Source organism: Chiloscyllium plagiosum, unplaced genomic scaffold (assembly GCF_037043375.1).
Source record: "Chiloscyllium plagiosum isolate Xiang-an unplaced genomic scaffold, Cpla_swu_hap1 HiC_scaffold_10, whole genome shotgun sequence".
NCBI lineage: Eukaryota > Metazoa > Chordata > Chondrichthyes > Orectolobiformes > Hemiscylliidae > Chiloscyllium > Chiloscyllium plagiosum.
Genome location: NW_028270148.1, coordinates 59,511,562 through 59,583,650, shown reverse-complemented (window position 1 = coordinate 59,583,650; position 72,089 = coordinate 59,511,562). Strand labels below are relative to the sequence as shown.

At 40.6% G+C, this 72,089-nt stretch overlaps 1 long non-coding RNA gene across 1 annotated transcript; it reads left to right on the top strand.

Moving 5' to 3' along the window:
- The first annotated feature begins 24,557 nt into the window (after positions 1–24,557).
- On the top strand, positions 24,558–61,912 carry LOC148148965 (uncharacterized). Its single transcript, XR_015758295.1, has 3 exons — positions 24,558–24,643; positions 31,465–31,504; positions 61,803–61,912. It is a non-coding gene; the product is annotated as an uncharacterized LOC148148965 (long non-coding RNA).
- The last annotated feature ends 10,177 nt before the right edge of the window (positions 61,913–72,089 follow it).

Genomic DNA, 72,089 nt, shown 5'->3' with positions numbered 1-72,089 from the left:
TCACAGCAGTGATTCTATGAAATGTTACTGGTGAATAACAGACTATATCAAAGGACATTTAAGTTACTGTTACACAGAGACCATAGAGTTCAAAATGATTTGTTCACATCCAGTATAAAATCAAGTATTTAAAGATTCATAGGATGGAGAACAGTATGTACTGTTTTCAGTATATAATAGATCTGATATAATGTTCAAGCTGCAACAAAGGCATAGAAAATAAATTTGTTTTAAGTTTTGTTGAGTCTAGATGTTTCCAAAGCTACAAATGCATAAAATGCAATTTTACAAGACACTCAGGGTATGATTCATCAGCTTTATATGTCAGAAAAAAATTCGTATCCGAGCTGTGACAAGAATATGTTCAAGAATAAATGTGTATTGTTGGGGGGGGGGGGGTGTGTGGAACTGTTCCATTCAAGTAGAGATGGATTTTTCAGATGTGTGAGGAACTAAATCCTTTTAAATTGACATTGGGACCATCCCATGACATCAGCCCCTCACCATCTGGTTTTCCCTAGGGTATGACCCTAAGGCCAGAGGAAATCTTGTGTTTGATGGGAAAGCATTGAACCAATTAAAATGGCATGGAAAAGCACTTTTTAACCTTGGATTCCACATAGCACATCAGTTCCACATTGTGTTTGCACCTCACCGAATTAGAGAAAGTATGTGCATAGTGAGAACTGATTGCTGAGTGAAATGATCTAAGATCAACAGTTTAAAGCCTGAAATCAGTAAATCTGGGACCAGTCTCAGCAATTTGATTTATTGTAGTCACATGTACATATGTACAGTGAGAAGCTTTGTTTTGTGAGCAATGCAAACAAGGACAGACAGATTATAGGGTACTTAAACAGAATGAGGCGCACAGGTTACAGCTACAAAGGAGATGCACAAAGCAAAGATCAACATGATTTGAAATTTGAGGGGTCTATTCAGCAGTCTATTAACAGCAGGGGAGACGCTGTCCTTGAACCTGCAGGTATGAGTGTTTCAGCTTCTGTACCTTTTGCCTGATGGAAGTTGGAAGGGAGCATTACTGGGGTGGGAGGGGTTCTTGATGATTCTGGTAGCCTTTCTGAGGCAATGAGAAGTTTAAATGGAGTCCATCGATTGGAGGTTCCCTTATGTAACAGTCTGGGCTGTAACCCCAACGGTCTGTGGTTTCTTACAGTCCTGGGCAGAGCAATTGCTGTACCAGGCCAGTATGTACCTGGATAGAATGCTTTCAGTAGTCCGTCTGTAAATGTTGGTGGGGATCCTTACGGACATGCTGAATTTCCTAAGTCACCTGAGGAAGAAGCATTGTTGTCCCTCCTTGATGGTTGCATCTACGTGGGTTGTCCAGGATAGATTGTCGGTTATCGTCACTCCTAGGAATTTGACGCGCTCGACCCTGTCCATCTCAGCTCCATTGATGTAGATAGGGACATGCCCTCTTCCTTTCTTCCTGAATTCAGGGATCGCTTCTCCTCTTTTGCTCACATTGAGAGTTGTTACCATTAAAAGGCTGGGGTTGACAGGAACATGTTTTCAGTCAAAATTCACTGGAATTGATTGATTTTATTGTTGTCACATGTAACGAGATACAGAGCAAAATGTTTTGTGTGCTTATACATGTAGATCATACCATATAAAGTACGGCAAGGTAACAGAACAGAGTACAGAATACAGTGTTACAGCCACAGAGTAGTTGCAGAGAGAGAGAGGATTAGAATGAACATTTGAGAGAGAAATTCCCAAGTCTGATAATCGTGGGGAAGAAACTGTTCTTGAATCTATTTGCACATACATCCAAACGTTTAGATCTTCTGCCTGATGAAAGAGGGTGGCAGAGAGTATAACCAGGGTAGGAAGGGTCTTTGATTGTGTTGGTTGTTTTCTCAAGGCAGTGGGAAGTATTGATGGAGTCAATAGATTGAGGCTGGTTTGCATGATGGACATGATCTGTGTCATCTACTTTCCAAATGCCTTGGATTCCATTGAGGTGAATCTGACCATTTTATTTGTACTTTCCCTGCACTGTGGAGGCTACAAAGCCCCAGAAGCAGCCATGACCCTCTCCACAGCCACCTTGATACAACAGAGGAGATAGACACATTTTTGTCACCATTTTTTTTGTTCACAGATGTGTATGGGAGTCATTGGTTAAACCAACATTGATTGCCTTTATGAAGGTGTTAGTGAGCTGCCATTTTGAACTGATGCAGTCCATGTGGTGTAGTTATGCTACCTAGCTGTAAGGAAGGTAGTTCGAGAATTTTGACCCAGAGGCAGTGGAGGTATGGTAATATCAGGATTGTGTGTGATTTGGAGAGAACCTGTGAATGGAGGTGTTTCCATGCTTCTGATCTCTTTATCCTTCAAGTTTGTAGAGGCCATGATATTAGCTAGTGTTTTGAGTATAGGAGTTAGGAGGTCTAGTTGTAGCTATACAGGACATTGGTTGGGTCACTTCTGGAATACTGCATTGAATTCTGGTCTCCGTTATAGGAAAGATATCATTAAACCTGAAAGCGTTCAGAAAATATTTACAAGAATGTTGCCAGAATTGGAGGATTTGAGCTATATGCAAGTTGAATAGACTGGGGCTCTCCTCTAGTTTTGGAGGCTGAGGGCGGACCTTTATAGTGGTTTATAAAATCATGAGGAGCATGGATTGGATGAATAGCAAAGGTCTTTTCTCTAGGGTAGGGGAATCCAAAACCTGAGGGCATAGGTTTAAGGTAACAACAGGGGAAAGATTTGAGAGGGACCTAAGGGGCAACATTTTCATACAAAGGGTGGTGTGTGTATTGAATGAGCTGCCAGAAGAAGTGATGAAGGCTGGTACAATTACAACATTTAAAAGGCATCTGGATGGGTACATGAATAGAAAGGGTTTAGAGGGATATGGGCTAAATGCTGGAAAATGGGACTAGATTAATTTTAGGATATTTAGTTGGTACGGATGAGTTAGACTGAAGTGTCTGTTTCTGTGCTATACATCTATATATAGAACATAGAACAATACGACACAGAACAGGCCCTTCAGTCCTCAATGTTGCGCTGGCCTGTGAACTATTCTCAGCTTGTCCCCTTACACTATCCCATCATCATCTATGTGTTTATCCAAGGGTTGTTTAAATCTCCCTAATGTGGCTGAGTTAACTACATTGGCAGGTAGAGCATTCCACACCCTTTCCACTCTGTGTAAAGAACCTGCTTCTGACATCTGTCTTAAATCTATCACCCCTCAATTTGTAGTTATGCCCCCTCGTACAAGCTGACATCATCATCCTAGGAAAAAGACTTTTACTGTCTACCCTGTCAAATCCTCTGATCACCTTGTATGTCTCTATCAAATCCCCTCTTAGCCGCCTTCTTTCCAATGAGAATAGATCCAAGTCTCTCAGCCTTTCCTCCTAAGACCTCCCCTCCAGACTCAGCAACATCCTGGTAAATCTTCTCTGCACCTTTTCCAATGCTTCTACATCCTTCCTGAAATATGCCGACCAGAACTGTACACAATATTCCAAGTGCAGTCGCACTAGCATTTTGTATAGCTGCAGTGTATTATTGTGGCTCTGGAACTCAATCTCTCTACCAATGAAACCTAACACACCCTTTGCCTTCTTAACAGCACTATCAACCTGGGTGGCAACTTTCAGGGATCTATGTACATGGACTCCAAGATCCCTCTGCACATCCATGCTACCAAGAATCTTTTCATTGACCCAGTGTTCTGCCTTCCTGTTATTCTTCCCAAAGTGCAACACCTCACATTTAGTTGCATTGAACTCCATTTGCACCTCTCTGCAGTTTATCCAAGTCCCCCTGCAACCTGTAACATTCTTCCAAACTGACCCCTACTCCTCTGACTTTAGTGTCATCGGCAGATTTACTAATCCACCCACCTATGCCTCTGGTGGTCCCAAAACAGATCCTTGTAGCACACCACTAGTAACGGAACTCCAGGCTGAATATTTTCCATCAGCCACCACTCGCTGCCTTCTTTCAGAAAGCCAGTTTCTAATCCAAACTGCTAAATCACCCTCCATCCCATACCTCTGCATTTTCTCCAACAGCCTACCATGTAGAACCTTATCAAAGGCTTTACTGAAGTCCATGTATACAACATCAACTGCCCTATACTCATCTACAAGCTTGGTCACCTTCTCAAAAAACTCAATGAGGTTTGTGAGACACGACCTGCCCTTGACAAATGTGGCCTCCAACACACAAACCTAGGCCTATCCAAGGAGTGAACGGTAGATTCATGAACAACTGCCATCCAAAGGCACAAAAGGGAAGAAACTAGCATAGTTTTGATGTTCATATAAATGAGAACAATAACATTTTACAGACTGTGTTTGGAATATAAATTCAATATGTTGTGCTAATGTGCCTCCTGGCTTGTCATAGTCGTGTGACTTTCCTGCCAGCATCTATCTTCCAATACATGTGAGCTCAATACATGTGAGAGCATTGTCCTGTGAGCTCATAATATGGCATTAGCATGTGGCTGAGATTAAATGTTGAAGAGCTGTGTAGAGTACAGCTACTAAATGAGAACACAGGAGTGTTCAGATCTTCTGAAAACTGCTAAAAGCCACAGGAAGGTGCAGGAAACCAGAGCTGTAAGCAGCAGCTAAGACACAGCAGCTGCAAATATTCCTCTCATAGCTCCCACTGAAATAAACAGTGATATGAAGCTAAACTAGTGGATTTTCTATTTCCATAGCAAAGTTACAAAACTGTGATAGAATTAATTAACAAGCCAGAGCTTCTACAAATAGCCACACTATTAACTCTGTCATGGAGAGACTGTTACAAAGTCTATTCCAATTTATGTCTCTCCAAAGAACAAAACACAATAGACAGAAGAAAATTTGAAAGCCTAGAAGGCACACTTTGAACTCCAAGTGGGCTCTATATCAAAAACAATTTATTGACCAACATGTGTCAACATCAACACCGGTTACAGAATTATTTGGATTTGTGAAATTAGGTGATCTAATTGATAAAAGGATTGTACTAGGCCTAAAGAGCCCACATTGTGAGCACTTCTACTCAGTGAGGAGAAGTCTACATTCAAATCAATATTCGCTGAGGTTGTGAGGTGGTGAATTGGCAGCTAGAACATATTCATGACAGAACAGACCAGAACTTGCATTATGTTGATAGACCACCAAGACTGAAATGACAGTAAGACATACATAAGAGATTGGAATGCAAGCTTAAAGTGCATGGAATTGGGCGTAGTGTACTCACATGTATAGAGAACTGGATGGCAAACAGGAAGCAATAACTAGAAATAAATTAATCATTTTCTGAGTGGCAGCCAGTGACTAGTGGATTCCAACTATTCAAATACATGAATGATTTAGATGAGGGAAGTGAATGTAATATCTCCATACTTGTAGAAAATAGAAAGCTGGGTGAAAGTAATTCACAAGGAGAGCGCAAAGATATTTCTGTGTGATTTGGACAATTCGAATGAGTGGGTAAATACATGGCAGGCAAAGGATAATGTGAATAAATGTGGAATTATCAACTTGGATTGGGAAAACCAGAAGACAGATCATTAATTGGACAGTGATCGTTTGGGAAAGGGAGAGGTGCAATAAGATCTTGGGTGTCTTTGTACACCAGTTGCTGAAAGTAAGCATTCAAATGAAGCAGGTATGACAAAGACAAACGGTGTGTTGACCTTCATAGTCAGAGGTTTGGAGTACAGCAGTACACTGTAATTATACAGTGCCTTGATCAGATCTCACCTGGAGCATTACATGTTATTTTGTTCTCCTTATCTGAGACTATGCAGAGAGTGCAACAAACTGAGATATGAAAACTGACTGGATCTGTTAGAACTATGTTCACTTGAGTATAGAAGAATGAGGGGGAATCTCATAGAAACTGATTAAATTTCAACAGGGCTAGATAGGATAAATGTACAAAGGATGATCCCAATAACTGTAAGTTCAGACCCAGAAATCAGACTCTTAGGATATGGGTAGACCATTTAGGACTGAGATGAGGAGAAATTTCTTTACCCAAACAGTCATAAACCTGCGAAATTCTCTGCCACAGAAAGCATTTGAGCCCAAAACACTGAATGCTTTCAAGATATAATTCTTGAAAACAGGAATAGGATACTGAGTAGGCGGATCAGCCATGGCAGAACACGTTAAAAGGGTCAAATGGCCTCATCTTGCTCCTATTTTCTATGTTTCTTTGAAAATTTCTGGACAAAGAACAGGATGTAAATACTCCAAATATAAAGAAAGAATGCAAGAAGCCAAATCATTTTGTATACATGAGTTTGACTAGAAGGAAGCACAACAAGCAGGTACAGAGATCTGTTGGAAAGATATCAACCAAAAATCACTTTGCACCATACAGCAATCTGGTTCAATTAGTTCAATGGGTGATTGATAACTTGTGGCTGTGGAATGATGACTGCAGAAGGAGAGTAGCAAGTCAACCTAGATTATCCGGTAGATATTGGTGCATGATACAACATCATGATTTTCAGACACCTATGCGAAGTGACTCGTCATGGGGCTCCATCAAAAGTAATGTTACTCAAGAACACATCTTTCAGCCTATCAAGCCTGTTCCAGCATCCAATACAATCATGGTGGATATTCCATGTCAATATCTTCTTTCCAAGGCTATCCTCATATCATTGGATCCTCACAGTGCATTTAGCTCCCTTCAAAGAGCATCCTACTCAGAACCAGCCCCATAATCCCCTGCATTTACCATAGCTGACCTACCAAGCCTGCATACCGCTGTACACTGGAGGGCAATTTAGCATAGCCAATCCAACTAACCTGCACATCTTCGCACCGTGTGAGGAAACCGTAGCACCCGGCAGAAAACAGCATAGCATAAATGTGTAAACTCCACACAGTTGCCCAAGGCTGGAATCAAACAAGGGTCCCTGGCACTGTGAGGCAGCAATGCTAACTATTGAGATACCTTGCCTTCATATCATTGACAATTTCAATGTTAACCATACTCCATGACACAACCTCATAGCCTTCTGGGGTGGAAAATCCCAAAGATACATGACTCTCTGGGTAAAGAAAATCTCCTCATCCCTGTCATCAGTGGATTCTTTGAAGTTGTGTCCCTTGGTTTTAGACTCACCACCCAGGGAAAAGATTTTATCTGCACTTACCCAGTCCATTCCTTAAAGTACTTTGTAGGTTTCAATGAGATCACCTCGCATTCTTTAAAACTCTAAAGATTACAAGGCCTGTTTGCTCAATCTCTTATTATAGGACAATTCCACCATCCTGGGAACAAAGGGCCTGAATACTGATCCTTGAGGCACCCCACTAGTTACAGCTTGCTAATATGAGAATGACCCCTTTATTCCTACTTTCTGCTTTCTGCCTGTTGGCCAATCCTTAACCTACATAAATACTTTACTTCTTATCCCATGTACTTAAACTTTTGATTCCAGCCTTCTGTTGGGAACTTTATAAAAAGTCTCTGAAAATTAAAGAATTCCACATCTGATGAATTCCCTTTATCAATCCTGTTAGTAACTTTCTCAAAACATTTCAGCAGGTTTGACAGACATGTTTTCTGATGCTCTGATCCTTGCTGATTGTGCAAAATCAGATCATTATTATCCAGGTGTCTATTTATCACATCCTTCATCATAGTTTTGAGCATTTTCCCCATTATTGATATGTCTAACAAGGCTTTAGTTCACTTTTTTTTTGCTCTCTCCCTCCATTCTTAAATAACAGGAGGGCATTTGCTAATTTCTAATCTGCAGGGACCATTCCAGAATCTATAGACTCTTGAAAGATAGCCACCATTTCAGTTATTATCTCCATTATCTAACTCTTTCAAGATTCTAGGATGTGAGATACCTGGTTTTGGGATTTATAACTTGCAGTCCTGATATTAGTTTCCTTCCTTTCTTCATTCTCCTTAGTCCCCTTGGATGTTTAATTGTGGGAGATCACCTGTACTTTCCTCAATGAAGACAGACTCAAAGTAATCACTTAGCTACTCTGCCATTTCTCTATTCTCCATTACAACTTCTCTTCATTCTGCCTGTACTGGATACACATTTGAGTTAAGCAATTATTTCCATCATATGTATCTGTGAAAAATTTACATTTTTAGAAAGTTGTTTGCTAGTTTATATTCATATTATATTGTTTCTTTATTGATTTCTCGGTCCACCACTGTATTCTAAAACTCCCCACAGTCAGGTTTATTACTATTTCTGGCAATTTTAAAAGTCTTTTCTTAATTCCCTCCAGTTGACTGACCTATTTTTAATTTTTATTCCTTAAAGTAATGACGCATTGTTTTAAAATGATGCACTAATTGTTTAAAGGTTATTTGTTATGTAAGTACTGTCATACCTTTTAATGCAACTCAGCCAACTTGCCCCAAACCTTCATAACTTCACTTGTTCAAATTAATACCAACTTCAAATTTAACACCTTCACTTTCAACTATAATGAACAAAATTATGTTATAATCCATCATCCCAAAAGGTTTTTTCACAGCAAGTTTATTAATTAGTCACTAATTGTTACATTATACTAGATCTAAAATAGCTTGCTCCTAGTCAGTTCCTCAACATGCTACTCTTGAAAACCATTGCTAATACAATCCCGAAAATGATCCTGCACACTATTAATGCTCATTAGGTTAACCAGTCTACATGCAGATTAAATTCTCTCATGATTACAGTATTACCCAAATTATAAACTTTCCTGATCTTCCAATTAATTACTTGCCCCACACTACCACTGCTGTGCAGTGACCTATAAACAACAACTATCAATGTTTGAAGCTCATTGTCACTTCTTAGTTCAATCCAAACAGATTCCACATTTTATTCTTCTGATCATGAATCCTTCTTTACTAAGGTACGGGTGCCATTTTGTATTATAAGTACTACAACTCCTCCTTCTCTTGTATTTCCCATCCTTGAATGTTCAGTTTCCAGTCTTGGTAACCTGACAGCCATACTTGTGGTGTGGAAATTAGGTAATATGTATTTACCTCTATTTCTGATTTGTTGCGAATGCTGCATGCATTCAGTTAGTGTCCTTAACTTTGTTTTTTGATATTATTCCATTATTGTAAGCTTAGTTGGTATTTGCTTTCATTTTGCCTGTCTTTTAAATTCACTTGTCACTTTGCTACTTTATGTTAGCAGCTTTACTTTCTTCCAATTTAAGTTACCTCTCAGATTGCATTCTGACTGAGAAGCTTGCTTAAACCCTTCCAACAGCACTAGCAACTCTCCCTGCAAGACTATCAGCACCACTCTTATTAAGTTGTAAACTGTTCAGCTTGTACAGCTCCCATCTGCATCAGAATTGGCCCCATTGCCTCAGAAATCTGATGCACTCCTTTTTACATTAATTCTTTAGGCATATCTTCAATTTATCAATCTTCCTTTTCCTTTGATCACCAGTAGGTGACACTTGGTGTAATCCATGAAAACTGCTCTTGAGATCCTGCTATTTAATTTCCTTTCTAACTCCCTTAAATATACTTTCAGGATCTTCCACCTTTTTTTATTGAACAATTTGGAGCATGACCTCTGGCTGGTCATTCTATCCCTGAAGGACAACTTGCAGCTGCTTTGTGACATTCCTGATATATACACCTAGGAGGTAACACACTATCCTAACATTTACCACTGCAGAAATGTCTGTCTAATCCTCTGACTATGGAATCCACTACCACTATTGCTTTTCCACTGCTCTTCTTCCTCTCCTGTGCAGCTGAGATCCCTGCAGTTATATAACCTTGGCTATTGTCACACTCCCCTCAGGAATCATCACTCTGACTAATATCCAAAATGGAAATCCACTTAGTGAGCAAGATAGACTCGGGGGACTCCTGCACTGCCTTTCTCGTTCTCTGTGACTATTTAGTAGTCACACATTCATTTTTTTCCTGTACACTTTTGACTTGCAATGTGACCACCTCCTTAAATGTGGTAACCATGTATTTCTCTGCTTTACAGATGCACAACAATGACTCCAGCCACTGCTTAAGTTCCTTTGCCTTGAAATTAATCTTGTGCAGGTTGAGGTTTTGATGTAGGTTTGCTGGCTGAGCTGAAAGGTTCATTTCCAGATGTTTTGTTATCTTGCTAGGTAACATCTTCAGTGGACCTCACGTGAAGCAATGCTGAAAATTCCTGCTTTCTATTTATAGAAACCCAAACATATAAATAGAAAGCAGGAATTTTCAGCATTGCTTCGCATGAGGTCCACTGAAGATGTTACCGAGTAAGGTAACAAAATGTCTGGATCTGAATCTTTCAGCTCAGCCAGCAAACCTACATCCAAAATCTTGTGCAGCTTGTGCTTATATGTTCACTTGGGACGCATGGGTCATATCCTTGATTTCCCATGTACCACAGAATGTATACTCCACATGGACAAGCTGACCTGCCATTCCAAAACTTTAAAACAATCAGAATAAGTAGAATAATTTACCAGTAACTTGCCAATCAGCTTCTTCTCCTGTACCAAATTAAAACTCAATTACTGAAGGCTGAAAAGATTACAGAAAGGAATACCTCTTTTCTCATATTGCACTTTATGTAGATAAGGCAACCCTAAACATTTAAAAAAAAGTTAACCTGAGCATGTGGCTGACAACTAGTTAACATTTGAATAACAGGTGATAAAATTCAACATTACACAGAATCCTATCCCTGATCATAAGATAAGGCTCAGGCAGCAATGAAATTTACAAAAAGAATCATAACCAAAATTAAACAATTGCAGCACAGATGTGTATAAGGCAATCCTTGAGTGGAGAAACACACTCACTGAAAGCACAAAAAGTAGTCCAATGCAAAATTAATTTGACACTGCATACAAGCTGCTGTTTTATTAGCACAAAAAGCTGCAGAATCTATAAGTAACAACAGATATGAATGACAAAATCAAGGTGAAATGGTCAAAGCCAAATTTCATTGTCATAACGTTGCCAAATCATTTCCAGAGTTGAGCATTGGAGTGCCAGGAGGAACAAATTTTAATGCTTTCAGCAACAGTCAGCCCAAGTGGCAGCTTAGTTGTACCAAGGGTGGCACGGTGGCTCAGTGGTTAGCATTGCTGCTTCACAGCGCCAGGGACCTGGGTGCGATTCCAGTCTTGGGTGATTGTCCAAGTGGAATATGCATATTCTTTCCTTGTCTGTGCGCGTTTCTGCTGGATGCTTGGGTTTCCTCTCCAGGTCTAAAGATTAGGTGGATCAGTCATGCTAAATGTAGAGTTCCACAGATAGGGTTGGAGGGGGGAAGTGGCAAGTCTGAATGATGCTCTTCAGAGGGTCAGTGCAGACTAGATGGACCACATGGCCTCTTTCCACACTGTTGGGGTTCCAAGATGTTGCATGGGTACAAATAATTGACCAGATATATTGTTGAGACCACAGGCACAAACACACACCTGGAGAAACTAATCTTTCACTTCAGGCAGCCAATCAGGAAGGTTTAAACTTTCCATCAGAGATCGACCATCAGTTCTGAGGTCCACAGTCCTCCAATGGAAATGGAACAACAAGAGATACCAGGGCAACTCTAAGTTACACAGGAATAACATTCCCCAGAGAAGGACCATCACCTTGGGGGAAAAAAAGCAATGACAAACATGTACATGTACCATTGTGATGCTGGTACAATTTAAAGGTGGAATATTTAAGGGTCCAAGGGTCTGTATGTGCTGCTCCAAGGGTCTGTATGTGCTGATTGATGTGCTAATGCCATTCCCAATATTTGGTTTCAGATGTCACTCTGGAGGTTCGCACAGAAGGATAAATAATTACAGGGAATATAGGGCACAAGAGGAAGTGGGCAGTACTCAAATAAAAAATGGAGCACAAGTTCAGAAAACCTGTAACTGCTTGCTTCAAAACAATTCACAGTACCAGGTAGAATGAGAAAATCAATGTGGTTGTTGTGATCTAAAGTTGTTAAACCTGATGTTGAGTCCACAATTTTGCAAGGTGCCTAATTGAAGGATGATATGCTATTCCTTGAGCATTTGATAAGCTGTACTTGTACTATAGCTGTTCTTTCCTAATTGCTCTCCCACTATGATATCAATTATTTGTCCCATTTCTTTTCCCAGAAAGAAATCAATGAATGTTTCTATCCAGGTTGTGCTTAGGTCTCCCTAACCTTGGAAATAATACTAAAAATCATTCTCCACTTTGACAACAGCCAATAGCTTCATTTCACTCTCTTGTGCTTTGTTGATCTCTTACTCTATCTCATCTCAACTGTTTGGTGGTTGGTAATGTAGAGCAAGTGTTGTTATTATTCCTTAATTTCATCCATGTGGCTGCTGTTTTGACACTGCTTCATGCACTGTTGGAATTTTCATAAGAATCCTTTACTCACATTGCCACTGCATTTCGTTTTGTTGTTTTCTGAAGCTCTCCTGGAAATATTGTAATCAGAAAGATTAAGTTTCAAATCCTGTCTAAACAGTGTCAGTTGTCTCAGTGGTTCTTTTCTCACTTCTGAGGTTGTGATGTTAGCCCTGCTGCAAGATGTAAGTGCAATATTTTGGGATATCCTTTAGCAAAGTAGAGAATTCTGCTTTGTTGTGATGTGATTTTTCAGCTGAAATGATAAATTAGCACATTGTCTGCTTACTCCAGTGTATTGTTTGACTAATAATGGGATATCTGATGCAATGGCCAACGTTTTTCTCTTTAAATCAATACCAGCAAAGCTGGCCATTTATCCCATGTTTGTTAATACCGTGTGAAATGCAAATTTATTGCTGCATTTGCCAAGTTATTAATAGCAACTATCCTCCAAAACTAAATTCAATAGGATTAAAAATCACACATGAATGACCTGAGATTATGAAAGTTGTGATGAAAAGGATTTTAATTTATACCATAAGAACTATTGTAAGTTATAACACAATAATATAACATATTATATCATTCTTTCATTATGAAATCTCCTAACACTGCAGTTTTATTTTAACACCGGATAAGTCAGATTCCTAGAGGCACTTGGCATATCTGTCCATAATTTTATTTTGACAATTTGATTACTGTAGTGGTCAGGAACTGAACATTTTAAAGCAAGACGTTCACTGCATTTTTAATAAATATACGCAATTTCATTACAAAAGAAAATTTAAAAAAGCTCTCTCTATACATGGAGGTTTGGGAGGGTATTAGCATAAACATCAAAAAGAAGGAATGAAACCTTTTTCCAGTAATATCCTTCACAGAGACTCAACCCCATACATAATTCCACTTCCAATTTTTTTGCTGAATCAATGAGATCATAAACATTTGGCATTTTTTTAAGTATTCATCAGATGTAATTTTTTACCATTATAATCTCTTCCCCTGGCTAACTCACTGACATTTCTCAATGAACTAAGAAGTAATCTCAAGGCTTTTAATACTTCAAAGCTGCTAAATAACACATCTGTTACCGAACTTTTCTTCCAAACCACCACTACTTCTGGCCCCTGACCTCTCCTTCTGTTGGCCATAGAAGCTCAAGTCCACAATACGTAGTAATTATCACACCAGGTACCAAGTTGCATCATTTAAGACATATGATTTCTTCGAAAGTTTGTTTTTAGCTCACTGTTTCAAATGAATTTCTAACCCTCAAACAAATGATAGATCTGTATTTGTGACGGCACTGATGACCAAAACAAAACATTTACCTCTACTTCAGAATATAATTTCCTAAATATTATTTATATATTATAAATCTTCATCACAATTCATAGACATATTATTGGAGTCCACGTTTTAGGACAGAGACATTAATTCTTTATATTGGTTTCCTGATTTAATTTGTTGATATCCCATATTCTAATCTCGATCAAAGTCAGAAGTCGCATCATGTCAGGTTTTAGTCCAACAGATTTATTTGAAATCACACATGCTTTTGGTTCACCTGGTGAATGGGCTATGCTCCGAAACCTTGTGATTTCAAATAAACCTGTTGTAATGTGACTTCTGTCCACCCCAGTCCAACACTTGCACCTCCATATTTAATCTAGATCACTGTTTTTATTTCTCGCTACCTCTGTGTTTCCTCCATATGTTTTCTCCTTTGAAATATTTATGAGAAAATGTTATTTCAAGCAAGAATTCCTGCAGCTTTAATAATCCCCCTTGCTCTGTCCCAAACATTGCTTTTTTTTGTTTTGTTTAAATTCTCACCATTGCTCTACTTTCTCTTCTCCACAATGGCATTGATTTTTTTTTTCAGTTAGCATGAAAGCCGTAGCTTCTGTATTTCTGTGGACAATTGTTAAGTGCTTAAGAATGGAAAAATGTTCAGTCCTCCACCTTTCTTGCAGCTACGCATTGACTCTCGTGAAACTGTCTAGCATATGACCCACAAAACATTACATACATCTTTTAAGTTTTGCTTTTGAATTTATTGCCTCTCTCCTTAAACACCATCTGCAGAAGTTTTTTCTCATTAGTTTTGAGATAAATTATGACTTTTGGCTACTCCTACTTTTCTCATTTTTTTTTTCACTTGTTTAATGATCTTTTTCTAGGCACTGGGAAGGCAATATACCATTAAACATTACTGGCCTCAATGCGAGAACAGGTTGTTTATAAATTATTTTATAGGCTGTCCCAGATTTACTAATTCAAGATGTGTTAAAATTCTTTTGCAGTAGTTCTGTTATTTTAATTATTCCAGACATTTATCTTGTGAATGGTGTTATTCAAATTAACCCAGGCAGATTGATTTTTTTTGTGTAGCATGTCAATATTTTTGGATTTAAGTTTAAAATTTCAATAAAGAGAACATGTTTTGGCTCCAACCTTTGCCAATGATGAATTACTTAAGCAAAGGAATTTTCAGGGTGGCAACTGCAGAAGATAATTTACAGTATGCCAAAGGAAGCAACTATGAGGTAACTGCAGAAAATTAGTCATCTAAGCAGTGTACAAGAAAACACTGCACTAGATTGTGAAGATTAAAGAGAAACAATGTTGCTGTCCATAAAACCTTATAGTTAGTATCCATTTGGGAATTGTAACTGTAAAGTAAATTGTGGCATGTAAAAAAGCATCCTTTATACTGGACAAAACCCTGACTCTTGTGACTAGATAGAGGTATGTGCCTACGTAGCAATTGTAGGGTCAAATTCAATATAGAAAATGCACTCATGTTGTTAGAAATCTTGTGTTTGAGAGCTAAAGTGAATTCCTCATTTTGCCCATGGAGTCTGCTCCACCATTCCATCATGACTGATATGTTTCTCAACCCCATTCTCCTGCCTTCTCCCCATAACCCTTGATCCCCTTATAATCAATAAGTCTCAGAGGCCTGAATCATATGTAATAGTTCTGAGTGATAACATCGTGATCAATACGTATTTCTTTTGACACTACTTTATCATGATCATATGACTGCTTATTAAAAACAAAGTTATGTTGCAATCTCCTAATTGGTGAGTAGTAACGTTCTTCTGAAACTGAATGCTGTATGTTGGAGATGACACTTGCTCCCATTTGGTCTTGCACTTCTGCTTGGATCTCTGCAGAATTAATTGTGAATAGAAGTTTAAGCCTTAGTTTTCATTCTTCCAACAGGATTTTAGCTGCCCATCCAATAAATGGTTAATATTCTATTTATTATTCATTAAAGAAGTTTTATTTTTTCCAAAAGCATTCCTGTTATCTGCAGCTTCAAATCACCATGCTTGACACTGTGATTGGAAAGGGGTTACAATGGGGACAATGCAGGGAGCTGAAATTGCACCCTTGGCCCCATCTGATATTTCCATATTCAACTTCTAAATGAGTTATTCATGATTTTAGTATGAATGTTTTTATTTATGCATTGACTTATTTCCAGATTTCCTATTGTCAACCTCTTGCTTAATCCATTCTGTTTTCTTCAGCTTCATTACTTAGGAAATTATAGGTAAATACTCATATTTCTCTGAAAGCAGTTTTATGTTTTTTCTTTCATAGTTATGAAGGGTATTAAATGGCAAATGAGCTGAATCAGAAACAAAAGACAAAGTGTGATGATGTGTTTGATGTAATTCAAATACATCACTTTTTGTTTATAATAACCATCATTTTTCCCTGCAAAGATACTGTGCGCATATGTGCCTGGTTCTGTAGCCCCCCAATTTAAGAATTGTTGCTAGTTGTGGGTTTGTTTTGGAAGAATTCTCAGCTAACTGATGCTGGTGTTTTTAACAGCATGTGCATCTTTAGTATTTCTAGCAAGATGACCAAAAAACAGGAACTAATTTAGCTTCACGATAAACATTTTTACATTTCTCGGTATCTCTGAATGTATACCACATATATTGATTTCTTTATGAATTCAGTCACGGTGGTATTTAACGTGACAACCATTCGACACAGAAACAAAGAAAAACATCACCTGATGACCTTGTTTTGGTGGGTTAGGTTGAAGGTAAAATGTTGAGTAGAAAATCTTCAGGTATTTCTTCATGTGGTGCCATGGAATTTTAGTATCCTCCTGAACAGGAGGGAATGGTTTTGCTTTAATATATCCTCAATATTCACCTTGAGCTCATGTCATTGCAAAATCAACTTGCATTAATATTATGTAATCTAAGCCACTTTATACATGCATACTCACTCAAACACAGATGCAGAGCCAAAGGATTTGCTACTGCGAGTTAACCAAAAGTTTTGTTTGAATCGATTGATTTTAGGGAAGATGGTGAATAAAGAGAGGAAAGGGAAGAGGTAAAGGAAATTTCACAGCTGTCAGGAACACTGTTTCCAATTGGATGGAATACACAAGTGGCCATCCAAATGAATAACTTTGAATACATTGGAGGGGTGAGGTGGTAAAGATGGAAGAGATTACTGGTCTAGAGAGAGACAAAGCCATGAAGATGGAAGCAAACTGGTGAGAATATTATATTTTGATGTGTTGGACACACAGTAATGCGTTGGTGAATCATCATAATTTCATGGACTAGAGTGAACACATAAATAATAGACTCAGAGGTTATTAGATGAGCTAAGACTTCTTTCTTTTATTTCACAGGATGTAAACATCATTGGCTTGTCCAGTATTTATTGCATACACTTAATTGTCCTTGCAAATGTAATGGTGAGTCGCTATCTTGCATCACAACAATCCATGTGATCCAGTTCCACCTGCAATAATGTTAAGAAGGCAGTTCTGGGATTTTGACTCAGTGACAGTGAAGGAATTGTGAAATGGTTTTAAGGTAGGTTGGTATCTGACTTGGAGGTGAACTTGCAGGTTGTGGTATTCCCACGTATCTGTTGCACATTTTTCTAGGTGTGGAGGTCACATATTTAGAAAATGCTGTCAAAGAAGCCGTCATAAGATGCTGCAAAGGATTTGTAGATGATACATACTGCTCTACCATGCATTAGTGGTGGAGTGAGTGAATGCTGAAGCTGGTGGATGAGGTGCCTTTTAAGTGGGCTGCTATGGCTTGATTTGTGATGAGTTCCTTAAATCTTGTTGGAGTTGTACTCATCCAAGCAAATAAACAGTATTAAGTCTTACTTCTAAGTTGTGCTTTGTCAATGTGCACAGGTCTTGGGGAGTTAGGAGCTGCGTTAATCTTTGCAAAATTTCTTGCCCCTGATCTGCTTTTGTAATTGCTATATTTAATTGGTCAGTCCCATTCAACTTCTGGTCAAAGATAACCTCCACATTATTGATAGTGAGTGTTCAGCAATTGCAACACCATTGCAGGTTAAGGGGCAATATGTAGGTTCTCTCATGTTGTTGTTTGGAGCTTGTTGGTGCAAATGTTACTGATCACTTATCAATCCTAATCTGGATGTTGTCCAGATCTTGCTGCATGTGGACATGAACATTTTCAGTATCTTGGGAAAAATGAATGGTGCTGAACATTATGCAATCATCAGCAAATATCCCAAATCTTACCTGATGATAGAAGGAAAGTCATTGGTGAAATAGCTGAAGATGGTTGGGCTAAGGACACAAACTTAAGAAACTTTGAAGTGATGCTCTGGTATTGAGAAACTTGATCGCCAACAATCTCCTTCTTCCTGTGTTCTGAAGAAGAATCATTGGACCAAAAACGTGAACTCTGATTTATTTCCACAAATGCTGCCAGGCCAGCTGAGACTTTCCAGCAATTTCTGCTTTTGTTTCAAGCTTCCAGCACCTGCAGTTCTTTCAGTTTTTTTATCATCTCCCCTTCCTTTTTGCCAGATATGACTTAGACAACTAACTTTCTCCTGATTTCCATCAATTTCAGTTTTGCTTGGGCTCCTTGGTCAAGCGTTGCTATCATATTAAAAGCAGAGCTCCTGTGTTCTCCTGTTTCTTGATGTTTGGTTCAAGATCAGGAGCTGTGCAGTTTGGAAGAATCCAAACTGGGCAACTTAATTGTGAGCCAGTACTCCTTGCTAGCAACTGATATTATGGCCCCTTCTACAAGTTTGCTGAACATGAAGAAAGACTCACACTTCACAAATCAGGTGGTTTGAATTTGACTTCCTTTTTAGGGACAGGACAAACCTGGGCAATTATCCATTTTGCCAGATACATGGTTAGTGTTGTGGGTATACTGGAATAGCTAGACTTAGGGGCTACTTCTGGAGCAGAAGCTCTAAGTACTATTGAGATAATATTGTCAGAGTCTATGGACGTATATTCCCCATGCTGACTGTCTTTTCTTGATATTGTCTGAAGTGGATCAGTTCGGATGAACTTGGGCATCTGTGACACAGGGGACCTCGAGACGAGGTCATGCTGGGTAATCCACTTGGCATGTCTGGCTGAAGATCTTGCAAGTGCTTCAGACTTATCTTTTGCATGGATGTGCTGGGCTGCACCATCATTAAGCATGGGCATATTTGTGGAGTCTTCACCTTCTGTTAGTTGTTTAATTATCCATTCATGCCTGGATGTGGCAGAACTCAGAGCATAGATCAGATCTGTTGTTTATGGGATCTCTTAGCTTAATCAATTGCATGCTGTGTCTGCTTTTTGGCATGCAAGTAGTCCCGTGTAGTATCTTCACAAGGTTGATATCTCATCTTGCTACAGCTCATGGCATGCATTCCTGCACCGTTTATTGAAATACGGTGGAGCTTCTGGCTTGATGGTAATGCAAGAGTGGGGGTTTTGCTGGGCCATAAGGTTACAACTTATGGTTGAAAACAACTATACTGCTAGATCAATTCAACATTTATCCAAATTAGCTTGGCGACAGTGCTAAGCCGATGGAGGATATCCTCACTGTGACAACAAGATATGGTCTCCACATGTTCTGTATGTGGTCATTTCTACCACTACTGTCATGGACAGATGCACCTGTGATAGCTAGAATGGCGAGGCTGTTAGTTTTCTTAGCCCTGCCACAAACCCAGCTAAGTCCTATCGCACCCGACTGGCTTGGTTAGTGTTGGTACAACTGAGTCACTTTTGGTGATGGACATTGAATTCCCCACCCAGCGTACATTCTGTGCCCTTCTCACCCTCACTGTGTCGTCCAGCTGTTTAACATGGAGAGGAACTGATTCATCAGCTGTGGAGGAGTCATGTGTGAGGTTGAGAGGGAGTGAGCTTGCTGGTAGCAATGGCAGGTAGTAATCAACAGGAGGTGTCACTACTCATGCTTGACCTGATGTCATGAAACTGCTTACAGTCAATATTGACAACTCTGAGGGCAACTTGCTCCCCTGTAAAACACTGCCAGTACGTTTGTTGGATCTGTCCTGTCGGTAGGACAGGACCTATGTAGGACTGGTGATGGTGGTGTCCAGGAAATTGTCTGAAAGGTATGGTTCTCAGAATATGACCACATCAGGCTATTGCTTAGCTACTTTCTGGAGCAGCTTTTCCAATTTTGGCACACCACCAAGAGGTTAGTCAGGAAGACTTTTCAAGGTCAACAGGGTGGACTTTTCTGTTGTTTCCGATGCCTGTTAATGTCGATATGATTTATTCAGTTTCATTCCTTTACTGGTTTGGTACAACTGATTGTTCACTTGGGTCATTTCAGAGGGCAGTTAAGAGACAACCTCACCGCTATGTGGCGATTGTAATGTGGTCAGCCAGGTGGACCTCATAGAATATAAATTCTCTGATTGGATCAGATTAACAGCCCCAATCAGGGACCCCTGGCTGACAGATAAAAAGAGGAGTGTTAGAGGTTCTGTCACTCTGTGAGCTGGCTCTGAGGAAGCTGGACCAGTGCCATGAACTTTCCATGTGTAAATAAAGAGTGACTTGGTGATGGGATACTGGCGTCTGTGGAGTTATTGCACTCTGGATCTGGATTCCCATATAAGGTCAGCAGATTTCCATGTCTAGAGGATATTGATGAATCAGATGGGTTTTTAACTACAATCAACATTGGTTTCATGCTCTACATTAGAGTACCTTTTAATTCCAGATTAATTATTAAAGTTCCTCCAGCTATTGTGGTTGGATTTGAACTCATTTGAACCAGATCACTAACCTAGATTCTGGTTTACAGTGCAGAATCATCTGACTTCATTAGCTAGGAGCGGATAGTGGTAGGAAGTCTAAACTAAATTTAACATGCTATATGTAAACACATAGAATGTGGAAGTAAGATTGTGGTTTGCAGGCATGTATAACCATATATAGGAATAACTTTGATGTATAAAAATTGGATATTAAATGTTCTTCAATAAAATATCCAGAAAGGATAGAGAAAGAAAGAATGGAAGGGTTTGTAATACTAATTAAAGAGAATATTATAAAGCCAAGGAAAAATACTGTCCACGAGGCGGCCATTGTTGTATAAAGCAATGGTTCTGAAAATGTTAATGAAGCAGACTATATTAAAATCTACCCATTCTGATGCTGTCGTACCATCTTGCTGTGGAATCTTCTCAAAGTCCCAAAGAAGTCAGATACATAATATCTGGCTCACAATCTTATTTATTATGTTTCACTAGCTATTGTAATTAGTAACCATTGCTAACATGCAATAAACAACATTATTTTAAGAGGAGCTCCTCTTCTTGTTAAGAATCACCAATGATTCGTGCCCTGCACTATTAACTAAACAGGCCTTTAGGCCCAGTATAAGAAGTAGGATTGGTGCCAGCACATTACTCCAAACAGTACCTCGTACTGATTCGTTTCATAGCATTTGATTGACGGGCAGGCATTTGAGCAGAACTGATTAAGAAAGAAAGTGGCTGATTCATCAGCTTGAGATTAGATTGCTGACTTGACATTGTTTACAACACACAGCAGGTCTGAAAGAGGATGCTACATTGAGAATGCAATATTCTTTCGTGCCAAATGCCATGCTCACAACCTGAGATTTACCGAAAACAGCTTAAAAAACATTTCCATTGCAGTCATGCAAGAAAGAAACGGGCCACAGAATGCTTATCATAAGAATTCATTTTGCTGCACACTTTTAATGCAGCTTGAAACTGTTTTGTATCTGTGCGAACATTGGTCACTGTAGCAAGAGAAATCTTAAAGTACTCAATTCTTACCTTGCTAATGAACAATCTGAGACTTACTAATCAGCCTGGCTTTGCAAGTAAATAACGCTTACATTCGGTTTTCCAAACTGTCTTACATCACTTGATTCAAATTGGATGTTCATTTAGCTGTCTGACACAGAGGGCTTTTATGGGACAGTGGTGGTGTGCCTATCTTTGAGAAAGGATGCCTGGGTTTAAATCCCACCTGTTTCAAAATGTGTCATAACATTCATGGGCACGTTGATTAAAAAATACTCTGACCCACAGTTAGCTACTGAAGGAATTAATCTTCACTTGTACATTAGCAAAACTGATGAAATAAACAAGAGAAAAACACCTATATGGAAAAAAAAACTGACTTTGATTTGGTTAACATATAGCACTTTTACCCTAATAAATGTCCCCAAAGTGCTTCACTGGAGTGCTCATTGCGCCACATGAGACAATACTAGGGCAAATGGTTACAGTCTTGGTGCAAGGTATAAGATAAAAGGGACAAGTAAGGTAAAGAGGTGGAGGGATTGATGGAGGGAAGTCCAGCCTTAGTAGCTAAGAACAAGTCCACTTAGAGTGGAGCAACTGAAATTGGGGAATTTCAAGAAGTAATCAAGGGCAGATATTGCAGCTACCAAAAAGTGTAATTTTCTATGCTTTATGGATGTATAATTGCGGATTATTTGTGCAATTTTCTTATTTCAAGGTTCAATGACAATCTTAGGAAGCAAACTGCTTTTCTTTGAATCTTAAATCCTTGTTTCTACTCTCTAATCCTTTACAGTGTATTGCCATGAGGATTAACAATGATCCTAGTGTTAACAAACTATGTTGAGGCATTTACATATGCTAGAGCTTCAGACCATTCTGGTAAATACAATTTTTACACATAAATTAAAAAGAAATAAAAATGTTGATAAAAGTAAGCAAATATCAGTTAATTAGACTCATCTTACAGCAGAAGATAACCAGGATACATGACATGGTATTTAGAAGAGCTCTTGCTTATCCTCAATTAAACAGTCTCTTGATTAAGGCATTGATTATGAATAAACTATGAATCTCAACATGGTCTTAGTAACAGAATGAAGCCGTATCTTTCAGATATGCCATTTTCATATGGAATACCCATGCTTAATCTTGAATGAATTAACAAAAAGATGTTGAATGAAGGCTAAAATTTGCCTTAAATTTCTTTGAAGCAACATGTGAAATTCACAAATTTAAACTCAGTGTATTTTTTTGACCAGATAAAACACACAAATAAAAATGCAAACCTTATCATCAGCAAAGTATAAGAAGCATATTGTAATATCTCACCTGATTACTTTTATACATAGTACCTAGCCAGACACAAAGCAAGAAAGAAACTACATTTCTCACCAATGTCATCATTACCTGATCCCATAATGTGAGAATAGTCAAAAACATAGTACAGTCAATTGAAGTGAAGTCACTTTGTGATGTGGGAAAATATAGCATTATGTTGCATGTAAAAAGGTCTCACAAACAGAAATGTGATAAATGAGCATGAAATGCAGTTGTTGTGATGTGGGTTGACTACAAGTTACCTTTGTTTGGATCTGGAGTGGGCAGAAAAATCACCCAGCCCCCACATTGCAATACTGTTTAATTGTTCCTTGGTATGTGAGCATCGCTGGCAAGGCTTGAACTTATTGCATACCTTACTGACTCTTGAAAAGGATGGTTATGGGCAGATTCAGCATCTCTCTAAACTCCCATTGGATGACAAAGTAAGTAGTTTCCTCCTCTTGACTTATATTTCTATCTGAAAATCTGGTAATTGCAATTAACAAAACTAAGGAACCAAATTCACAGACACCAAGGCAACTAATCCTGCTGGGGAGGGAGAAAAAAATATTTTAATTCTCATCTGGAACCTGATGAAATTTTTGAATAAAATTAAAACGGCATAAATTTCTTGATTAGAGTTTCTGTAGTCCAAATTAAAATATAAATCGAGTAATTATTAGTCTTTCACGATGATTAATATTGATCAGTTGTCCAAAATACCAAATTATGTTCGTTGTGAAGAATTAAGAACAATAATACTATTGAAGAGTAAAACTATAATTAAAATTGTGTAAACAATTATTTGCATTATTGAAAGAGGTACATATAAAATAAATCACTTTATTTTCTTTGCAAGTTATGACGAGGACAATTTCAGGACAGTGAACTGTAACTACATCAGTGATATATCAGTGATATTTAATAATGTCAATGTGAAGTTTATTACGAACATGAACAATAAGATAATCATAGACAGCTGATTATGTGATTATCCCACGGGCTTTTTGACTTCATTTTTATTAAATAAGGATAATACCCACCTTGTAAAGAGCAACTGCCTATTTCCAGCGCTCACCTTTTAATGACACATCAGTTATCAAACAGTTGACATTAAAATGTAATATTGCAGCTCCTATGGTAATTTGGTCAATTTTTCAAACCGCAATAACACTGCCTTACCATTACAAATTAAAAATTCAATTAAGCAGATACATAATTGTGTTAATAAATTTCTTTTGCTAAAACTCTTTTCAGAACTGTGCTAATATGCTTAGAAGATAATAGCAGGAAGAATAATGCCATTTGCAAAAATCTCGGGAGATGGATCATACTTAAGACCTTTGAGAAGTGTATTTGCCTGCAGAGATTTTCTGATTGAATTTGTATGATTTTATTCCGGGCTACCTTCATTCAGGTGAAAGGTTATTGTTGTTATCCCAATCTGAATAATTGCAAGGCAGAGACTACAAAATTTAATTTTGTATCCCTTATATTTATTTTTCAAAATTAAACCTTATTCATAACATTTGAAAAAAAAATAAAAAATAGAGTTCTATAAAATGCAATACTGTTCAGTTTATTTCTATACCTAAATGGCTCTCTGAATTGATTCACTAAACTAACAATTATACTTTATATTCAGGATGACCTTTTTTTTGTGGAACACGTGCTACAGGTGCCATTCCAGTCCAAAGTGGTGTCTGGAGAAAATGTGCTCACTACTTATGCAAGAAAGCACCATTTTAGGAACCCTGATTTGATGCCACTTTTGACCTGAACAATCCAGCAACACCCTCTCTTAATCTCTCACAGCTTCACATGGGTTCAATAGCTGGAAAGAAAGGTAAGTGCAACTGGAAGCAATTCAACTCCCTCAATGTCCAGGTGGTGTGTGACCATAGGGAGTGAATCACACAGGTCAGTGTCTGACATTCTGGCAGCAGTTAGGATGCCTTCATGTTGTGCCAATTACTGTGCCATCTGCAATGTAGGTATTTTGAAATGGGGATTATCTGCCAACCACATGGCTCATGATTCACCTACATATGTGAGCAAAAAACATATAACAAAAGTCATACTAGTGTGAAAAATATCATAGAGCAAGCAATTGGGCTGCTCAAGCAAACCTTCAGCTGTGTGAACCACAGCTGGAAGTACTTACAGCAGAGTGATCCCCTCTACTGTGATGCCAGCACCAAACTCATCTTTTCCTTTCCTCTGTTTTCTACATCGCAAAGGACTGTTTACTCTGCAACACCCTCATCCAGCCTTCACTCATCTCTGACACCACAGCACTTTCCCATTCAATTGAAAGAGGAGCAACATCTTCCCTTTACCTCCCTGTTCTCTCTTTACTGTCCAAGACCCAACCACTTCTTCCTGTTGAAGCATCTACTTATACACACTTCTTTAAATTTAGCTTGCTACAGTGACTGATCTCAGTATGGTCTCTTCGAGAAACATAGAAAGTAGGAGTATGAGTAGCTAGTTATGCCTGCTCTGCCATTCAACATGATCATATCTGACGTTCTATCTCAATTCCTTACTCCTACTCTCTTCCCATAGCCCTTGGAATCTTGTAGCTTCTGCAAATCTATTTCTTTCTTAAATATATTCAATGACTTTGCCTCTACAATCTTTTGTGGTGGAGAGGTCCACAAGTTCACATCCTCTGAACGAAGAAATTTCTCCTTATCTGAATCTGAAATGGCCTATCATGTATACCCTGAAACCGTGATCTCTTATTCTAGCCATTTTAAGTAGGAAACATTATCCATGCATTTAATCTGTCTAGCCATGTCAAAAATTTTATATACACATACAAAACCAGAAATTGCTGGATAAACTCAGAGGCTCTGAATAAGAGTCACTGGACCCGAAATGTTCACTGATTTCTCTCCACAGATGCTGCCAGACCTGCCAAGTTTTTACAGCAATTTCAGTTTCTGTTTTGGGTTTCCAGCATCTGCAGTTCTTTTTTTTTGTCCAGTGTCTCAACATTTTATATATTTCAATGAGATCCCCTCTTATTGATTTAACTGCAGTGAATACAGGCTCATATTTGACACAATCTCTCCCCATGCCAACCCAGAACTCATTCTGGTACACTGGGGAGTCTGGGGAAATTGAATGATCAGAGCACTTCCACTCAGTGTACAAGTCTGGTCCTAAGAGTATGTTTGTTTGCCATTTTACTTGAGCAGCTTGTTCCCATGTTCACATTTCTATCCTTGGCCGGTTGCATTGTTTCTGTGAAGCACACAGAAGCTTGAGGAACAGCGATTCAGCTTTTGATTGAGCACTTTTTATAGCTCCTGGACTCAATATTCAGTTCAAATTCAGACTGTGAACTCTGTGAACTTTAACCCTGTTTTATTGTTGTCATGCACCAGTCTTAATCTTATTTGTCATACATTTTGTTTTTGGAGACAGTTTTCCTTATTCTTCCAATGCATTCACTCTGGACAAAAGCCGCATTCCAACCACCTGGGATCAATGTTGATTTCACTAGTTTCCTCATTTCTCCTGCCCCTTCCTTATCCCAAATCCAACCCTCTAACTCGGCACCACTCTCTTGATCTGTCCTACCTGTCCAACTCCTTTCCTACTTATCGCTCCACCCTCATCTCCGACTTATCACCATCACCCTTCATCGACCTATCGCATTCCCAGCTACCTTCCCCCCCCCCAGCTTCACTCCCCTCACATTTATCTCTCAGCTCCCCCACATTCCTGATGAAGAGCTTATGCTCAAAATGTTGACTCTCCTGCTCCTTGGATGTTTCCTGACTGGCTGTGGTTTTCCAGCACCACATTTTTTGCCATAGCGGCGAGGAAAGAAGGAGGAGTGAAGCGAGGGCTGCCGGGAAGGGTGAGTTTTGCCACATAAAAAGGGACTTACCTCGGGAGTCGGGCTTCCATTTTGCCAGAGTGGCGAGGAGAGAACGAGGAGTGAAGCTGCCGGGAAGGTAAGGGCTTAATTTATATTTGGGCAGTGGCTAAGCCCAAGATACTACATGTGTAGTATCTCCCTCCTGCCCCCTCCTCTAACCAGAAGAAAAAGACCCTGTAATGTAAGGCTTTTATTTCTTATCTTTCTTTTTCATTTATTTAAGTGCATTGTTTGGTTTTAGTTAGTTCATATAAAGCTAAGCCTCCAATGGCAGGGGACCTCAGACCCGTGGCATGTGCCTCTTGCCTGATGTGGGAGCTCAGGGAAGTGGCTGACATTCCTGACTTTTACACTTGCAAGAAGTGTGTTCAGCTGCTGCTGGAGTTTGACTGCATGATGGCTCTGGAGCTGCAGATGGACTCACTGTGGAGCATCCGCGATGCTGAGGAGGTCATGGATAGCACGTTTAGTGAACTGGTCACACTGCAGGTTAGGATTGCTGAGGGAGACAGCGAATGGGGGACTAAAAGGCAGAAAAAGAGTAGGAAGGCAGTGCAGGTGTCCCCCATGGTCATCTCCCTCCAAAACAGGTATGCCGTTTTGGATATTGTTGGGGGAGATGGCTCACCAGGGGATGGCAGCAGTTGTCAAGATCATGGCACTGTGGCGGGCACTGCTGTTCAGAAGGGTGGGAAAAAGTCTCGTAAGACCATAGTCATAGGGGATTCTGTTGTGAGGGAAGTAGATATTTGGTTCTGTGACTGAAAATGGGACTCCTGGATGGTGTGTGCCTCCCAGGTGCTCGGGTCAGGAATGTCACTGATTGGCTGCAGAGCATTCTGAAAGGGGAGGGTGAACAGCCAGTTGTCTTGGTGCATATAGGCACCAACGATATAAGTAAAAAACGAGATGAGGTCCTGAAAGCAGAATTCAGGGAGCTAGGAGAGAAGCTAAAAAGGAGGACCTCAAAGGTAGTGATCTCGGGATTACAACCAGTGCCACGTGCTAGCCAGTGTAGAAATGAAAAAATAGGCAGGATGAACACGTGGCTTGAGGGATGGTGTAGGAGGGAGGGGTTCAGATTTATTGGACATTGGGACCAGTTCTGGGGAAAGTGGAACTATTACAAAATGGATGATCTACATCTGAACCAGACCGGAACCAATGTCCCTGGGGGAGTTTTTGCTCCTGCTGTTGGGGAGGTTTTAAACTAATGTGGCAGGGGGCTGGGAACCAGAAGAGAAAACAAGTAGGCAGCGAGGTGGAGACTGGAGACTGTAAGAATTACGAAGATAGCATTAATAAGGGGAAGAATAGGCAGAGAGCAGGTGAGCGCAAAAGAACTGGTGGCCTGAAATGCATCTACTTTAATGCAAGGAGTATAGTGGGTAAGGCAGATGAACTTGGGGCTTGGATTGGTGCCTGGGCGTATGATATTATTGCCATCACAGAGACTTGGTTGAAGGAAGGGCATGATGATTGGCAACTGGATGTTTCAGACAGGACAGGGAGGGAAGTAAAAGAGGGGGTGGAGTTGCATTGCTGGTCAGGGACGATATCACGGCTGTGCTAAAGGAGGACACTGTGGCGGTCTTGGGTAGTGAGGCATTATGGGTGGAGCTGAGAAATAAGAAGGGTGCAGTTACATTGCTGGAGCTGTATTACAGGCCTCCCAACAGTGAGCGTGAGGTTGAAGAACAAATAGGTAAACAGATTATGAAAGATGTAGAGGCAATAGGGGAGTGGTGATGGGAGATTTTAATTTTCCCAACATTGACTGGGATACACTTAGCGTCAGAGGTCTGGATGGAGTAGAATTTGTAAGAAGCATCCAGGAGAGTTTTCTAGAGCAGTATGTCAATAGTCCAACGAGGGAAGGAGCCATATTGGACCTCGTACTGGGGAACGAGCCAGGACGAGTGGTAGAAATTGTGGTGGGGGATTTCTTAGGAAAAGTGACCACAATTCTGTAAGTTTTACAATACTCATAGATAAAGAAGAGAGTGTTCCTAAGGGAAGAGTAATAAACTGGGCCAAGGCCAATTATATCAAAATTAGGCAGGAGCTGGGAAATGTGTATTGGACACAGCTATTTGAAAGCAAGTCCACATTTGAGATGTGGGAGGCTTTCAAAGATAGGTTAACGGCAGTGCAGGAGAGGCATGTCCCATTGAAGGCAAGGGATAGGAAGGGCAAGATTCATGAACCGTGGATGACAGGAGAAATTGTACGACTAGCCAAGAGGAAAAGGGAAGTGTACATAAGGTCCCGGCAGCTGAGGACAGAACGGACCCTGGAAGAATATCGGAAGATTAGGACAAGTCTTAAACGAGGACTCAAGCAGGCTAAAAGGGGTAATAAAATAGCTTTAGCGAGCAGAATTAAGGAAAATCCCAAAGCATTTTATTCTTACATAAGAAGCAAGCGGGTAACTAGAGAAAGGATTGGTCTGCTAAAGGATAATGAGAAAGGCTGTGTGCCGAACCTGAGAGAATGGGTGAGATTCTGAATGATTACTTTGCATCGTGTTCACTGAGGAGAGGAACATGATGAATCTTGAGATTAGAGATAGAAGTTTGATTAGTCTGGATCACGTTGGCATAAGCAGGGAAGATGTGTTGGGTATGCTAGAGGTTATTAAGTTGGACAAATCCCCAGGACCGGATGGGATCTATCCCAGGTTACTGAGGGAAGCGAGAGAGGAAATAGCTGGGGCCCTGACAGATAGCTTTGTGGCATCCTTAAATACAGGTGAGGTGCCGGAGGACTGGAAGGTTGCTCATGTCCCCCTGGACAAGAAGGGTAGTAGGGATATTCTGGGTAATGACAGACCAGTGAGACTGACGTCAGTGGTGGGGAAGTTGCTGGAGAGGGTACTGAGAGATAGGATCTATTTATATTTGGTAAAGAATGAGGTTATCGGTGATGGGCAACATGGTTTTGTGCGGGGGAGATCATGCCTTACCATCTTGATAGAGTTCTTCGAGGAAGTGACCAAGTTGATAGATGAAGGAAGGGCTGTTGATGTCATATACATAGACTTTAGTATGGCATTTGATAAGGTTCCCCATTGTAGACTAATGAAGGAAGTGAAGTTACATGCTGTGCAGGGTGTTCTAGAAAGGTGGATAAAGGTGAGCAACAGGAGACAGAGAGTAGTAGTTGAAAGGAGTTTCTCAAAATGGAGAAAGGTGACCAGTGGTGTTCCACAGGGGTCAGTGTTGGGGCCGCTGTTGTTTGTAATATACATAAATGATCTGGAAGGGGGAATTTTGGTATAATCAGCAAGTTTGCAGATGACATGAAGATTGGTGGAGTAGCAGAAAGCATAAGGGACTGTCAGAGAATGCAGGAGGATATTGATAGACTGGAAAGTTGGGCGGAAAAGTGGCAGATGGCTTTCAGTCCAGACAAGTGTGAGGTGATGCATTTACGCAAGTCTAATTCTAGAGCAAATTATACAATGAATGGAATAGTTTTGGGAAAAGTTGATGGGCAGACAGATCTGGGAGTGCAGGTCCATTGTACCCTGCACAGGTAGATAGAGTGGTCAAGAAGGCATATAGTATGCTTGCCTTCATTGGACGCGGTATTGAGTATAAGAGCTGGCAGGTCATGTTAAATTGTACAAGACATTGGTTCGGCCGTATTTAGAATACTGTGTACAGTTATGGTTGCCACATTACCAAAAGGATGTGGACGCTTTGGAGAGGGTGCAGAGAAGGTTTAGGAGGATGTTGCCTGTTATGGAATGTGCTAGCTCTGAAGAGAGGTTGAGTAGGTTAGGTTTATTTTCACTAGAAAAAAGGAGAGTGAGGGGGGACCTGACTGAGGTTTACAAAATCATGAAGGGTATAGACAGGGTGGATAGAGACAAGCTTTTTCCCAGGGTGAAGGATTCCATAAAGAAAGGTCATGGTTTCAAAGTGAGAGGTGGAAAGTTTTTAAGGGGGATACACGCAGTAAGTACTTCACACAGAGAGTGGTGGGTGTTTGGAACACGTTGCCAGCAGAGGTCGTTGAGGCAGGCACGGTAGACACATTTAAGATGTGTCTGGACAGATGCATGAGTAAGTGGGGAGCAGAGGAATACAGATGTTTAGGAATTGACCGACAGGTTTAGACAGTACATTTGGATCAGTTCAGGCTTGGAGGGCCAAAAGGCCTGTTCCTGGGCTGTTAATTTTCTTTGTTCTTTGTTCTTTTTTTTGACTCCTCCCTGCGTTTCACCACAATCGGTATCTCTCCCTTTTACGTCTTGTTGCATTAAATCTTTTTCACTTAATTTTTCCTGGCCTGTATACTATCCCAGACCTTCCTTTTGTTCCTCCTCTACCTTTTCCACAGGAAATAATTGAACATATCTTTAACTTCCTTCAGTTGTGAAGAAGTCTGTTTTCCCAATCCAAAGATGCTGTCGGATTTGCAGAGTATTTCCTACCTTTCAGTTTTTATTACTTAAGTGTACACATAGGTTTAAAGTTTCCCAAGGCACTTTTATTCGAATTGTACAAAGATTCAAAGCCTAATATTACTTGTACTCCACATCCTCTTTGCATTTTAATTTGTTTATTTGAACCAACAAATTAATTTATTTTATTAATAAACTGCAATGGAAAAGAGCAGGCATTTTTCAACATTTTATCACGTCAGAATTAACTTGTGTTGTCATTAGTCATATAAATGTTACTCCAATCTCTTGAGATAATTGAATGTTTGTGCTTGCAATATTAATCCACTCCATCTTAAAAATTACTTTTCTCTAACTATAGAAGCAAGCAAACTGCCAACTTGTTCCTGGTTTTCTGGAAGGTAAGCAATTGCAGTGTAAGGTGATTCATCATCTGATTTTATCTCTTGCTATGGAAGGCAGCATTTCCCCTTTTCAAATTGAAGAATGGCCTGACCAGTTGCAGGAACTCATCATGGGAAATAAGAAAAGCAAACTCAGGCTTCCAGGTCTGAATGAAATTTCACTCTGGACCACAAAAGCATAACAGTGAAGCAGTGTGGACCAAAAAAACAGTTGGAAGGTTCTGCTTATATTCATCAAAATTTTTCACTTCCCTTTACTTTGAACTCAATGTTTGAAACACATCCATCAGACAAAGATTAGTTTGGTCGTGATCAGTGTATTGACAGCCTTAGTACTGACATGAATATGTGCTCAGCCCCAGCAGAAAGCCATTCAAGCCTGCAAAAGATCATCAATGTCATCTTCAACAGGCGAGGGAATTCATCCCTTTGTGATAGATAGCTCCAAGGCAGCACATGAGGAGAGTTAATGAGTCCTATTATGTTGCTGGAAACATGGCACTGCAGAATGCTACTCTGATTCCAATTCATTCAATTTTCAAATTGTCTGTGTTAATCTACAACAAAACTTGCATGCCATTGATAAATTTAAAGGGAGTCGCTATCCCGTATTCATCCTGAGAGAATCTGGACCTGCACATGTAGTGAAGAAGGCACTGAAACAGTCAGGTGATTTCCAATATGTATTTTGCCTCCACCAGGGTATCTTTACGTAACACAGAGATGCAAGTTTATTATAAGTTAGGACACAGGCAATATGGTATTAAAATAGCCAATAGATATTTATTACATCACTCCGATATTCGCAGGCATTTCTGAACCTCAAAAAAAACAAAGAAAAACGACCGGTACAACACAGGAGCAGGCTGGTCAGCCCACTGAGCCTGTGCTGACATGTGATGGTTTTCTAAACTAGAAACCCTTGATCCGTGGGTCTCCATTCCCTGCCTAGTCTTGTATCTGTCAAGATGCCTCTTAAATGTTGCTGTGTATCTGCTTCTATCAACTCCTCTGGCAGTGCATGCCAAGTACTTACCACCCTCTGTGGAAGAAAACTTGTCTCTCACATTCCTTTTTAACTTTCCCTCTTTTACTTTAAACCTATTCCCCCCAGTAATTCTTATTTTTACCTTGGAAAACAGTCTCTGACCATCCAGGCTATCCATGCCTCTCATAATTTTGTAAACTTCTATTAGGTCATCTTTCATCCTCTGATGTTCAAATGAAAAGAAATCAAGTTTATTTGTTCTCTCCTTGTAGCTTATACCCTCTAGACCAGGCAACATGCTGGAAAACCATTTCTGTACTCTCTACAAAACCTCCACATCATTCTAGTAATGTGGTGCCCAGAATAGGGCGGCACGGTGGCTCAGTGGTTAGCACTGCTGCCTCACAGCAACAGGGTCCCAGGTTCGAATCCATCCTTGGGCAACTGTCTGTGTGGAATTTGCACATTCTCCTCGTGTCTGCGCGGGTTTCCTCTGTGTGATCTGGTTTCCTCCCACAGTCCAAAGATGTGCGGGTCAGGTGAATTGGCCATGCTGAATTGCCTGTACCATTAGTCAGAGAGAAATGAGTCTGGGTGGGTTACTCTTCGGAGGGTCGGTGTGCACTGGTTGGGCCGAAGGATCTGTTTCTACACTGTAGGGAATCTCATTTAATCCATACAATATTCCAAATGTGGTTTAACAAAAGTTCTATACAGCTGCAACATGACTTGCCAATTTCTATACTCAATGCCCTGACTAAAGAAAGCAAACACGCTCTCTGCCTTTTTGACAACCTTATACTACTTGTGTTGCCATTTTCAGGGCACTGTGGACCTGCATGCCTAGATCCCTCTGCAAGATAGTGCTATCAAGCGTTCTGACATTTACTGTTTCTACACTCCTGCATTAGACCTTCCAAAATGCAGAGCCTCACATTGTTCCAGATTAAATTCTATCTGCTGTTTAAGACACCTGGCTATCTATATCCTAATGTATCCTTTGGCAATTCATCTCACTATTCACAGCTCCCCCAATCTTTATGTGATCCACAAATTTACTAATTGGACCATCTTCATTCACCTCCAAATTATTGATATATATTACAAACAACAGGGCTCCCAGCACTGATCCTTGTGGAACACCACTGGTCACAGATCTCCAGTCAGAAAAACACTCTTCCACTGCAATTCTCTGTCTTGCAGAAGTATGCTAACTCTGTATCCATCTTACCAGCTCATAGTGCACCCCATGTGCATTCACATTTGTATCAGCCTGCTATGCTGCACCTTGTCAAACAGCTTGCTGAAGCCCATATAGAAAACATCTATTGCCGTGCCCTGTTCCATCATCTTTGTTACTTCCTCAAAAAACTCAATCAAGTTTGTGCGACACAACCTCTATCGCACTAAGCCAAGGTGCCTATCCCAAATAATTCCATTTTTTTTAATCATGAGCAAATCCTGTCCCTAAGAATCTCCACCAATCACTTCCTTACTTCTAATGTAAGGCTTAACAGCCTGCAATTTCCTGAATTATCCATGTTTCTCTTCTTAAACAAAGGAACAACATTGGCTATTCTCTAGTCCTCTGTGACCTCTCCTCTAACTAAAGAGGATACAAAGATTTCATATTGCCCTCCAGCAATTTCTTCCTGCAGCTCCCTCAGCATTCTGAGGTAGATTCCGTCAGCTCAGGGGGACTTGTCTCCCTTAATACTTTCCAAAACATCCAAGATCTCCTCCTTTTTTACACCAACATGCCCCAGAACATCAATACGCCCCTCAATAGACTCACCATCCATGACATCCTCCTCTGTGAAGTAATGCCAAAGTATTTATTAAAGATCTCATCCACTTCATCAAGCTCCATCCATAAATTCCCTCCTTTGTACTTAAGTGGACCTACCCTTTCCCTCTTGTTCCTTATGTACATATAAAATGCCTTGGGATTTTTCTTAACTGCATTTGCCAAGGACACTTCGTGGTGCCTTTTAACCCTCCTAATTCCTTATTTAAGTTCTTTCCTGCTATCTGTATACTCTTCAAGGGCTCTGTCTGTTTCAGTTTCCTAAGTGTTACATATGCCTTCTTTTTGTTTTTGACTATGCTCACAGTTTCTTTTGTCATCCAAGGTTCCTGAATCTTGCCATCCTTCTCCTTCATTCTCACACAAACATGTTGGGTCCTGAACTCTAATCAACTGACTTTTAAAAGATTCCCACATGATAGATGTGGATTTACCCTAAACAGCACCCCCCAATCTATATCCCCCAGTTCCTACCTGATATTTTGGTATGAGTCTTTCCCCTATTTAATACTTACAGTGGAGGACTACCCTAATCCTTATCCATAATCAATTTAAAACATACAGAATCGTGGTCACTGTTCCCTAAATACTCCCCCATTGAAACTTTGACTGCCTGGCTGGGCTCATTCCCCAACTATTATAACTCCTTCCCTAGTTGACTTTTTACATATTACTTAAAGAAACACTCCTAACAAATTCTCCACCTATTAAATCCCATGGCACTAAGGGAGTTCCAGTCAACATAAGAGAAGTTAAAAACACCACTAAAGCAACCCTGTTGCTTATACATTTTTCCAAATTCTGTCCACGTATCTGTTCCTCATTAAACTATTCGTAATAAAGACTTGTAATCATACATTGGTGTATCATGCTTCAAGAAACTCAATTTAAGATGAAGTCAGTGCCCATTACACTCTCAGGTCATAACCCGAATCTCTCTCTTAAAAGTATACAAACATGTTAACTATGAGACATAACACAACAATTTCGAGGTTTCAAGGACAACTATTTTGCTTCCAGATTCAGCAGCAGACCGTCTTTACAATGAGGCAAATGTTTTTTTTTCCCTATCTTGGTTTACAGAGGATTATTGATTTTTGAAACAAAATGTAACTTTAACGAATGCACAAATAATTAGTGATGTTACAATGGCCTGGAAATGTTTCATTATTGTAGTTTTAGTTTCATTTCTAAGTCCTGTACACAGTGATGGGCAACATTTTGTCTAAGCTGCACAGTGATCACCTTACTGGGATTGTATTATAGACATCCTAATAGTCAGAGGGAAATTGAGAAACAAATTTGTAAGGAGATCTCAGTTATCTGTAAGAATAATAGGGTGGTTATGGTAGCGGCTTTTAATTTTCCAAACATAGACTGGGACTGCCATAGTGTCATAGGTTTAGATGGAGAGGAATTTGTTAAGCATGTATGAGAAACTTTTCTGATTCAGTACATAGATGTATCTACTACAGAAGGTGCAAAACTTGACCTCCTCTTGGGAAATAAGGCAGGGCAGGTGAGGTTGTCAGTGGGGGAGCACTTTGGGGCCAGTGACCATAATTCTATTAGCTTTAAGATAGTGAAGGAAAAAGATAGACCAGATCTAACGGTTGAAGTTCTAAATTGGAGAAAGGCCAATTTTGATGGTATTAGGCAAGAACTTTCAAAAGCTGATTGGGGACAAATGTTCACAGGTAAAGGGATGGCTGGAAAATGGGAAGCCTTCAGAAACGAGGTAACAAGAGTGCAAAGACAGTATATTCCTGTTAGGGTGAAAGGAAAGGCTGGTAGGTATAAGGAATGCTGGATGACGAGAGAAATTGAGGGTTTGGGACAGAAAAAGAAGGAAGCATATGTCAGGTATAGACAGGATAGATTGAGTGAATCCTTAGAAGAGTATAAAGAAAGTAGGAGTAAACTTAAGGGCAAAAAGGGGACATGAGATAGCTTTGGCAAATAGAGTTAAGGATAATCCAAAGGGATTTTACAAATACATTAAGGATAAAAAGCTAACTAGGGAGAGAATAGGGCCCCTCAAAGATTAGCAAGGTGGCCTTTGTGTGGAGCTGCAGGAGATGGGGGAAATACTAAATGAGTATTTTGCATCAGGGTTTACTGTAGAAAAGGACATGGAAGATATAGAATGTAGGGAAACTGATGATGACATCTTGAAAAATGTCCATATTACAGAGGAGGAAGTGCTGGATGTCTTGAAATACATAAAAGTGGATAAATCCCCAGGACTTGATCAAGTGTACCCTAGAACTCCGTGTGAAGCTAGGGAAGTGATTGCTTGGCCTCTTGCTGAGATATTTGTATCATCGATAGTCACAGGTGAGGTGCCGGAAACTAGAGGTTGGCAAACATGGTGCCACTGTTTAAGAAGGGTGGTAAAGACAAGCCAGGGAACTATAGACCAGTGGGCAAGCTGTTGGAGGGAATCCTGAGGGACAAGATGTACTTGTATTTGGAAAGGGAAGGACTGATTAGGGATAGTCAACATGGCTTCGTGTGTGGGAAATCATGTCTCACAAACTTGATTGAACTTTTTGAAGAAGTAACAAAGAGGATTGGTGAGGGCAGAGTAGTAGATGTGATCTATATGGACTTCAGTAAGGCGTTCGACAAGATTTCCCCATGGGAGACTGGTTAGTAAGGTTAGATCTCATGGAATACAGGGGGAACTAGCCAATTGGATACAGAACTGGCTCAAAGGTAGAAGACAGAGGGTGGTGGTGGAGGGTTATTTTTCAGACTGGAGGCCTGTGACCAATGGAGTGCCACAAGGATCAGTGCTGGGTCCTCCACTTTTTGTCATTTGTATAAATGATTTGGATGTGAGCATAAGAGATACATTTAGTATATTCGCAGATGACGCCAAAGTTGGAAGTGTAGTGGAGCACGAGGAAGGTTACCTCAGATTACACTGGGATCTTGATCAGATGAGCCACTGTGCTGAGGAGTGGCAGATGGAGTTTAATTCAGATAAATGCGAAGTGTTGCATTTTGGGAAAGCAAATCTTAGCAGGACTTTACACTTAATGGTAAGGTCCTAGGGAGTGTTGCTGAACAAAGGGACCTTGGAGCGCAGGTTCATAGCTCCTTGAAAGTGGAGTCACAGGTAGATAGGATAGTGAAGAAGGCATTTGGTATGCTTTCCTTTATTGGTCAGAGTGTTGAGTACAGGAATTTGGAGGTCATGTTGTGGCTGTACAGGACATTGGTTAGGCCACTTTTGGAACATTAGATGTAATTCTGGTCTCCTTCCTTTCGGAAGGATGTTGTGAAACGTGAAAGGGTTCAGAAAAGATTTATAAGGACGTTGCCAGGGTTGGAGGATTTGAGCTATAGGGAGATGTTGAATAGGCTATGCCTGTTTCCCTGGAGCGTCGTAGGCTGAGGGGTGACCTTATAGAGTTTTATAAAATCATGAGGGGCATGGATAGGATAAATAGACAAGGTCTTTTCCCTGGAGTGGGTGAGTCCAGAACTATAGGGCATAGGTTTAAGGTGAGGGGGAAAGATATAAAATAGACCTATGGGGCAACGTTTTGACGCAGAGGGTAGTATGTGTGTGGAATGAGCTGCTAGAGGAAGTGGCAGAGACTGTTGCAATTACAACATTTAAAAGCATCTGGATGGGTATATGAATAGGAAGGGTTTGTAGGGATATGAGTCGGGTGCTGGCAGGTGGGAGTAGATTAGTTTGGGATACCTGGTCGGCATGGACGGGTTGGTCTGAAGGGTCTATTTCCATGTTGTAAACCTCTATGACTCTATGGCTGTGTTGAATTTCTGTGTATGTGGACTGGTGTGTTGATGAATAGTTCCTGTTTTTGAAAGCTTCTTCCATACGTGGACCTCAGACTCCACACGGTGACAAAAAGACTTTATAAGAAAATGGGGAATGTTGTCCTCTCCTCATTTCACTTCTGCTGAAGAGTCATTTAGACTCAAAACATTAGCTTGCTCTCTCCATGAATGTTGTCTGACTCGCTGTGACCTTGAACATTTGTTGTTTTCAGTACTCATTTCCAGCATTTGCAATAATTTGTTCAGATATTATCCGCAATACTGGTAGTGTGGTTTCTGGAGCCTTGTTTGTTTGCATGCATTTCATTACGGTGGTTAAAAGCTTCAGCTAAACATTTCAGCAAGTAGTGAACAAAGCATAGGAGGAAAATGTAATGGTCATTGCCAAGTGAGAGAAGTTCAGTCTCTCACAGTAAGACAGAAACATTCAGAAACAATAAGGTTTTAGTCAGACAGAGGTCCTTTGCAGCAGAAGTGTTGTTCAATGCTGTTTCTGTAACAGGTGTGAATGGAAAACTAAGTCCTGAGCTGCCTAAAGAAAACTCCGTATGCAGAAAGCTGTGTTAGACATGAATTTAAGCACCCCATGCTAAATAATAAGTGACCATGTTAGCAGTTTAGGTGTCTCAAGAAAAAACATTAACGAAAGAATATACATTGAATGAAAGCAGAAATTTGCTGAAAAGAAAATGATTGTTGTGTAGCCAGTTGAACAAGCAGCCGTAAAATTTTAACATCTTCACTGAGGTTTAAATGTCTATCAGGTTGTTTTTGAAGGTAAAGCTATTGATTCTTCCTTTCTGATCATCGTAACAAGACCATTCTTGTATAGTGTAAGTGCAAAGCTTGAATATTTGATTAATACTTTAAATCAATGTTTACCAAGAAGGCAAAAAGTAACCAAATATCTGTGGACACAGAGATAGTGGAGATGATGAATGCTAGGATTATGCTCTTTGGGGTAAAGGTGATTGAGAGTTTTCAAAGTTAGGATAGGTTTAGAAAAGGTAGGCAAAAAAAAAACTGTTCCTGGGTGTTGGGAGGGCAAGGAATAGGGAAAGAGATTTATGGTTTTGGACAGAGGATATTCAGAGGGAGCTGGTGAAGAAGAACTTTTTTTAATGTAGCAGGTGCTAATGAAATGAACTGCTAACTACAAGACCAGTGGAAGTGGGGATGCTCACTGATTTAAAAAAAATAATTGGCTTGGCTCTTTAAAGAAATAAACTTTCAGGGTTACATGGATAGAACAAGGAAATGGAATTGATTGGATTATTGTACAGAGGGGCAGAACAGACTTAATGGATTTAAATAAAGGTGGAAGGGTAACAAAGATGTGAAGGATGAAAATGTGTGTGTAAAGTAAGAAGCCAATGGTTGCATTATCGGTTATTTGTACTTCATGCTGCATGAAAGAACGAAAATGAGGTGGAAATTGAGAAAGAGCATATGATAGGAACTTATTTTGAATGAGGTGGAGGGGTGTCCTTATAGAGGTTTATAAAATCATGAGGGACATGGATAGGGTAAATAAACAAGAACTTTTCCCTGTGGTTGGGGAGTCTAGAACTAGAGGGCATAGGTTTCGGGTGAGAGGGGAAAGATATAAAAGAGACGTAAGGGGCAACCTTTTCATGTAGAGGATGGTAGGGGTATGGAATGAGCTGCCGAAAGAAGTGGTAGAGACTGGCACAATTACAAAATCCGAAAGGAATCTGGAGGTAGCTGATACATGAACTGTCTTCATGTACTGCCCAGATCCTTGTAGAATGTGTAGATACCCAGTAACATGGGTTTGGATGCTTGTTTTTCCCAGCTCCACAAATACATTTTTTCAAAAAAGCTTTGGAGACTTTTCTAGCATGACTAGAATTTATGCATCTAAGGTTCACTGTTTAGGTCACTCAATAACAGGAAACATGCAAAGTCTGCACTGTGCATCGTCTGTCCCCTAAATGCTATGTTGCCCCAGTATGGACAGAAATATTTATGCAAAGGGAAGTAATGCTCAGCCTACATGTGGAATTCAGCTTTTTTGTCTATGTTTGAGAATTCAAACTGGACATTGATGAACATTTTATGGCTGATTTGAATGATGCACAGTAACATTTCTATCATTTTTCATCTGTACCTGCTGGATGATTGAGAGCAAACTGATGAAGCAGTAATTGGGTGGATGGGTTTATCCTACTTCATGAGGACCAGATGTATCTACATGGTATACTTTGCTGGGATGATGCCAGTGTTATAGCATAACTCACTGAAGCTCCTTGGATGCTGCCTGAACTGCTGTGCTCTTCAGCACCACTAATCCAGAATCTGGTTTCCAGCATCTGCAGTCATTGTTTTTACCTCACTGTTCTTTTGCCCAATTCAGATTTGCCTAGGGGTGCAGCTAGTTCTGTTGCATAAGTCTTCAGTGCTACAGGCAATATTTTTAGGCTTTTTATAACTAGCACATTAAGTCATTCCTTAACATTAATTGGCTTGAATTAACTCGAATGATACAGGCATTTGTGATACTGGGGACCTCAAGAGGAGGACAAGGTGAGTCATTCACTGGGCACTCCTGGCCGAATATGGATGCAAACTTCAACTTTTTATTGTAGTATGTGCTGGATTCACCATCATTAAGAGTGGCATTTTAATGTTTGCTCTCATATTTGTTTTTTATGTGTCCACCATCATTCACAAGTAGATGTGGCAAGACTGCAGCATTCAAACCCAGTCTCCTGGTTGTAAAATCATGTACCACTGTCGGTTTCATGCTGTTCAGCATCATGTAGTCATATGTGGTAGCTTTAACAGGTTGATTTTTTTGTCCTTAGGTATGTCTGGTGTTGCTTCTAGAGCATGTTCCACACAGGGAACAATTGCTGTCCCTTGGCTTGATGATAATTTTAGATTGAGTGAAATGTCAAATCATGAAATTATAGTGGAATTCAGTTTGTGTTTGTTCTATAAGTCACTCTTTGTTGAAAATATTCTGACCCAGAGAATATTTTATAACATTGCCACCCTCTGTGCTTCTTCCAAATGATGTTGAACATGCCAGCATACTGACTCACCAGTTGAAGGAGGGTGATAGGGTAATCATCAGGACATTTATTTATCTTTTACCTGATGCCATGAGACATCATAGACTCTGCTATCAACCTTAAGGACTAGACCCTCCTGATTGTACTTTACCACCACCTCCAATTAGTCTGATCCAACATAGAATAGCCATATTAGAGACGAAGATAGAGGAGTCTGGGAGGTTGGCTGAAGAATAGGTGGGCAGCACGGTGGCACAGTGCCTCACAGCGCCAGAGACCCAGGTTCAATTCCCGCCTCAGGTGATTGACTGTGTGGAGTTTGCACGTTCTCCCCGTGTCTGCGTGAGTTTCCTCCGGGTGCTCCGGTTTCCTCCCACAGTCCAAAGATGTGCAGGTCAGGTGAATTGGCCATGCTAAATTGTCCGTAGTGTTAGGTAAAGGGTAAATGTAGGGGTTTGGGTGGGTTACGCTTCGGCGGGTCGTGTGGACTTGTTGGGCCGAAGGGCCTGTTTCCGTAATGTAATTTAATCTAATATAATCTAATCTAATATGATTCAAGGGGAATGACTGACAGGTTATTGCTTGCCTCATTTTCAAGGACTTAAGCAAACAAGATCTCATATTTGCCTTTGTTATATTGCAGAAGGAAATTGAAATGAGTACAATTGAGTCTCCAACTTTTATTAAAAGAGAGTATCTGACTCTCAGAGACTTGAAAATATTGAGAAAATATCATTTTCAGACTGTTGTAGAGCATGTGGGGGTTTGACATAAACTCAGGAGCTAAGACAGACTGAATCTTTGAAGAATTCATGAGGAAACCCAGGGACCGATGAAGAAAGGACTGGCTCACTGAGTGATCGAGTAAAACTGACCAGAATCAGTAAAAAATGAGAACTAATAAAGATTGACTTTGAAAGAGAAAAATGGTGTAAGGAAGGAAAGCCATTAGGAAAAGAGATAAGAAATGAGAGGACAGAAATGAAAAGAATGACAGAGCTCTAACACTTGAAAAGGTGTTTGCATTCTAATTACATGAACTTGAATTGATGAGAAATGGAGGTGGCTCAGCAAGAACTTCTGTTAATTTTGCCTTTGTGAGCAGTGGGTGAAGATACACTTTGTGTTCTTTGAGAAACTTGCTATAAATCTGAATTGGGCAAAAGAACAGTGAGTTACGGTCATATAAATTGTTTAGGTTGGGATAGCTTTGGAGATGTACTCATCTCTCTCAGCAGTGCATTCATGTGATTATGAGGATTTTACTCAATGCTTATGAGTGTGATGCCAAAGGCCAGGGATAAAGAAACTATGTTTGTTAAATGGTATATACCAATGAAGAGGAGATAGAAGTATAATTGTCTAAAAAAAAAAGGATGTTGATGAAGGACTGCTAATTTAGGGCTGAATCTTCCCATTCATGGAGGGCTTCTCACTGTGAACTCTGATAGCTTGTTTAAATTAGATTCCCTACAGTATGGAAACAGGCCCTTTGGCCCAACAAGTCCACAGCGACCTTCCAAAGAGAAGCCCACCCAGACTGATTCCCCTACCCTATATTTACCCCTGACTAATGCACCTAACACTATGGGCAATTTAGCATGGCTAATTCACCTGACCTGCACATCTTTGAACTGTGGGAGGAAACCCACACAGACACAGGGAGCATGTGCAAACTCCACATAGACAGTTGCCCGAGGCAGGAATCAAACCCAGGTCTCTTGTGCTGTGAGGCAGCAGTATTAATCACTGAGCCACCATGCCACCCTGTGGGAAAGGGAATTAAATGGTTGGTAACTGGGAGGTCAGGTCGCCCCCTGTGGGCCTGGCTGAGATGTTCAGCGAAACATTGAACATTGATCATTGAACATTGAACAATACAGCACATAACAGGCCCTTCGGCCCTCGATGTTGCGCCGACCTGTGAACTATTCAAAGCTCATTGCCTTACACTATCCCATCATCATCCATGTGCTTATTCAAGGATTGTTTAAATTTCCCTAATGTGGCTGAATTAACTACATTGGCAGGCAGGGCATTCTACGCCCTTACCACTCTCAGAGTAAAGAACCTGCCTCTGACATCTATCTTAAATCTATTACCCCTCAATTTGTAGTTATGCCCCTTGTACAAGCTGACATCATCATCCTCAGAAAAAGACTTTCACTGTCTACCCTGTCTAATCCTCTGATCATCTTGTATGTCTCTATCAAATCCCTTCTTTGCCTTCTTTCCAATGGGAACAGACCCTAGTCTTTCCTCATAAGATGCTTCCTCCAGACCAGGCAACATCCTGGTAAATCTCCTCTGCACCTTTTCCAATGCTTCCACATCCTTTCTGCAGCGGGGCGACCAGAACTGTACACAATATTCCAAGTGTGTTTTGTATAGTTGCAGCATGATATTGCGGCTCTGGAACTCAATCCCTCTTCCAATGAAATCTAACATGCCGTATGCCTTCCTAACAGCACTATCCACCTGGGTGGCAACTTTCAGTGATCTATGTACATGGACTCCAAGATCCCTCTGCACATCCACACTACCAACAATCTTTCCATTGACCCAGTACTCTGCCTTCCTGTTATTTTTCCCAAAGTGAATTACCTCACATTGAACTCCATTTGCCACCTCTCAGCCCAATTCTGTAGTTTATCCAAGTCCCCTTGCAACCTGTAACATGCTTCTTCACTGTCCACTACTCCACCGACTTTAGTGTCGTCTGCAAACTTACTAATCCATCTACCTATGCTTGAATCTAAGTCATTTATGAAAATGACAAACAGCAGTGGTCTCAAAACAGATCCTTGTGGCACACCACTAGTAACCGGACTCCAGGCTGAATATTTTCCATCAACTGCCACTCGCTGCCTTCTTTCAGAAAGCCAGTTTCTAATCCAAACTACTAAATCACCCTCAATCCTATGCCTCTGCATTTTCTCCAACAGCCTAATATGTGCAACCTTATCAAAGGCTTTACTGAAGTCCATGTACACCATGTCAATGGCCCTACTCTCATCCACCTGCTTTGTCACCTTCTAAAAAACTCAATGAGGTTTTTGAGAAACAACCTGCCTTTGACAAAACCATGTTGACCATCTGAAATCAAATTGTTGCTTGCTGGATGATTATAAATCCTATCTCTTGTAATCCTTTCCAAAACCGTTCCTACAACAAAAGTAAGGCTCACTGGTCTATAATTGGCTGGGTCATCTCTCCTGTCCTTCTTGAACAAGGGCACACATTTGCAGTCCTCCAGTCCTCTGGTACTAAACTTGTAGACAATGACAGCTCAAATATCAAAACCAAAGGCTCCGCTATCTCTTCCCTAGCTTCCCAGAGAATCCTTGGATAAAGCCCATCCAGCCCAATGGACTTGTCTACTTTCACTCCTTCTAGAATTGATAACACCTATTCGTAACTAACCTCGATTCTTTCTAGTCTAATATCTCGTATCTCATTCTTCTCCTCTACAGTATTTTCCTTTTCCTGAGTGAAAACGGATGAGAAATGTTCGTTTAGCACCTCTCTGATCTCCACAGGGTCCACACTTAACTTCCCACTTCTATCTTTGAATAGCCCTTTTCCTACCCTTGTCATCCTTTTATTCCTCATATACCTATAGAAAGCTTTAGGGTTCTCCTTTATTTTACCTGCTCAAGACTGCTCGTGCCCTCTCTTTGCTCTTCTTAACTCTCTCTTTAAATCCTTCCTAGCTAATCTGTAACTCTGCATCACCTCATCTGAACCATCTGTCTCATCATCACATAAGCCTCCTTCTTCTGCTTAACAAGAGATGCAAGTTCTGTAGTAAACCACAGTTCCCTTACCTTATCACTTCCTCCCTGCCTGACAGGGACATACTTATCAAGGACATGCAATATCTGTTCCTTAAACCAGCTCCACATTTCCATTGTCACTATTCCCTGCATTTTGCTACCCCATTCTAGGCATCCTAATTCTTGCCTAATCGCATTATAGTTGCCCTTGCCCCATCGATAACTCTTGCCCTTAGTTCCCTTAATTTACGTTTGATCTCCCCGATGTAGAGAAGACCACAATCTTACACTGCTTGCCTTATTAATTATGTAACTGACTTCCAGAATTATCTTCCCATTGAATTGTGCACTCTCTGAGGTAGAAGTACTACTGTTACTGGGGATTTCTGAAGCGGAGACTGCAGGGGCCTCTGTTTAAACTCCAGCTGCATACCAATACAAATACTGCAAGCCAGGAACTGCCATGGGAAATCTTTTGTGACAAAGCATAAGTGAGACAGAGAGGAAGCTTGGCATCCTACTTCACTGACTGAGACTGGAGATCCTGCTAGATAGGTTGGTGGAGACACAGGCTCTGTCCTTCCCTCAGGACTGCCAACAAAGACCAAACCATTAAAGCCCACCACCACACAGTGACAACTTCACCAATGCTAAATCAGCATTCTCAATATTGCATGCAGCAATCTTCATTCAATGGTTCACACTCACCTCATCCTCCTCAGCTAGGTAAAAACAGTGACTGCAGATGCTGGAAACCAGATTCTGGATAGCTCTCCACCCTTCAGGCACTCTGCCTGTATTCCTGATGAACGACTTTTCCCCGAAACGTTGATTTTACTGCTCCTCAGATGCTACCTGAACTGCTGTGCTCTTCCAGCATCACTAATCCAGAATCATCATCCTCAGCTACAAAGCCATGTTGGCCTTTACACTTATGACTTATTCACTTGGGATACCTCCCTGCTTTTCCTCCTTCTTCACTAACTGTAACCACACCAGCTCTTCTAGCTGCTTTCATTTTACTTTATCCCTCCTTTTGTCTCATTACAGGAGGAACTTTCTCTTAAATGTTGACAAAATGGCAAAGATGTGAATTAGGGTGGCTGACCTTTGTATGCCATGAGGAGAAGTAGTTGAGTGAACATGAAAGGATCAAGACCTCATGATTTGTGGATGACATATCCATGCCCTGACAGTCAAGTAAGCTTCATTGTGCTGTGCTGCTGTCGTATTACTAGCACTGTGAATGTATTCACAGCCTGTCCAAGCTTCTATCCCTATTGTGCAACACACTTCCTCGATAGACTTATGCAGCACCAGTTGGTACCCATACGCCTCACCCAGAAAAGAGCTACCTCTCTACTCCTCAGCTCCTCTTGCAACACTAAGGGAGAAGTCTCATCCTTTAGCTAGATCAGACGTAGGCACATAATCTGGTGAGCACATCAGTGGTACGTCTCTGCAGCTCATGGAGGGCGAAACACTCTGTCACTCTGACACACGGAGGAATGCTGGTGATCAGGTACCTGCTCAGTCTCAGGCAGCAAACACCCCTGGACTGTTAATCCTTTAACAATGTGCAAATACACAGATAGACAGAGGTCCTGTAGTCGAAAAGTGTGGTGCTGGAAACGCACAGCGGATCAGGCAGCATCTGAGGAGCAAGAGAGTTGACGTTTCAAGCATAAGCCCTTCATCAGGAATGCCAGGGCAGAAGGGAGCTGACAGATAAATAGGAAGGTGAGGGTGGGGTTGGGGGGGAAGGTAGCTGGGAAGGTGATATGTATATGCAGGAGCAGTAACCAGACTTATTGAATACCCTTGGTAAGTTGTGGATCAAAGGTTGGTGGAGTTCACCGACGTTATCGGTACTGTGCTCATTCTGACATGTATGCATCTTGCTGTCTCCGTGGTTGGGTTGGCAGGTGACATTGTAGGCCTGGCCACGCAGAATGACCAACGGCTACTGGAAATGCATGCAGATCTGCGCTCCATCACACTTAACTGTTGTTGCTAGTATCAACAATAAAGTGAGAGAAGTTGAGGGAGCTCAATCTCACTCCAGGTGCTCATAAGACTGTAAGACCAAAAGGTGCAGGAACAGAAATAGGCCATTCGGTCCCTCAAGTCTGGTCCACCTTTCGATCCTGGATGATTTGTTTCTCAACTCCATTTTCCTCATAAACTTTGATCCCCTTACCAATCCCCTAACCTCTGTATTAAATACACTCAATAACTTGACCTCCACAGCCCTCTGTGGCAATGAATTCCATAGATGTACCACTTTCTGGCTGAACTAATACCTCAGTTCTTAAGGATCATCCTTTCACTATGAGATGGTTCCCTTGGGTCCTAATCTCTCCTACAACTGGAAATATTCTCCATGTCCACTCTATCTAGGGCTCCAAGTATCCGTAAGTTTCAATCTGATCCTTCCTCATCCTTCTCAACTCCATTGAGTACAGACCAAGAGTCATCAATCTCTTTTCATTTGACAAGCCGTACATCCCCAGAATCATTCTTATAGACCTCCTCTGGACTCCTCCAAGGCCAATACATCCTTCCTTCGCCCAAAATCATTCACAATATTCCAGATGTGTTCTGACCAGAGGTTTATAAATCCTCAACAGTACCTCCCTGCTCTTGAATTCTACCCTCTCAAAATGAATGCTAATGTAGCATTTGCCTTCCTAACTGACAACTGAACCTTCATTTTAACCTGAAGAGAATCATGAACCGGGACTCCTCAGTCCCTTTGTGCTTCAGATTTCCAGAGATTTTCCCCATGTAGAAAATATTCTACACCTCTATTCTTCCTACCAAAAGTGCATAACCTCACACTTTCCCACATTGTACTCCAAGTGCAACTTCTTTGCCCTCTCTCCTAGCCTGTCTATGTCTTTCTGCAGCCCCTCTGCTTCCTCAACACTACCTGTCCTTCCATCTATCTTTGTGTCATCTGCAAGCTTAGCAATAATGCCCTCAGTTCCTTCATCCAGATGGTTAATGTATAACTTGAATAGTAGTCCCAACACTGACCTCTGCGGAGCTCCACTAGTCACTGGCTGCCATCCTGAAATAGATCCCTTTATCCCTACCCTCTGCCTTCTACCAGTCAGCCAATTCTCTATCCATGCCAGTACTTGCCCTTAACACCATGGGTTCTTATCTTTTAATATAGTTTTATAGAACATTACAGCGCAGTATAGGCCCTTCGGCCCTCAATGTTGCGCCGATCCGTGACACCAGTTAGAAATCTTCTCTGCAGCATCTTCTCGAAGGCCTCATGGAAATCCAAATAGATCCTGCCCACTGGCAGATGGAGTTTAATCTGGACAAATGTGAGGTGATGCATTCTGGAAGGTCACGTACAATTGGAAATTATACAGTGAATGGCAGAACCCTTAGGAGTACTAATATGCAGAGGGCTCTGGGTGTGCAGACCCACATATCCCTGAAGGTGGCAGTGCAGGTAGATAAGGTAGCAAAAAAGGCCTATGGTGTGCTTGCCTTCATTGGCAAGTGCATTGAATATAAGGATAGACAAGTTATGCTGTAGCTTTGTAGAACTTTAGTTAGGCCACACTTGGAATATTGCGTACAGTTCAGGTCACCACACTACCAGAAAGATGTGGATACTTTGGAGACGGTACAGAAAAGGTTTTCCAGGATGTTGCCTGGTATAGGGGCTTTTAGCTATGAAGAAAGATTGGATAGGCTGGGTTTGTTTTCACTGGAATGCAGGAGGTTGAAGGGTGACCTGATAGAAGTTAAAAAGATTGTAAATGGCATGGATAGAGTGGTAAGTAAGAGACTTTTTCCCAGGGTCGGAGAGTCAATTACTAGGGGACACAGGTTCAAGGTATGTGGGTAGAAGTTGAAAAGAGATGTGCAAGGCACGTATCTCACACAAACAGTGGTCAGTGTCTGAAATGTCTTTCCAGAGGAGGCGGTGGGAACAGATATAGTAGCAGCATTCGAGAAACACCTGGATGAAAACATGAACAGGAAGGGAATAGATGGATGCAGATCCTGTAAGTGAAGACAGTTTTAGTGTAGAAGGGCAAAATGTGCTGGTGTAGGCTTGGAGAGTCAAAGGGCCTGTTCCTGTGTTAAATTGTTCTTTGTCTAATCTGCTTGTTCGCTCCTTCAAGAATTCTAAATAATTTGTCAGGCATTACCTCGCCTTGACGAAGCTATGTCGACCGAGCCCTATTTTGTCTTGCACTTCTAAGTGCTCTGCAATCTCATCTTTAATAGTAGACTCTAAAATCTTATCAACAATTGAGGCCAGGCTAACTGGCCTATAACGTCTCACTCACTTTTTAAACCAAGGTGTTACATTCGCCATTTTTCCTTTCCCTGGGACCCTTCCTGACTCCAGTGATTCCTGAAAGATCATCACCAATGCTTCTACAATTTCCTCAGCTATCACTTTCAGAGCTCTTTTTTTAGATTAGATGGAAACAGTGTGGAAACAGATCCTTCGGCCCAACAAGTCCACACCGATCCTCCGAAGAACAACCCACACAGACACATTCCCCCACACCTAACACTACGGCCAATTTAGCACGGCCAATTCACCTAACTTGTACATCTTTGGACTGTGGGAGGAAACCGGAGCACCTGGAGGAAACCCACAGGGAGCATGTGCAAACTCCACACAGACAGTTGCCCAAGGTGGGAATTGAACCTGGGTCTCTGGCGCTGTGAGGCAGCAGTGCTAACCGCTGAGCCACCGTGCCACCCATGTGTGTCATCCGTCTGGTCCAGGTGATTTATCCACCTTCAGACCTTTCAGCTTTCCTAGGACATTTTCCTTGGTAATGGCCACTACAGTCATCTTTGTCCTTGGCGCTCCTGAAGTTCTAGAATGCTACTGGTGTCTGGCACGTGAAGAAGAGAGTGGTGCCAGCAGGCAGGCAAATGGCAGTTTTCTGATGGTGTTCTAGGGCATCTTCACTCTATGCCTGTACTGACCTTTGGTGACCTGGAAGAAATGACAGCAAGGTCAGTCTACTGTTGGTCTTCTACACCTCCACCACATCTTGGTTGGGATCTTCTGTCATGCTTCTTCATGTTGAGACTGTTTGGTATCTGCCCGTTTTCAGCTTACTGATTCCTTTGATTCTCTTTAATGCATTAACTCTGTATGTACATTAATGCAACCGTGATAATAGTATCTGCTGTTGCTGGAGAAATCTAGGATGTGTCAAGCTCATTATGTGGGGAATTTCAGAAACATATCACCTTCTCAATGATATCACATCAAGCACAAATGGGGCTATAACACAAGCCGTGATATGGTAATTCATGGAGGCCTCCTAGAAGGATTGCCATGAAATACTTCTCCGTGGACACTTCATGCAGATGTATGAATGACAGACTTTGCTGCACAAATACATTTGGATCTTGCGTTTGTGGTCACAATACTGCTTCTTTGCCCCCATCCTGCCTATCATGCACAAAGCGCAACATTTGACATATGGCCCATGTTCTCATGTAGCTACATTTCTCTTTGAGAAGAAAGCAGCTCCGCAATCTGTGGGGCTCAGAGATCTTTCGAAATGTGTTTATAAATTGAAGAATTGCAGATGGCATTTTTAAATTTGCCTCCCATGACTTCTGCTTCACAAAATTTGATTGGTTTAATTTACCATGATGAATGACATTGTTGTGATCGCTTGTGACCAAAATGTGTAATGTGAATTACTGGTGAATGCATGAGCCGCACGTGCAGGTACACTTCATGCCAGATGTGTGTTGTTACTGAATCTATGGGAATGCCTGATTAACAGAAAAGTCCCTTGAAAGGCCTCATATCACCCAGAATTGTACCTCATTCCCACTGAGAAAACAAAACAAATTTACTCTGCTCACTCAGAGTGTGTTGGCAGCCATTTTTTGTCCTTATTGTACAGCTGAGATTTCGTGGAAGACTGAACAATATCCAAACTGCACTCATGGGAGTGATTATCAGGCTCTGTCTAAAAGTCAAGATTCTCCAACAATCCTCCACATGACACTTTTGTGTCACTGCCCCTCTCAACCCAGTTAGCTTTCAGGCTCCGATAGTCCCATCCAGTCTTTTTATTTAGCTATCTTTAACTCATTTAGCAGGCCCTGCTCCCCAGGGCTGTGTCCATTGTTACTATCCATTGTCCCATTGGTGGTGACTTGAGAAAGTTGCCCCCATCCAGAGTATCCCTTGCTCTCTTGTCTTATCTCAGATCCCATCCTTACAATTGCAGTTATCTCCCTAACCCATCTTTATCACCAATGCATCTCTGTGTGATGGTCTAATCCCCACATGGCTTTCCTCAATGCAACTGGGAAAATGGCCCCCGACAAATCCTTTTGAAGTCTACTGTACAAACCTCCACGACTGACCGTGACTCACTCCCCAGACTGATTAATGAGGGCAGTCCTGACTGATGTCTCTACTGCTCGTGGACTGCCTTACCTGTAAACTCTAGTCTGGTCTGACTTGGTCCAAAAGACTGACCATGGCCTAATCCCTGGACTGTACAGACTTGGATCCCTGGAACATGGCCAGCCCAAACACTTAACTGACTGTGGCCAACACCCTGGACTGAGATCAGCTGATTCCATTGACTAAGTGTGTCAGCAGCTGAAAATGTGTTGCTGGCAAAGCGCAGCAGGTCAGGCAGAATCCAAGGAGCAGGAGAATCGATGTTTCGGGCATGAGCCCTTCTTCGGGCTCATGCCCGAAACGTTGATTCTCCTGCTCCTTGGATGCTGCCTGACCTGCTGCGCTTTGCCAGCAACACATTTTCAGCTCTGATCTCCAGCATCTGCAGTCCTCACTTTCTCCTCTAAGTGTGTCAGCATGTCTGACTGACTACTTAGATAGCTACCCTGCCTTAGACTGTCAGATATGGCCATTTGATTGAAGCGTTTGCAGTGTGTTTGTAATGAAAGCTGCTAGCAAATGCTGTAGGTGTGACATTGATATGGATTGGCACCACACAGCAACATGTCCACTCCCTGGACCTTTCGGTGCTAGCAAACATGATAAGCTGCCTACCTCTCTGTCTGCACTAAAAGGCAAGGCAAGGCCAAAATGCTGTGAGCCTGCAAGTTCTGAAGTGATAGTGTGTTAAAAAACAACATAAGGCAGAGATACTGTGAGTATCCAAGTAAATGCAAAGTGAGTGAATTCAAAGAAAACCAGCTAAGAAAGTTCAAATGTGTTCTGTGTAGATGGATAAGATGGATTTGTGTTCCTGCACACAGAGACATGGCAGATGCATTGCAATGGAAGGTGTTGCTGAGCTTCAAAATGCAGACAGTCTGAAATCGGCCATGATGAAGTGATGAGGCTGGTTCTTCACTGATGCTGAAGTCTGTGAATGGAGAGTGGAGGTGATTGCTTGAGAAATCCCATGGGCCTTTAATCTTCTCGTTGTGTAGAATCTCATATTCCCATTTTTCACCACATTCTCCCACAGTTCTTATCATTGCTCACATTGCTCAGAGGTTGGAAGATTTTACTGCCGTCTCTGCTTAAGGACTAACTTGGAAGACCCTAAAGTCTGTCAAATCAGGGAAGCCTCTGTTATAGTAAGTGATAATGAATTAACTTATGAGATTATAAGTAACAAGCACCATTTTGGAACCTTCTGGAGAAACTGGAATGAGAGATGGATCAATGATGAGTAGAAATCAAGCTCTGCTGAGTAAGGTGGAAAAGGTGTAGACACAGATATTTTTGAAAGCTCAGAAACCAGTTTTAATTTTAGTGGGCCAACATGCTACTGTTTTCATGAGAAAGGTTAGCAGAAGGCTGAATGCTGAAAATTAAAAACTAAACATGTTGCATTTGTCCAGTCAAGTTATGTGATTTGATTTGATTTGATTTATTATTGGCACATGTACCTAGATACAGTGAAAAGTTGTGTTTTGCGTTGAGGCAGATCATACCATGCAACGTAATACAATGAAGAATACAATGTTACAGCTGCAGAGAAGTTACATAAAGAGCAAACTCAACAGCACACAAAATTTGAGAGGCCCATTCAGAGGTCTGATAACAGCGGGGATGAAGTTGTTCTTGAATCTGTTGGTACGTGTGTTTAAGCTTTTGTATCTCCTGCCTAATAGAAGTGGTTGGAAGAGATTACAACTGGGGTGGGAGATTATGTTGGCTGCCTTCCTGTGGCAGTGAGAAATAGTTCAGAATAAGCAGAAGTCTCCCCACACTTGTTCGGATGATGAATGTGATGATGGAAAACTATAGGGTTTTGATTTGTTTGATGTTTTATACCCTCATGTTAATTGGTGAGGCAGGTAAATTGATTATCTTAAGAAATACGTAAGGGGCACAGCCATTCATCTTGTCAGGCAACATGAATCTCTCCCCAAAACATTTACTGAATATAAAGATATTAATTTGGAGCACTGATTGGAATAGTTTACGTGCTTATTTAATTAGAATTTAGAACTGGAGATTGCTTTTTCAAAATATTGGGTCACAATTTGTGGTGAAGACTCACAATATTTTATTTGGAAACTTAGGCTCTAAAGTGGAGGAAATATGGATTTCAGTTTTCAGTTCTGTGAAGGTCTTATCTTTTTGTAGAAAAGGCTAGAAAGTAATTTTAAACAATAAGCTTATGTCAGCATTTCCAATACTTTATGTGATTTTAACAAAATGACTAGCAAGCTCACCAGGGAACTAATTGCTAAAGTGTTTGCTGAATTGAAGTTTACGACCCAGAGAGAGACAGAGAAAAGGTCCCAGTTCATTTGGAGAGGAAAGGTGTTTGTTTAGGAATCCACAAAGCAGTCAGAGCAGAAAGGGAGAAATCCTGAACTGCTTAGAAAATATGGGAAGGAAAAGGCTGTCAGAAATGAAAACCTCTTACAAATGCATTAAACATGTAACTTTAAGGAACCCATGACGGAATGACCTGAGTTAGCAGCTTGCTTAAGAGATCTTTAGGAGAGACATTAATTGAAGAGAATAGTATTGAGCAAATGCACCGATTTTGTGGACAAGCAGGCAAGCCAGCTGAACAAAGAGTTTTATTATGGAGGTAAAGATGACACTACACTGAGGTTTGAAATTTTGTGGGGTCATTGTCATGGAGACAGTAGTGTAGTGATAATTTTACTGGTCTGGTAATTCAGAGACACAGATTAGTGCTCCAGGGAATGGGTTCAAATCCCACTATGACAGCTGGTGGAATGTGAATTCATTTAATGAATGCGGAACATGAAGCTACATCTGTAATGGATGACCACACACCCTCATGGATTGTTGTAGAGACTCATCTGGTTCACTAATGTCCTTTAGAGGAGGAAAACTTTAATCTTTAACTGGTCTGGCCTACGTGTGATTCCAGACTCACAGCAAGGTGGTTGACTCTTAATTGCCCCTTGAAATGGCTAAGCAAGTCCCTCAGTTCCATTCTCCTGCCTTCGCTCTGTAACACTGATCGCCTTACTGATCTCAGGGACCTCGAAGTAAAGGAGCCATTAGGAGGTAGTGACCACAATACAATAAGCTTTAATCCACAGTTTGAAAGAGAGAGGGTAGAATTGGAAGTCACAATATTTCAGTTGAATAAGGGGAACTATGGAGCTATGAGGGAGGAGCTCGCCAAAGTTCAATGGTGCAATACCCTAGCAGGGATGGCAGTGGAACAACAATGGCAGGTATTTATGGGTATAATGCAGAAGGTGCAGGATCAGTTCATTCCAAAAAGGAAGAAAGATCCTAAGGGGAGGCAGGGGTGGCCGTGGCTGACGAGGGAAGTTAAGGACCATATAAAGACAAAAGGGAAAAAGTATGACATAGCAAAGATGAGTGGGAAATCAGAGGACTGGGAAGCTTTTAAAGAACAACAGAGGATTACTAAAAAGGAAATATGCAAAGAAAAAATAAGTAACGAAGGTAAACTGGTCAAAAATATAAAGGAGGATAGTAAAAGGTTTTTTAGGTATGTGAAAAGAAAAAAAATGGTTAAGACTAAAATTGGGCCCTTGAAGACAGAAACGGGTGAATTTATTACGGGGAACAAAGAAATGGCAGAAGAGTTGAATTGTTACTTTAGATCTGTCTTCACTGGAGAAGACACGAGCAATCTCCCAGATGTAATAGTGGCTGAAGGACCTGAACTGAAGGGAATTTCTATTTGCCAGGAATTGGTGTTGGAGAGACTGTTAGGTCTGAAGGCTGATAAGTCCCCTGGACCTGATGGTCTACATCCCAGGGTACTGAAGGAGGTAGCTCTAGAAATTGTGGATGAATTGGTGATTATTTTCCAATGTTCTATAGATTCAGGATTAGTTCCTGCAGATTGGAGCGTGGCTAATGTTGTCCCACTTTTTAAGAAAGGAGGGAGCGAGAAAACAGAGAATTATAGACCAGTTAGTCTGACCACAGTGGTGGGAAAAATGCTGGAGTCAATTATAAAGGACGAAATTACGACACATCTGGATAGCAGTAACAGGATAGGTCAGAGTCAGCATGGATTTATGAAGGAGAAATCATGCTTGACTAATCTTCTGGAATTTTTTGAGGATGTAACTCTGAAGATGGATAAGGGAGATCCAGTGGCTGTAGTGTACCTGGACTTTCAGAAAGCCTTTGATAAAGTTCCACAAAGGAGGTTAGTGAGCAAAATTAGGGCACATGGTATTAGGGGCAAAATACTGACATGGATTAAAAATTGGTTGGCTGACAGGAAACAAAGAGTAGCGATAAACGGCTCCCTTTCGGAATGGCAGGCAGTGACCAGTGGTGTGCCGCAGGGATCAGGGCTGGGACCGCAGCTTTTTACAATGTACATTAATGATATAGATGAAGGTATTAAAAGTAATATTAGCAAATTTGCTGATGACACAAAGCTGAGTTGCAGGGTGAATTGTGAGGAGTATGTTAGGAGAATACCTAACCTGGACAGGCTAGGTGAGTGGACGGATGCATGGCAGATGCAGTTTAATGTGGATAAATGTGTGGTTATCCACTTTGGTGGCAAGAACAGGAAGGCAGAGTACTACCTAAATGGAGTCAAGTTAGGTAAAGGGGCAGTAAAATGAGATCTAAGTGTTCTTGTACATCAGTCAATGAAAGCAAGCATGCAGGTACAGCAGGCTGTGAAGAAAGCTAATAGCATGCTGGCCTTCATAACAAGAGGAATTGAGTATAGTTGCAAAGAGGTCCTTCTGCAGCTGTACAGGGCCCTAGTGAGACTGCACCTGAAATATTGTGCACAGTTTTGGTCCCCAAATTTGAGGAAAGACATTCTGGCTATTGAGGGAGTGCAGTGTAGATTCACGAGGTCAATTCCTGGAATGGCGAGACTATCTTACACTGAAAGATTAGAGCGACTGGGTTTGTAAACGCTTGAGTTTAGAAGGCTGAGAGGGGATCTGATTGAGACGTATAAGATTATTAAAGGATTGGACACTCTGGAGGCAGGAAGCATTTTTTCGCTGATGGGTGAGTCCCGAACCAGAAAACATAGTTTAAAAATAAGGGGTAGGCCACTTAGAACAGAGTTGAGGAGAAACTTCTTCACCCAGAGAGTGGTGGGTGTATGGAATGTTCTGCCCCAGAAAGCTGTGGAGGCCAAGTCTCTGAATACTTTCAAGAAAGAGTTGGATAGAGCTCTTAAGGATAGTGGAATCAAGGGTTATGGGGATAAGGCAGAAACAGGATACTGATTGAGGATGATCAGCCATGATCATAATGAATGGTGGTGCTGGCTTGAAGTGCGAAATGGCCTACTCCTGCACCTATTGTCTATTGTCCTTATTAGTCAAGAACCTATCTACTTAAAGATACTCAATGACTTGGCCTCAACAGCCTTCAGCGGCAATGAGTTCCATGGATTCACCACACTCTGGCTGAAGAAATTACTCCTCATTTCAGTTTGAAAGGGTCATTCCTTCACTTGGAGGCTTTATCATCAGATCCTAGTTTCTCTAATTGGTGTAAACATCTTCTCCATGTCCATTCTATCCAGGCCTCTCAATATTCTGTACATTTCGGTGAGATTCCCTCTTTATCCTTCTGAACTCTAGTGAATACAGATCCAGTCTGCAGCTGCTTCTCATTTGACAACACCTTGTGACAAGCCTGGATCATTCTTGTAAACCTCCCCTGGACCTCTTCCAAAGCGAGCACATCCTTCCTTGGATAAGGGAATCAAAGTTGCTCGCAATATTCCAAATGCGGTCTGACCAGAGCCTTATGCAGCCTCATAATACACCTCTGCTCTTGTATTCTAGCGCTCTTTGATTTCATTTGATTTATTGTAGTCACATGTACCTAAGTACAGTAAGAAACTTTGTTGTGAGCAGTACAGGCACATCATAACAAACAAGGACATACAGATCACAGGGTGCTTAGAGAGACTGAGGCATACAAGTAGACAGTGAAGTCTGCAGATGCTGGAGATCAGAGTTGAGAGTGTGTTGCTGGAAAAGCACAGCAGGTCAGGCAGCATCCGAGGAGCGGGAAAATCGATGTTTCGGGCCGGAGCCCTTCATCAGGAAGACATACAAGGTCACAGCTGCACTGGAGGTGCACCAAACAAGATCAACATTTCTTGAAGTTAGAGAGTTCATTCGGCAGTCTAATAACGGCAAGGAAGAAGCTGTTCTTGAACCTATTGGTGCATGTGTTCAAGCTTCTGTATCTTCTACCTGATGGACAAGGTTGGAAAAGAGTATTACCAGGTTGGGAAGGGTTTTTGATGATGTTGGCAGCGTTTCTGTGGCAACAAGAAGTGTAAATGGAGTTCGTGGATGAGAGGTTTACTTCCGTGATGGTCTGGGATGTGCACACAACTTTCTGTAGTTTCTTACAGCCCTGGGAGAACAGTTGCCATACAAAGGCTTACATTGCCAGCAAAACCCTTGCCCCAGGAAAGAATAAAGACAAGTTGATTTTTTTTTCTTCATGATATTCTTGAGACCATTTCAAATAGATCTTATATAGACTGATGCAGGTTTTGCTTTTTTCTATGTAATAATTTTCTGTCCTTTTACTTTTAACGTTTTGTCAGTCTCTTGTAAACATGTTCATTGACTGATCCCCAGAGGCAAGTGTAAGAACTTTTGATTCAGAAGCACTATGATAAATAAGGCGCATTTTAAAAAAACAATCTGTGAAATCTGTCATTGTTATTAAGAATGTTTGAAAAGGACTTTTAAGAGTCTGCTTCAAGTATGAAAGAATTAACTGTAATTTTCTTGGATAATTTAAAAAATACTGATCCATACAATTTGGTTCCACTTTACCTGGAAACAACGCCAATGGCAAGGAATTTAATTCCAATGGCAAGGAAGGAGAACTAGAAACTGGAGGGTTGGAAGCTGGAGGCAGTCAGCACTTAGATGCAAACAAAAGGGTAAAGAAGACAGAGATAGAAAGAGGAATACTGAATTTGTGTGATGGGAAGCTAGTAAAGCTCTTTATGAAATGACCATTTCACCTCTGGCAGTAAGACAAAAAATACAATTTTGTAGATCCAGGGTAAATGATGTATAAGCAAGTTACAAAGGACTGAGTCCTAAAAACGCTATGAATAGCTCAGGCATATGAAAGAACAGAGTTTTACCTCAGGAAACCAGATCATGAACCAAATGTTTGGTTGACCTATTGAAAAAGGAATTCTCAAAAGCAATACTGATGTGACCTGAGTGAGAAAGGGTTGGTAGGTGAACACCATTCAATGTGAACCATATCTGGTGACCCCCGCTGGAATACTTCTGCCAGTAAATATGACTCAATGGCCAAATTAATTGAGTTGGAAAGACAAATAATTTCATATTTGTAGGGAGACCGATGCAGTTGTAGATGGTTCAGTTGGATATATCAGTTGTGTTCACTATTTAGATGTTTTGGTTCATTTTAACTCTGAGAATATGGGAGAAGTCCAGCAATGGCAGTGACATTGAATTCAAAGGGAGATGGTTAGGTTCTCTCATGTTGTAGATGGTCAGTCAGTTAAATTGAACATCATAGTGGTTTAATTCTGGAACTTCAGAAAGTGGCTTATGGAACAGTGGATCCAATTATTGGTACACTCTTCTCAGTTAAATCATAACACAGGATGGACAATTGCTTCTCACCCACAAGTATTTTATTTTCCTGAGATAATGCAGTCATCTGATCAGAAAATTGATTTCAGCAATTTCACATGTGACTGTCTACCCAGTTGTCATTCAGTTTCTCCAATCACTCTTGCAATCTGCTCCCCGTTATATCTTGCTTTATTACCCTTCAGCTTCCATTGATCAGGAAAGGCATTTTTATGTGGCAGTTTGGTTGATCCTTGTAGTATCAATCTTGAGGCATGTTTATTCCTGGGCCATATATAAATGGGCTGCCTAGCCACAACAAGCAGGAATGAAATAGAAAACAGTAAAGATCTAATCTCCTCCTGGAAAGTCCAACAGAGAAACTTGGAAAAGAAACAATATACCTGGGCCATAATTTGACACAGTATTAATTGCTACCAGGAGTTACTGCAATTCCAGGAATCAGCATTTCTCTATTAACCTGGTGTGTGATTTGATTTCCATAAATTAAGTATACCTTTGTCATTGGAATTAGGGACGCACTAAAGTGAGAAGGGTGTCTGTTTTAAAGTGAAAAAAGTTCTCTAGTAAAATGTTGGCCAACTTTCAGTGATAATGTTGTAAATCTCATACCCATTGTTAACCCCACAATGTACACTGTTCGTACCAGCACAACAGATTTAAATTGGGACTCTTTTTTTTCTTGCTACTTTTCATGTCCTCACTAACTTTTCCTTTATATTGAATCATAGAATCCTGCAGTGTGGAAAAAGGTTATTGAGTCAGTACTGACCCTTTGCATAACATCCCACACAGACCCAGCTCCCCACCCTATTCCCATAACCCCAACTTTACCATGGCTAATCCACCCAGCCTTCACATCCCTAAACACTGGATAATTTAGCCTGGCCAATCCACTTAACCTGCATGTCTTTGGACTGTACTTTTGGAGGTTGAGGAATCTTTAGGCATTGAGGAGGTCTTGTAGTGGATTGGTAGCCTTCCTACCTCTCAGCCAGGAAGCCTGGGTTCAGGCCCCAACTGCTCCAAAATGTGTAATAACACCTCTGAACAGGTTGTTTAGAAAACATCTACTTTTGTATGTTGATTAGTACTTTTCATTTCGAAAGACCTTTAAAATTTGTTTATAGGTAATTACAATTCACAACCTGTTAATAAAAATAGCTTAATTGTCTATACTGTTGACATACACCTATTTCTTTCTTTTTCTTTTTCTCTTATTTGTTTTGGTCAGTCTTCTTTACCATTCTTTTCCAGGATTGTAGTCACACCATTGGTTTGTGGTTGTCTTTTTCAGGTTGTGTCAAGTCTTGTCTGTATTTTCAAATTTAAGTGTTTGTTGTTTCTATATATATGTATACAGTAGTGCTCAAACCACTGTTATGATCATGGTGGGAGGAATACTCTATACTAGAAGTAGAATAAAAGTACTCATCAATTCAATTTCTTTAATAAGCACAAATTTAGTAATTTATTATGAAACCAAACTCATTCAATGAAGATGCAGAATTAGTTAACACAGACAGTTTGTAATATGAAAATATAAATCTTATTACTCTCAATAATCTAAAACACATACCAGATAATGGGAAATAAAGCAGATTTCTCTCTTCAGAGATGAACTTGCAGGAAAAAAAAATCACTTTTGGAGAATAATGGTATGTTCCTGAAGAAAACAAAAGGATAAGATATGGAGTGTTCACACGGCTGTTGGTTAAACGTTCTGGCACATGTACACAGGTCATTAGAGAAGGCAATTGTCTCCAGCATCTTAGTAGATTAGAAAATACAGTATCAAGAAGTCTGCCAGTCACTCTTAAAGTCTGAATTTACAACTAGGGTGCTTCAGAAACAGTAGAGATAAGTTGAGAAACCTATTCTTCAGCAAGCTTTCCATGGCTGAAAACCAACATTTTCAATTGTCTACAAAACACCGTTCAAACATAGCCGCCTTAAAATCAAGTTTCGTGACCTCTCACAAAAAGGTTAACAATTAACTGAAGCCAGTTATTTTTCAGGAAACGTCTTTTGTCTAAATGAATTCCAACTCATCCATTCATTGACATTAAATAAAAACTCTATCTCCACAAACTTGACATAAGTCAATGTTTGTCCAAAATCCTTCAAAATTAAATTTCACAAATAATATTCAATATGAGGTCTTCATAATACCACTCAGGAATGATTCCCCTCAGAAAACTCTCAAGCAACCCTGATAAATTAACCAAAGAGACAACCAACCAGAGTATCTTCATCCTCTGCACACGAAGAGATGGAATCAGTAAGGAGTTGTTCCTCCATGCTTCTGTTTCTCCCATGCTTATTGCTCCAGCTCTTCCAATTAGTGTCTTCTCCTCTTTCTCTCTTGCTGCTCCTCAGCAGTCAGAATCCTGGATTGGAGGAGCAGCAAGAGAGGGAGAGAGAGAGAGAGAGAGAGATCGTGTGATTGCAGCAATTAAAGTTATTCTGGCTGGTCCCACTGCAGTGAGAAGTTCATTTCTAAGTGAGGGAGGAAATGATGTCTCCAGTCAGGCTTAGATATCCTAGACATAATAAAAAAACAAATCCCCAGTGTCACCCAGTGTTGATGTATCAAAATTTGAGTGAACCCAAAATAAAATAAAATCTTCTAGCTTTGTGTATATGCAATGAAAATGCATCAATTGAGATATCAATAGTCTTCAGAAGCTGTATGTTTATTAATGGCTTTTTGTGTGTCCAAACGTATGCCAATTATTTTAAAAGAAAAATATTTTGTTGCTAATCTATGCTTGTTGTTTCTTATGCCAAGTTAAATACTCTGTCCAGGAAATTAAAGCTCCTTGTCATGTTCAATGAAGAGGTGATGACTACTGAGGATATCGATGGATTCTTCAAATGCTGCAACTATGTGAGTCCAAATACCTCACACGGCAATACAAATCCAGAAGGTAATTTTGCTATGAGATTTCATCACCCAATAAAGAAGGTAGTCCAAATGAAAAAGATACATTTGAAATCTAAAACGTAGCTACCAAAATCAAACAGTGACCCTCAAAAATTCTGAAGAATATATATGGAATATTTATTGGTCATTGACTCTTATGGATATCGTTGTGGTTGCTGGTTCTTGTGAAGAATCGCTTTATGATGAAGAAGCAGTATCAAGTATAATTGTTCATGCTCTAGTGCTGAATCAACACCCTTGCATCCCCAAGATTAAGGTCATGTATTGCAATGTCTGAGCTTAATTAAATACATTTTTCTGACCTAGCCAATAAATGTAATGTTATGCATCTAGGGTTTTTTTTTTAAAATGACCAGCAGAATGTCCTTTGAGAATTATATACTCATAGATCTCCCTTTTGATTAATAATTGTATACGTGTGTGCATATATACATACAATATTTAGCAGTTGTACTTTGCTATTTGATATTGTATAGAGATATATGGTGTTCATTTGTTCCTAGTAATCATTGGCAAAACAGTGAGATGACTATGAAAATGAAATGCTGGTGAAATAAGATGATACAATTCAAATTGGTTTTTAGCAGGGCTCAAGCGAAGGAAAATTAATAGAACCAAAGAAAAGAGAGTTTGCAGAGTATGAAGCTCCAAATGATTTATTATTGAAAGTACAGTTGCTGTCCTCTAGGGAACAGCATTTCTCTGTGAAGGTTGGCTTATGCCCTTTTGTAAATACAAAAGGGAAAAGCAGTGGTGCCTAGAGAGTGGATTTTAAATCCTTGTTTCTCCTGCTGGATAGGAATAGTACAGGAGAAAGGTTAAATCCAGCTGACTGCCAGAGGCAGCTCCACTCATATCTGATGACCTTCTGTATTCATTGACTTTGAAGTCATCCGAGTCTCCTACTGTGAATAGGTGAAGGGCTAATATCAGGCCAAAAGGCTGTGGTCCAACCGTGTCAACGCTGCTGGAATATGATTTTAACACAGAAGCATGATGTGGCTTGTATAATGTTACAATGTTAGGAGGAAGCAGTGGTACAATGGTATTGTCATTGGATGAGTAATGCAGAGCACAGGCTGATGTTCTGGAGGCACACGTTCAAATGGCAGCTGCTGAAATTTAATTTCAATTTATAAGATCTGCAATTAAAAGCTAGTCTAATAGTGAACATGAAATCACTGATTGTTGCAAAAACGCATTCACTCATGTCCTTTAGGGAAGGCATCTGCTGAGCTTATCTGGTTTGGCTAATGTGACTCTTAACTGTGCTCTGAAATGACCTAGCAGCTTACTCAGTCATGTGAAATGGTTACGTAGTCTAAGGAAAGAAATGAAATTTGGCATTTGGCATCATTTGGCATTCACCTAAACTCTGTACATGACAACAGCAAATACAACTTCCTGCTGACTACCACCTACTGTCCCACCTTGGCTGATAATGGAGTTCAATGTAGCTAAGTGTGAGGTGATTCATTTTGGTAAGAGTAATAAAAAGATGGGGTACTGGGCTAACGGTCGGATACTTGGTAGTGTGGATGAGCAGAAAGATCTTGGTGTCCATGTACACAAATCTTTGAAAGTTGCCACCCAGGTAAATAGTGCGGTGAAGAAGGCATATGGCGTACTGGCTTTTATTGGTAGAGGAATTGAGTTCCGGAGTACTGAGGTCATGTTGCAGTTGTATAAGACTCTGGTGCGGCCGCATCTGGAGTATTGTGTGCAGTTTTGGTCCCCATACTATAGGAAGGATGTGGAGGCACTGGAACGGGTGCAGGGGAGGTTTACCAGGATGTTGCCTGGTATGGTAGGAAGATCGTATGAGGAAAGGCTGAGGCACTTGGGGCTGTTTTCATTGGAGAAAAGAAGGTTTAGGGGTGACTTGATAGAGGTGTACAAGATGATTAGGGGTTTAGATAGGGTCGACAGTGAGAATCTTTTTCCACGTATGGAGTCAGCTATTACAAGGGGGCATAGCTTTAAATTAAGGGGGGGGTAGGTATAGGACAGATGTTAGGGGTAGATTCTTTACTCAGCGAGTCGTGAGTTCATGGAATGCCCTGCCAGTAGCAGTGGTGGACTCTCCTTCATTATGGGCATTTAAACGTGCATTGGATAGGCATATGGATGATAGTGGGCTAGTGTAGGTTAGGTGGGCTTGGATCGTCGCAACATCGAGGGCCAAAGGGCCTGTACTGCGCTGTATTCTTCTATGTTCTATGTTCTATAATTGGTGCTGCTCCCTGCTGACCTCCAATTGGAAGAAGCACTGAAGGTGGTAAAGACACAGAAGGCACTCTGGGTGGGAACTTCATTGTCCATCAACAAGTGTGTCTTTGGCATATCACTCTCGACTGTGCTAGGTGAGTCATAAAGGACTTCACTGGATAACTGGATCTGTGGCATGTGGTAAGGGAACCTATAGGACAGTCGTTTTACCACCTCCTCAACAATCTACCTGATGTATTAAGTGCCTGGCAGTGATAGGCGTGACTGTTGCATAGTTCTTCTGGAAATGAGGTCCTCTCTTTAAACTGAGGGAAGTCTAATTGTGTTGTGTGGTACCACCACTATGCTAAATGGGATTGATTTTGAATAGATCGAGCAATACTAAACTGGACATCCATGAGGTACTGTAGGCCATCAGCTGCAGCAGAAACATATTTAGCCAGCCTCTATACCCTGACAACTATCATATACCCCCTTCTACCATTACCTTTGAAATCTAGGTCAACAAAGAGTGTGGGTGGGTGAGGAGCTCTGCAAGGCAGAGTGAAACAAAGTGTCAATATGGTGAAGTCACAACACAGGACGTTTTGCATGCTAAACAGTGGAAACTTAAGCTCTCTATATTCTCCCTTCAGAATCTCATGCTTTTCCCTTCCTATGTCATTGATACCAATGTGTACAATGACCTCCTGCTGGTCCCTCTCCCTTTTGAGAACATTCTGCATTCTCTCTGAGACAATCTTGATCCTGGCACCAGGGAGGCAACACACCGTTCTGACTTTTCATTGCTGGCCGCAGAAACATCTGTCTGTGCTCCTGATTAGAGGGTCCCCCAGCACACTTGATCACTTGGAACCTGGTGTGCTTCTCTTTACATTAGAGCCTGTCTTGATACCAGAAACTTGGCTGTTTGTGCTACAGTCCCCTGAGAGTCCATCACTCCCTACATTTTCCAAAACAGCATACTTGTTTGAAATGGGGATAGTCACAAAACACTCTGTACTACTCACCTACCTCTCTTACCTTTTTTAGAGTTAACCCATCTATGTGACTGTATCTGCGGCTTTTCTTCCTTCCTATAACTGTTATCCATCACACTCCCTAGCTCTTGTAAATTCCTCATTGCCTCTCACTGTTGCTCCGACTGATCCATTCGATAAGACAGGATTTGCAACCAACGACATTTATTACTGATATAATCCTCAGTAACCCTTAAACTCTCCTGAAATTCCTACATCCGACAAGAAGAACATATCATTCTACTGAAGGCCATTTTGCTCCTTCCACTCTACAGACCCATAAAATAACACCGTCATATTGCTCTACAATACACTGCTCCAGGTTAACTTAATACTTACCGCCTATATTTTTAAAATTTAATCAAGAGACAGATCCCAATAAAAACATATAATCAAGAATGAATCCACTCACTATTGTAGATTTACAGCAAGGCTCTTCTGAAAACTCTTATGGATTGTCTGCAGTTCTGTTCACCCTGTTATAGGAAGGATATTGTCAAACTGGAGAAGGTTCGGAATGAGATCTACCAGGATGTTGCTGGGAACAGTGGGCTTGAGTTACAAGGAGAGGCTGGATCGGCTGGCACCTTTTTTCCCTGGAGGAGGAGGCTGATGAGTGACCTTATATAAGTTTTTAAAATCATGAGGGATAGCAAAGATCTTTTCCCTGAGGTGGGCAAATTCAAAACTACTCAACATATTTTTAAGATGAGAGGCATAAGATTTAAAAAGGACATGAGGGGCAACTATTTTACATAGCGAGTGGCTTGTGTGTGGAATAAACTGCCAGAGTAAGTGGTGGACGTTACAACATTTAGAAAACACAGGGAAGGTGGGATGTGGGGATGTGAGTCAAATGCAGCCAGGTGGAACGAGTTTAATTTGGGAGCCTCGCTGGTGTGGACTAGTTGGACTGGATGGTCTGTTTCCATGCTGTATGACACTGTGACTCTAAGTGCCTTAAGCTCTGAAGTTCTGCAGTCTCTAGCGGTCAATGGTAGTGGACAATTAAACAACAAATGCAAGGAAGAGACTGCACAATTATTCCCCAACTTCATTGATGGGGGAGCCCAGCATATCAGTGCAGTAGAACAAAGCCGATGTAAAATTGCCCAAGTATGACTCATTGATAAAAATAAGATGCATTCAACCTGGCCAATTACCACCTTTTTAGGGATTATTCCATTACCAGCAAAGTGATGGAAAGGTTCAGTATGAAACAAAACTTATTGAGTATTAACCTGCTCATTGACCCTCAGCAGAGGCAGAACCATAGCCAGTCATCTCCTGACCTCATTACAGCCTTGGTCCAAATATAGACAAAAGAGTTGAACAGAAGTGAGAGTGACTGCCCTTGACATATGGGCAGCATATGGATAACTATGGCATCAAAGCCTCCTTAAAAAAAACTGATCAACAGGAATCTGGGGGAAACTCTTCATTATTTAGAGTCACATGCAGAATCATTGTTCAGGGATAGTCAAATATCCTGTACAGTTCTGCACGAGTTCCTTAGGGTAGTGACCTAGGCCCATCGTAAGGTGAAAAGTGGGATGTTCACTGCTGATTGCACAATGTTCAGCACCATTCACAGTACTCCTCAAATCATGAAACAGTTCATGCTCACATGCAGCAAGGTCTGGACAACATCAGGCTTGGGTTGATAAGTGGCAGGAAACGTTTACACCATTCAAGTGACAGGCAATGACCATCACCAACAGGAGAGAATATAATCGTTATCCCTTGAAATTAAATATCATTGCCATAGCTGAATCCTGCAATTTCAAAATCTTGGGGTATCAATTGACTAGCCACATAAATGCAATGACTGCAAGAACGCATCAGACATTAGGAATTCTGCAGAGAGTAACTCGCTTTTAAAATCTTCAAAACCTGATCACCATCTGCAAGGGACATGTTAGCAACAAATAGGAATACTCCTCATTTACCAGATGGCTGCAGGTCGAAACCTCAACCATTTTCTATATACTCACCCCCTCACCACCCACTCACAGTAATAGCATTGCACATCATATAAAAAGTACACTGCACAAAGTTATCGATGGTCCTTGGACAACACCTTCCAAACCTGGGAACTGTGCCTTTTAGAATGACATGAGCATCAGATGTATGGGAACAACATCACCTGCAAGTTTCTCTCCAAGTCACACACCATCCTGCCTTGGAATTATCTTGCCACTCTTTTACTGTCACTAGATCAATATCTTGAACTCCCTTCAATCAGCACAGTGGATGTACCTATACCCCAAAGATTGCAGCAGGTCATGATGGCAACTCCCTACCAATTTCTCAAGGGAAATTCGGTATGTGCACAGACAGCGATGTGCACATCCCATGAACAAATTAAAAGAATCACACCAACATTCCTGGCAGGGTGTTGGAGAATGGTTAGAAGAGACCTTCTCTTTTGAGACTTCGATGAACCTTGAAACCTGTCTCTATTTTGTCTCTACTGCCAGTAACTTTCTCTTCAGGTGTTTTCCCCACCATTTTGTTCACATCACTTTGGGCAGTTCTTGTGCTTTACTCAAAACATTGTATAGTGACTGGGCTTCACTTTAGTCTCTTACTGCCACTTGCCACCAATTCCATGGGTCTGGTCACCACTGTCACCATGTAGTAGTATGATACCTACACTCTTCTTAACAGCAGCTAAAATTGGAAGTATCCTTTGTATATGGTAATGAAGTGAGGATATCTTACCTAGAGCTTTACAGAGCCAGGCTTCAATTCCATGTGATCTGACAACCATTTTCTTTGGGGTAAAGGTGCCTTCTGCTATTTAGGCTCCAAAATCTCTAAGTCCATCCTTAAAGCTGTCCATCACTCTCCTGTTTTAACTACTTTACTAAACTTGTGAGAATTGTCAGAGGATACAGCAAGATATAGATAGACTGCAGATTTGGAGAAATCTAATCCAGAGAAATGTGAGGTGATGCATTTTGGAAGGTCTAATGCAGGAGAGAAGTATACATTAAATGGCAGAACCCTATGAAACTTTGACATATGGAGAGATCTAGGCATTCAGGACCACAGTTCCCTGACAGTGGCAACACAAGTGGAGAAGGTGGTCAAGAAAGCACGTCATGCTCGCTTTCATCGGCTGGGATAGAGAGGATAAAAATTGGCAAATCATATGGCAGCTGTATAAAACTTTTGTTCGCCACATTTGGAATATTACGTACAGTTCTGGTCACCACACTACCAGAAGGAGGCTTTGGAGAGGGTACAAAAATGATTTACTACGATTCTGCCTGGTTTGGACGATATTAGCTATGAGGAGAGATTTGATGAATTGGCTTGATTTGTTGATTCATGATTTATTAATTTGATTTCACTTGAATTGTTGAGGCTGAAAGATAGTAGTTTCCAAAATAATAAGAGTTATGGATAGTTGGACTCTTCTTCCCAGGGTAGAAATATCAATTATTAGAGGACATTGGTTTAAGGTAAAAGGGGGAAATTTTAAAGGAGATGCAAGAGGCAAATTTTTTGCGCAGAAGGTGGTAATTGCCCGGAATCTTCCACTGGAGGAGGTGGTAGAGGCAGATACAACAGCAATTTTTAAGAGGCATCTTGATAGATACGTGGATAGACAAGGAATTGAGGGATACAGACTATGTGGAGGCAAAAGATTTTTAATGGCACCATATGTTAACACAACCTAGGTAGGCCAAAGAGCCTGTTCCTCTGCTGCAATGTTCTTTGTTTTTACTTCTTTGGCAAAACTTTTAGTCACATGCCCTAAAATCTTCCTTTTTGACAGGGTATCAGCTTTCATCTGCTAGCACTCCACAGCAGGCTCATGTAGAGAATTTAAAGTTTCCCAGATTTTAGTAGTATTCATTTTACTACTGAAATGCTTTCTGTCCCCTGCGGGGATAAATTTGATTTCATTTTAGTTTCATTTCATTGAGTTCAGAAAGTATTCCAGTCCTTTGGCCATCTCGAATTCTGCTTGACCTTTTCTCGCTTCAGTTTTCTTTTTGTTGTAGGGTTCAAATTATGGGTTGATAACATTTTAAGAGTTCAGAGTTGAGAGGGTTAATTTAACTTGGAGGAGTTGGTGCAAAAATACACAATCTTTGGGCTGGCTCACTGTTAGACATTGCTTTCCACTTTTTCTTGTTGTTGGCTAATGAAAAGAAACATCAGGTAGGGTGTGTAATGAATGGTTGATTCAATACTGCATGTTTTACACTATATACCAAAGTGAAATTTACTCCCAATGTGTGATGTTGTGTTCAGAGTGGCTCTTAGCATCCGGATAATACTCTTTGTTCATAATATTCTCTGAATCAATTAGAATCTCTACAGTGTGGAATCAGGGCATCTACACTGCCCCTCCAAACAACATTCCACCCAGATCCACACCTTATCATTTAACTCTGCATATTCCACAGGTAATCCATGTAGCCTGCAAATCCCTGGACACGATGGGTAATTGAGCATGACCAAACCACCTAATCTGCACACCTTTAGACTGTAGAAGAAAACCAGAGCACCCAGAGGAAGCCAACACAGATATAGGGAGAATGTCCAAATATGACACAGACAGTCGCCTGAGGTTGAAATCAAACCCAGGTCCCTGGTCCTGTGAGGCTGCATTGCTAACCAATGAGCCACCATGCTGTTCTACTCAAAGTACTTCACAACTCTGAATCCTTTCTTTGTGATATTCTGATATATCATTACGTCCTTTAAAGCTGATGACCTATGGTTCTTCCTCAATAACAGAAGAAATACTATACAAGATATGTCTCCTAAAACAACAAGTCATAAATCATTGTAGACATGGTGTATATTGGATATGCTTTAAAAATAATTTAATCCTTTGACCAGAGTTTGTGTTTCACCTAGCAAAATATACTGTCAGGTTTTCTTTAGAATGTTTGCAGTGTTACAAAAATAAGCAACATGCACTAAAAACATAAAATGGCAAAGATTGCTTAAGGGATAGTTTGATTGTGCTAAAACATTACTTCCACATTTACAATTCTGCAATCAAACAAGTAATATCCTCTAATGACGTATTCTTTATTCTGTTAGATATGATTGCCTTAAAAATATACTAAATTTCTTTGCAGAAATAGAAAATAGAAATGCAAAGGGTAAGATATTTTCAGTGACCTTAAAAGTCTATGGTTTATCAGACACACAGTCAAGTCCATAAAATATCCCTTTAAAACAATATATCTTAGAAATCCTAGGTTTTCTTAGATAATTTACACAAAAGGATCTATGGTTTCAATTGCTACTGGGTTTGGAAATAGACTGGTGGCTATTTACATGTTAGTGACAGTGGCATCTTCATTCTTTCTGCCCTGAATCAGCTTTCCTGAAATTACAATTCAGGGCTCATTTCTTTTCTGACTCTGAGTTCGTGGGTTATGAATCAAACATTCCATTTCATTCCAGCTGCAAACCTGGCAGATGTTTACTGCTTTTTTGCAAGTGATGGTTTTCAGATCAGATGTTAAACAGAGTTACTGTCTGCCCTCTCACATCACCCAAACCATTCCATAGCATTCAGAGCAAAGGATCTCTTATGTGGGCTATTATGACCAACATGGGAGGGTAGCATTGTCTCCCTCTAGTCTCACTACTCCTTGACTTGCAATATAATTTTGCCCAGTTCCGATATGGCCAATTATATATTTTTTTCTATATCAAACTTAAAATAGTAAAATCCATCCACTGTTGTTTTTCTAATAAGCATAATATCATTTATTTATTATGAAACAAAATTGATTTAATGAAAATTGGCTAATGGCTACAGTTTGTAATAAAAATGTATAAATGTTTTATTCTCTAATTAATGCAAAACATGCACACAAAAGGGAAAGAGGGAAAGATGAACTTATTTCTCTTCACAAAAGTTCATTTTGGAGAAGAAAACGCTCTTGGTCATTCATAGTTAGTTCTTGAATAACAAAAAGGACATGGTGTGGAATGTTCAGATGGTTGTTAACCTGGCAATCAACAATACATAAATGTCATGAGACATGTGCAGTTGTCTCTGGGATCTGACATATGCAGCTTGCTCAGGAAATAAACATAAAGAAGTCATTCAAATGCTCTTTAAGGAGACAATCAGGTTTCACTCTGAGCTCACATCTAAGTTATCACAGAAAGGCAAAGAAATGATATGGACATGCTTTTTCCTAGCAAGCTTTCCCACCAACAGAAAAATCACAAAAACTAACACTCTCAGAGTCATAAATTCAGTCATGTGTTTTCTCAGAAAAGAATCAAAAAAATTGCATGAAATCACATGCTTTCTTGGAAATGTCTTGTTCAAAGTGACTTTTCAGTAATACCTTTAAAAATCCAGATTGTCTCCTCAGAACTTTACATAAATTAATGTTTTCACATTTTTTTAAAAACTTAATTACTCAAAAATATTAAATATGAAACATTCATGACATATCCAAACGAGCAGTCATATCTCAACCACCTCTGCAGCAGATTATCTGGTCATTTTTCTCAAAGCTGTTTTTGGGACGCTGCTGCAAACAGCAGTCTTAATGTGCAGCAAAGTGGCTTTTAAAGTTCCCACACAGCAACAATGCCTGTCTTTAACAATCAAAATTGTTCTTTTTTTGGAGATCCATACTCAAATCCTCTGTGAGTGACTGCTCATTCAGAATATTGTAAACTTTGTTCTCAATGGCTTGAAGTCCTCTTCTATCACTTCTGAATTCTTTAAGCTTGAGCAGCTTATTGACGGCCATGAATTTGACAACAAAATTCTCATTTCCGTTTTCAAATATTTGCATAGACCAAGGCCGCAACTCAAACTCGAAGACAGGATGGCCACCAAGGTATTTCATAGTCTAGTCTTGTATGTGCAGTTGCAATG